The 62,656-nt window shown below is 42.6% G+C and overlaps 2 long non-coding RNA genes across 2 annotated transcripts; both read right to left on the reverse strand.

The window, feature by feature from the left end:
• Positions 1-31,678: 31,678 nt before the first annotated feature.
• On the reverse strand, positions 31,679-35,140 carry LOC120398395. The gene is made up of 3 exons (XR_005594349.1): positions 34,815-35,140; positions 34,039-34,141; positions 31,679-32,933 (listed from the first exon to the last, which is right to left on the reverse strand). It is a non-coding gene; the product is annotated as an uncharacterized LOC120398395 (long non-coding RNA).
• A 4,873-nt stretch (positions 35,141-40,013) lies between these two features.
• On the reverse strand, positions 40,014-41,224 carry LOC120398396. The gene is made up of 3 exons (XR_005594350.1): positions 41,140-41,224; positions 40,952-41,031; positions 40,014-40,110 (listed from the first exon to the last, which is right to left on the reverse strand). It is a non-coding gene; the product is annotated as an uncharacterized LOC120398396 (long non-coding RNA).
• Between the last annotated feature and the right edge of the window lie 21,432 nt (positions 41,225-62,656).

Genomic DNA, 62,656 nt, shown 5'->3' on the forward strand with positions numbered 1-62,656 from the left:
AGCAGTGCCCATTCCTAAAGCAGTTTTCCACTTTTTGGGGAAGTAACTGGAATTTTTTGCTTTTTCACCTGCTGAGTGCCACACAAAGGAGCAAATATAGCCCCTGGACTGGCTGAGCCCGATCCTCCCCATCTCATTTATATAGATATAAATCAGAAGTAATGATGTAGTGATGTCAGTGGAATTAGACCAGTTCAAAACTAAAGTGAGAAGGAGAATCAGGCCCTGTGTTTCTATCATATAGCTTCATCCGAGGTGGTATAGAGACCACGGGGGGGGAGGGGGGAAGGGGGCAGGGAGATCAGGGCTGACATATTTTGAAATTGTGAAGATCATTCAGGTGAGTAGCTAGGCATTCATGTTCTAGTCCTCTCCATCATCAGTTGTTTTGGTGGCCTTGGGCAAGTCACCCAAACTCTCTGCCTTAGTGTTCCCTTGTGTCACGGGGGATAAACAATACTTACCCACCTACCTACCAGGTGATTTAATTAGCTCAGTGGTTCTCAACCTTTTGCAACCCATGACCTCATATTACAACTTGAAAAATGTCCTTGATGCCTCTTCCATCTAGCCATAAAGAAAGGGAGAGTGGTCACAACCCCCAAATGATGCAATGTTTTGAACATGTAAAATATTACACAAATGCTAAATACTGTTAATTATTATTAGTAGTAATAATAGTATCTGTTCAATTAATGAAAGGCAATAATGCTGTGTTAAAGTCCTTTTAGCCTGCCTCCACCCGCATATTTGCTGTAGAACAAATACATACCAGACAATGCAGAAAAGCTGCATGAGTAGTCAGCTACTGAAGACATTTCATGGAAATCCCCTAAACCACAATTTTAACAATTTCCCTTCTCCCCACCCATCTCACCCCCACACATTCATTCCTTGCCTTTTATGTTCATGTTTCATAGATGTGAATGAGGGGAGCTTTATGCCCCTGAATGTCCAATTTTATTTTTTTATTGAGTTGGCAGGATGGATGAGGGTGATGTGGCTGGGTCACCTCTTGGCAGATTTATCAGAGCTGATGTTTTTCGCAGCCAGTAGAAGCGGGAACCACGAAAACATGTCTCATTTTTTTGTACCCCATGTAGTTTGTAATAGCCGAGTGATTGCCAGGTGGTCCCATTTAAGACAGGACCTCCCATCTGCCTTTAAAGCTTGTCTGAAGGCACTTCAGCCTTCACTTTTGGAATGAGCCCCTGGCAGGAGAAAAGGTGTGCCACCATCTAACCTTCTTTATCGAGGTTCTTCTACAGTATTATGGCAAATGGTCACAATGGTACTATCTGGTCAGAAAGATTCCTAAAATCATCCAGCTTTCACCTCTGAGCATCTGCAGCTTTGAGAGAGTATGTCCCTCTGTGTGTGCACCTCCCAACCCTAGGCCATCATTTTTTATTTTGCTACTGGCCCTGTATTGCCGCACCAGTGTGCTCTGGTTGGAGTACGCAGCTGAGGAGGGAGATGGACACACAGAACTTTGCAATCTCAGTCCACTAATGTTGCAATTCAGACCTTGGCTGGAGAGGATCTCTTCAACTCCAGGATTCCCTCATACTATAAATTATTACAACTCGATCCCATGAAACAGTTTCATAAGCTCTCTAACAATTTGTCTATAAGCCAGCTCCACAATGCCTAGCCCCTGGGAAGCCTTAAGATCTAAGATGGCTGAAAATGGTAAAGAGAGAAGATGACAGACACCTTAGGAAAAGCAGGGTTAGAAAAAACATCAATTTTTCAGATCATTTGTAGACTTATGACCTCCATTTTATAATTTAAAAAAATGTGCAATTAGCGTAATCAGATCTATGGGAAGCAAAGCAGTCTCTGAGTCTCAAAAGGCAGGTTCTGAGAAACTGCAGCCAACTTTTACCGAGGCTGACTGGAGACACTACATCACAAACAGCCTGAACTGTGCCAAAGCCTTCTTCCTATGAAAAATGATGTTTCAATTTAGGCTCCTGTATATTGTATTTGTTAATCTCTCTCGCTTGCTCTCCCTCTCTCTTTGACATTGTAAATGGAAGCATGAAGAATGTATTTCCTCTTATTGGGATGGACATTAAATCCTAATTTCTCAATGAAAAGAAATCAAGTTAATCACTTCTGTTTCTCATCAGCTTCATGCGTTCCCTGTATCTTTAGGTCAGAAAACGAGACACTCCATTGTATGTTAAAAGGCCCAAACTCATTCAGTACCTGGGAAGAGGCAAATTCTCAGGACTGAAGAGTGGAATTATAGGCTGCTTTAATGATATGATGAGATGCCAGTAACAAAAAAGGCCTTGATGTTGGCAATCATGAGGGAGATGCTGAGTCAGGGGTCCAAGGTCATTCCCTTCCCCTATGCAGACAATTCCTGAAAGTTAGCACTGTAGAAGGAAGGAAATCTTACTATTTTATTCAGTGATCTTGTGATGGGCTGTATCTACCCCACACTGACCCAGCTGAGGTTAACCTCACACTGTGGGCCAAAGAGGCCATGGCCACTCGGCCCTGCTGGGCATGCTAATCCTGGAGACAGGATTTAAAAAGGAGTGGTCCAGCTCAGTTTGGTTTGGTGGAGAAGGAGAGCAGATGCGAGCTGCAGGCTCCTGCCAGGGAGTTGCTGGAGTTACAGACTACAGAGGCTGAGCCAGTGGGATTGACAACAGAACCCCCGTTGTCCTTGGAGGTGAGTTGGAAGGCTGGAGAATTAACAGAATTAACAGAGCAGGAACCAAGGGTAGGAAGTGACCCTGGGAATGGGAATGTTAAAATAGGAAACCGAGTTGAACCGCACATCATCGGTTTCACAGGGCCCTGGGTCAGAACCTGGTGGAGAAGGATGGGTCCAGGTCCCCCTATCCTGCCCAACACCCACCGTAGAGTGTGGGCTCTGCTCAAGGACTCTGGCTGCCCTGAGAGCAAGGGCAACCCCTGAGGACTCTGACCACTAGGTCATGCCACCTTGAGCACAAGGGCAGCTCCAAGGATTCTGGCTGCTAGGCCATGCTGTCCTGAGAGCAAGGGCAGCCTCAAGGACTCTGGCCACTAGGCTGCACTACCCTGCTTTATAAGCTAGGACAGCCATGTCAACTCTAGCCACTTGAGCCGTCGTAACCCCTTATTTATTATACATGACCGGACACCCCGTGATGGGATGTATCTACCCTGCAACCGATCACCTCTGTCTAACTCAAAGAGCAGTAGAAGTGGGCTTTGGAGAGTGGTGTTTAATGGATAAAAAATGGAGAGGGAAGAGAAACTCAAAGCTTCAAAGAAAGAACTTTAAAATACCCTACAGTAGAGTACATTCAAATAAAGTTAAGAGTCTGACTCACTCACCAAATCAGGGAAATTCAAAGTTAAGTACAGACTAAGGTCCCAATTCTGCAATGAGCTTACTCATTGCAGATTGGGACATAAACTTTTATCAAGGTTCAGAATGAAGTATGCTCTTACTCTCTGTCCTTACCTCACCATGTTGGGCCTAAATATTGTAGCTTAGAAGATATGTACAATTAGCCAGGCCTCATGGGGAGAGGGGAGGAAGGAGGGACAATTGTACTGGGGTCCCAAGCTCAGAGGGGACCCCCAAATGTATAACTGGGGTAAAATAGGAGAAGATGGGCTCTCTGCAAACGTGATGTACTGGGGCCCCAAATTTCTGTCATGGAATCACCCACTGTTCTGAGGCTTCTCTGAATATTGCTTGCAATTAAATATTTAGGTTAAATTAAACTTTATTTCTTATTATTTTTCTTTTGTGTTGGCATCCAGAGACTCTAATTAAGATCAGGGTCCCATGGGGACAGGCACTGTACACAAATAGGAAGACATGGTTGCTGTATTCAAAAGCTTCAAATCTGAAGACAAAATGCCACAAGTGAAGACAAGGCCGCCCGGAGGGGGGGGGGGGCAAGTGGGGCAATTTGCCCCAGGCCCCGGGCTCTGCAGGGGCCCCCAAAGGACCCCGTCTCTGCCCCTCTCCCGGAGCCTCAGTGAACCCAGGGCTGTCCCTGAACAGCTGCAGCCTGACTCCGACGGGGCCTGAGCTCCGCCCCGTGCAGAACCGCGTGGTAAGGGGGCGGGGCTGCGAGCTCCAGGCTGAGTGGAGGAAGCTCACAGCCCTGCTCCCTTTACCCCAGGGCTCTGAGCGGGAAGGAGCTCGCAGCCCCACCCCCTTACCACGCGGCTCTGGGTGGGGCGAAGCTCAGGCCCTGCCGGAGCCACGCTGCAGCTGTCCAGGGACTGCCCTGGATGTGACACGCTGAGGCTCTGGGTGAGGGGGGAGCCGGGGGTAAGAAGCTGGGGCCGGAGGGGGTTTGCTAAGGGGCAGGGAGGGGGCAGAGGTTGGGGCGGGCGGTCAGGGGACAGGGAATGGGGGGGGTTGGATTGTGGGTGTTCTGTGGGTCTGTCAGGACTCAACGGGGGGTGGTTAGGGGTCGGGGCAGTCAGGGAACAGGGAGGAGGGGTGGGGTCCCGGGGTGGTGATGGTGTCGTCTCTGGGGGACGGTGAGGGAACAAGGAGCAGGATGGGTTGGGAATTCTGAGGGGGGCAGTCGGGGGGCAGGAAGTGGGTGGGGGTCGGATGGGGGCAGGGCCAGGCTGTTTGGGAGACACAGCCTTCCCTACCGTAAAGCTCATTCAGCAGTTTGAGGCTTGCAGAAGAGCCAAGCTGTTAGCTTTTCCATTAGGGCTACCATCCCTTTCACTTCTCAAATGCCAAGTTCTAGTCTATATTTAATTTCAGTGCCATAGGGAGATTCATGTCAGGGGAGGGTAGCTTCATTTAAAATTAGCCACTGGGGGAGGGATCACATGAGAAGAGCAATATCCTTTCCAACCCTACGAAGAGAGACACCCTGCATTCCCTGAGGCTTCAGAGGGGTTAATTCAGTGGTTCTCAAACTTTTGTCCTGGTGACCCCTTTCACATAGCAAACTTCTGAGTGTGACCTCCTCCCCCTTATAAATTGAAAACACTTTTTTATATATTTAACACTATTATAAATGCTGGAGGCAAAGCGGGGTTTGAGATGGAGGCTGACAGCTCGCAACCCCCAGTAATAACCTCGTGACCCCCTGAGGGGTCCTGACCCCCAGTTTGAGAACCCCTGGGTTAATTTAATTTTAGCACCCTGTGTCCATTCACATGCATGTGCTATTTTGAGTATTTCAGTTTTCACAACATAGGCTCATCACAGATTCTGGACCAAGCTCAAACGCTCAGTTCGTGGAGTATGTACATAAGCTATACTAAAGACAAACCCGCAGTAACCGTCTCCAGTTTGTGAAGGACCCCATGGAGCCAGTCTCTAGGAAACAGATAAATGCATGGAGGTTAAATCCATTAATGGCTATTTGCCAGGATGGGTAAGGAATGGTGTCCCTAGCCTCTGTTTGTCAGAGAGTGGAGATGGATGGCAGGAGAGAGATCACTTGACTATTACCTGTTAGGTTCACTGCCTCTGGGGCACTTAGCATTGGCCATTGTCGGTAGACAGGATACTGGGCTGGATGGACCTTTGGTTTGACCCAGTATGGCTGTTCTTATGTTCTAACCTAAATGAACCCAAAGCTATGGAGACAGATATGAGTCAAGGAAGCCAGCAGAGTATCAGAAACCTGGAAAAATCTCTGACTGGATGGGCTCAGGCATTTGGTCACAAGCTGAGGTGGTTCAAAAGTTTTGGATTTTTTTTAAGCAGAATTTTTTTATTGTTTTTTTACACAATCAAACACAGCAAGCAGCAAATATTTGGCCACACACTTCTGAAACCCCAAACCATATTCAGGTTTTGGCAGACTAATTTCAGCTTTTCAATTTAAAAAAAAAACACAACAAATTTTGAAGGAAAGCAGACATTGTCCGTGATTTTTTTCTACTTTTTAAAAACCCCTAGTTTTTGAACCAAAAAAAGTTTTGATGGAAAATATTTGTCCAACCCTTTTAATGAGCTTTAGTGCCTTTTAGCACTAGCTGATGCTGAGAACCAGTGATACCTTGTAAAGAAGTTTTCTCAAAACTAGGTTTGTGCTGAGATGCGGAAGGTTTATTTTTCCCAGGACCACCCATGATGGGGAGCAAGTGGGGCAATTTGCCCTGGGCCCCACAGGGACCCCCACGAGAATATAGTATTGGATAGTATTGCAATTTTTTTATGGAAGGGGCCCCTGAAATTGCTTTGCCCCAGGCCCCCTGAATCCTCTGGGCAGCCCTGAGTGAAGATAACAAACAACAGGGAGGAAAAAAGCACAGAGGACAAAAGTAACAGGAATAGGAACATGTAGGCACAGAGTAGCTAGATGCATAATTTGGTTGGTCTGAGTCATTTTGAAGACTTTTTAAATACAGTATATATATTTGTTTATGTCTTATATCAACCGTTCTCAAAATTGACTGTGGTTGAAGTATCCGAATACTATAGACTGGACTGTGCCTTTAGGCACAGGTCTGAGGAATGGGCAGTGCACAAGGTGCATCGTATGTACCATTGCACTTTTCCCAGCAGCGTGAGCATGTTGGCTTTAGTATCCTGATTATTCTAGCTTGTGTAATTAAATTATGCTTATGCAATTATTGAAAATGCAATAATCATTTCAATTTATAATACTACAGCTGCACACATTATTCACTGCTTCATGCTTCTGTGTGCTTTTGCTACTCTCCACAGGCATCTGCACCTCAGCAGCTGACAAAGTAATTCCTATCTATCTACCTGCTTACCTACCTACAGGTCTATATATGCTGGTACAGATAGTAGTTTAGACTATCACTGCAGCGTGTCAGGAATTGTGGGATATATTTGTACAGAAGGCATTGTCTAGCAAGCAAGATTGTTGTAATCAAGGTTATATCTTTGTCACTGCTGTCACAAGTCAAGGTTTCCAAATTTTTTGAGGTATCACTTTTCTCTCAAATGCAAAGTACCTCAAATACTTTACTACCAGTTGGATTTGCAAAAGGGAGTAGCCACAGTTACACCCCAGCATTCGGGTGCAAACTTACCACTTGAGCACATACAAATCTGGGGATTTTGCAGGCCCCACATGGCTGACTAGATGTTTGTAATCCTCTGCCAGTTTGACTCGGGAGCAACAAGGGCCAGGTTCAATAGCTAGGTTTTCCTCTTCAGGGCCGGATTAATCTTTTTGGGCCCTGGCGCCTGGACTGTGGCCCTGCCCCCACTCCACCCGCGCTCTGCCCCAAGGCCCTGCCTCCGTTTGGCCTCTTCCCCCCCCCCAAGGCTCTGCCTGCCACTTATAGTGGGGGAGGGGGCAGAGAGGAGTGAGCAGGGCGTGAGGGCAGAGGGGGAGGAGAGGAGCAAGCAGCAGGCCGGGCGGGAAGAGGCCAAGCAGGGATGGGGCTTTGGGGTGGAGTGCAGGGGGGCAGGGCCACAGTCTGGGCACCGGGGCCTCTTCTGAGTGTGGGCCCAGTGCCACAACACCATTGGCGCCACTGTAAACCTGGTACTGTTTCTCTTAACAGTACAAAACAGAATCAGCTCTATCCCCCACCCAGTGATCTGGGAAAACTAAACACCACTCCTGGGTGCCTCTATGAGGCAGTAGTTCCCCACTCACAAACATTGAGTCTGTGTATAACAAAACTTTTATTAAAAGGGAAAGGGAACCCACTATTAATTTGGGAAAATACTACAACCATGATTTGAAAGCATGTAACCATAAGCAAACATCTACTCCACAGTACATTGGGCAATGTCCTTTGCCTCAGTTTCCCTCTTTGGGATGAGAAAGTCAGAAGAATGAATGTCCCTTTATCACGCCACTCCCCTTTCCCTCCACTGCATCCTGCTCACAGTTGGTTGTCCTTAGTGAGCAAAGACTCAGAGTTCAGAGGTGCATTCACATAGGTCCACCTCCCACTCCCTGGAAAGGGTGGAAGGCCATAGAGCAAGGGCTCCACTGCCACCTTTGCCTCTGCAACTGGCTCGCTGCTGCTGCCGCTGCTGCTGCTCATCTCTGCTGCTGCTTGCCGCTTCTCTGCTGCCACATTCTGAGGTCCTCCCACTCAGTCCAGCTCTTACTGATTTCGTTGGATAGCAGGGAACCTCTGGGCTGCTGCCTCTTCATTGCCTTTCACTACAGTGCTGTCCCCATATCAGCTCCAAGGCTCAGGGACGGCTCTAGCTTTTTTGCTGCCCCAAGCATGGCAGTCAGGCAGCCTTCAGCGGCGTGCCTGTGGGAGGTCCGCCGGTCCTGCACCTTTGGCATACTCGCCGCTGAATTGCCGCCAAAACCGCGGGACCGGTGGAACCCTGCAGGCGCGCCACCAAAGGCTGCCTAACTGCTGCCCTCACAGGGACTGGCAGGGCGCCCCCTGTGGCTTGCCACCCCAGGCATGTGCTTGGAGCGCTGGGGCCTGGAGCCGCCGCTGCCGAGGCTTGTCCCCTAAACCTACTCCGTATTATTGGCTCTAGTAATCACTGAACAGGCATGAGGACTCTCAAATGAGTCCTATCAGCTCTGTCTTTAAACACTTGAGGGAAAGGCAGGTCAAATGGCGTCTAGGGCTTTCTAGTGTTGCGGTAGCTGTGTTGGTCCCAGGATATTAGAGAGACAAGGTGGGTGAGGTAATATCTTTGATTGGACCAACTTCTGCGGGTGAGAGAGACAAGCTTTCATGCTTACACAGAACTCTTCTACTGTGTCTGAAGAAGAATTCTGTGTAAGCTCGAAAGCTTGTCTCTCTCACCAACAGAAGTTGGTCTAATCAAAGATATTACCTCACCCACCTTGTCTTACTGACTTTTTAGGCAGAGTCCACACCATCAGTTTCCCAACCCTGCTGATGTTCAGTGGAATCTGGCATCTTTGCCCCCTGCTTAGGAAGTGAGGCTTAGTGTAGGGTGACCCCCTCAATCAGAGGATGCTAAATATCATTCTGCTGCCTTTTACTCAGACAATAACAAAAAGCAACATTTCATCATCCATTCAATACTCAAGTAAATTGTAACCCAAGACCAGCCAAAATTGATCATTTTGGCAAAATAGGTCTGTAGGCTGAACACCTAGACAGGTGTCTATGCAAATACGGTCTGCTTCTGAAGGCTTTTCCCCCAGTGCATCACTGGATGTTAGGGGAGAGCTCATTCAGACCCTGCTTACGGTGATGTAGCCCTGTGTGCTGGTGAATCCCCACATTGTGCATACATATGCAGTAAACATGCTCAAAAGTAGAGCTGGTCGGAAACCCCCATTTTTTCCTGAGTGTTTGCAGGGGAAAATCCATTTCTAATTTTTTTTTGACCCACAACATTTTAGGCTTTCCCAAAAAATGTTCTTTTTAGAATGAAACATTTTGTGTCACTTTGCAATGTCAAAGTGAAAGTACTGTAAATAGTTTCACTTTGATGTCATTTTGTTTCATTCTTTGGAACTGGACAATTTCATTTTTCCATTTTTGGTCTGGGATTTGGAAGTTTTTCCCCCCACCTTCCCTTTTCTTTATTCCCTGCTTCCCGTTCTCCAGTTGGCCAAAATTTGGAAAACTTTGAAAATTATGGGCTTTTCTCCCTCATTTCACTCCAGTTTTTTGTTTGTTTGTTTTTCAACTTTGTTCTGTGGGGGTGAGGTGGGGAGGGAAGGAGAGAAGAAAAGAGGGTGTAAAGAAAAGGAGGGAAAATCCCAAACCGAAGCAGCAAACTGATTTGTTTTTTTCATTTTCCAAAATCTGAAAGGGAATGACATTTTAAGTACATAAAAAAAAATCCATAAGATACAGGAATTTAAATATCTCACCTATAAAATCTGCCACCTTAAACGTGCTGCACCATCATTGGTCCTGTGCTCAGTCTTGTCTGTTTTAGGTCACAGGACTGTACTGTCTCTGCTAAAAACAAAAACTAGACTATTGACCAGCTAGGAGAGTAACAGTGCAAAACTCTTTGGTGTCACGTGATTCTACCTCTGCCAATTGAGTTATATTGGGAAAAACAATCTTGCCTTTCTTTTCCTGTTAAACATACCTGACCTGATTCTGATTTCCCTTCCATGAGTAATTCCTTTCAATGGAGTTACAGCAGTGTCAAATGGATGTGAGATCAGAATTGGGCCCTTTGACTTCTATGGGACAGCAGCTTACCCAATGCGAGAAGCTTAGGTAACAAAATGGAGGAACTGGAGCTCCTGGTCCGGGAATTGAAACCGGATATCGTAGGAATAACCGAAACATGGTGGAACGGTAGCCATGACTGGAGTACAGGTATGGAAGGGTATGTGCTGTTTAGGAAAGACCGATGCAAAGGTAAAGGTGGGGGAGTAGCACTGTATATCAATAATGAGGTGAAATGTAATGAGATAACTAGCAATGCAATGGATAATACAGAGTCTGTTTGGGCAATGGTCACATTGGGGAAGAAAACTACCAGAGCCTCACCCGGGATAGTGATTGGGGTGTGCTATAGACCGCCAGGATCTAGCTTGGAGACGGATAGAGAGCTCTTTAATGTTTTTAAGGAGGTAAACACTAATAGGAACTGCTTGATCATGGGGGACTTTAACTTCCCGGATATAGATTGGGAAACAAATGCTAGTAATAATAATACCTGACCTGATTCTGATTTCCCTTCCATGAGTAATTCCTTTCAATGGAGTTACAGCAGTGTCAAATGGATGTGAGATCAGAATTGGGCCCTTTGACTTCTGTGGGACAGCAGCTTACCCAATGCGAGAAGCTTAGGTAACAAAATGGAGGAACTGGAGCTCCTGGTCCGGGAATTGAAACCGGATATCGTAGGAATAACCGAAACATGGTGGAACGGTAGCCATGACTGGAGTACAGGTATGGAAGGGTATGTGCTGTTTAGGAAAGACCGATGCAAAGGTAAAGGTGGGGGAGTAGCACTGTATATCAATAATGAGGTGAAATGTAATGAGATAACTAGCAATGCAATGGATAATACAGAGTCTGTTTGGGCAATGGTCACATTGGGGAAGAAAACTACCAGAGCCTCACCCGGGATAGTGATTGGGGTGTGCTATAGACCGCCAGGATCTAGCTTGGAGACGGATAGAGAGCTCTTTAATGTTTTTAAGGAGGTAAACACTAATAGGAACTGCTTGATCATGGGGGACTTTAACTTCCCGGATATAGATTGGGAAACAAATGCTAGTAATAATAATAGGGCTCAGCTTTTCCTAGACGTGATAGCTAATGAATTCCTTCATCAAGTGGTTGCTGAACCGACGAGGGGGGATGCCATTTTAGATTTGATTTTGGTGAGTAACGAGGACCTTGTTGAGGAAATTGTTGTAGGGGACAACCTTGGCTCGAGTGATCATGAGCTAATTCGTTTCCAAATAAATGTGAGGATAATCAATAGTGCATCTGAGACTAGGGTGTACGATTTCAAAAGGGCTAACTTTACTAAATTAAGGTGACTAGTTAGGGAAGTGGACTGGGCTAACATATTTAGGGATCTAAGGGCAGATGACGCCTGGGGTTACTTCAGGTTGAAGTTGCAGGAGTTGTCAGAGGCATGTATCCCGAGAAGAAACGGCTCGTAGGTAGCAGTTTTAGACCGAGCTGGATGAGCAAGCGTCTTAGGGGGTCATTAAGAAAAAACAGAAAGCGTACCAGGAGTGGAAAATGGGAGGGATCAGCAAGGAAACCTACCTTATTGAGGTCAGAGGGTGCAGGGAAGCTGTGAGAAAGGCAAAGCGACGAGTGGAGATGGACCTAGCGAAGGGGATTAAAACCAATAGCAAACGGTTTTTTAGCCATATAAATAGGAAGAAAACCAAGAAAGAAGAAGTGGGACCGCTTAAAACTTTAAACGGGGTGGAGATTAGGGATAATCTTGGAATGGCACAATATCTGAACGAATACTTTGCCTCGGTCTTTAATGAGGCTAATGAAGGGCTAAGGAATAGTGATAGAGGGACCGATGGGAATGAAGATATGGGGGTAGACATTACGGTATCTGAGGTAGAAGCCAAACTTGAACAGCTTAACGGAAGTAAATCGGGGGGCCCGGATAATCTTCATCCTAGAATATTAAGGGAATTGGCGAGGGATATTGCTAGCCCGCTAGCGATAATCTTTAATAAATCCCTAAATTCGGGGATTGTACCGACTGACTGGAGATTAGCTAATGTAGTTCCTATATTCAAGAAGGGGAAAAAAAGTGACCCGGGGAACTATAGGCCTGTTAGTCTAACATCTGTAGTATGCAAAGTCATGGAAAAAATCTTAAAAGAGAGAGTGGTTCCGGAGCATGAGGCCGATGGCAACTGGGATAGATTACAGCATGGATTTACGAAAGGTAGATCGTGCCAAACCAACCTGATCTCCTTCTTTGAGAAAGTAACAGATTTTTTAGACAAGGGAAATGCGGTGGATCTAATATATCTGGATTTCAGTAAGGCGTTTGATACGGTACCGCATGAAGAATTACTGGTTAAATTGGAAAAGATGGGGATCGAAATGACCTGGGAACCAAGAGTAGGAGTGGGCTGATAAAGTTTGCGGATGACACCAAGTTGGGGGGTATTGCCAATTCGGAAGAGGATCGGGATATTCTCCAGGGAGATTTAGATGACCTTGTAAACTGGAGTATTAGTAACAGGATGAAATTCAATAGTGAGAAGTGTAAGGTTATGCATTTAGGGATGACTAACAAGAACTTTAGTTATAAGCTGGGGACGCACCAGTTGGAAGTAACGGAGGAGGAGAAGGACCTAGGAGTCCTGGTTGATCGTAGGATGACTATGAGTAGGCAATGTGATGTGGCCGTTAAAAAAGCTAATGCGGTCTTGGGTTGCATTAGGCGAGGTATTTCTAGTAGGGATAAGGAGGTGCTAGTCCCGTTATATAAGGCGTTGGTGAGACCTCATTTGGAGTATTGTGTGCAGTTTTGGTCTCCCATGTTTAAGAAGGATGAATTCAAACTAGAACAGGTACAAAGAAGGGCCACTAGAATGATCCGAGGAATGGAAGGCCTTTCGTATGAAAGGAGACTTGAGGAGCTCGGTTTGTTTTCCTTAACCAAAAGAAGGATAAGAGGAGATATGATCACACTCTTTAAATATATCAGAGGGATAAATACCAGGGAAGGAGAGGAATTATTTCAGCTCAGTGCTAATGTGGACACGAGGACAAACGGATATAAATTGTCAGTCAGGAAATTCAGGCTTGAAATTAGACGAAGGTTTCTAACCATCAGGGGAGTGCAATACTGGAACAGCCTACCGAGGGAAACAGTGGGGGCGAAGGACCTCCATGACTTTAAGATTAAGCTAGATAAGTTTATGGAGGAGATGGTATGATAGGATAACGGGCTTAGTCAATAGGTCAATTAAGTGCCACACTGGTAAATAGTACAATGGGTCAATGGTATGATATAATCTTTTCCAGAGGGTTTGGCTGGAGAGTCTTGCCTGCATGCTCGGGGTTCAGCTGACCGCCATATTTGGGGTCGGGAAGGAATTTTCCTCCAGGGAAGATTGGCAATGGCCCTGGAGGTTTTTCGCCTTCCTCCGAAGCATGGGGCAGGGGTCGCTTGCTAAGGAGTGGGTGGATCGGCTTATGTGGCCTGCATCTTGCAGGAGGTCAGACTAGATGATCATAATGGTCCCTTCTGATCTTGAATTCTATGATTCTATGATTCTATGATTCTATACCCTGTCAGGCCTGACTATAAATCAGAATTTTAGACAATAAAACTTGCCTACATCTCAATTTCTTAAAAGGCAAACATGGAACTACAGCAGTTAGCCTGATGCAACAAAGGTCACCAGGCTTAATGCCAAATGACTAAAGCTTAGAAGCTCCGAAGAGAACTGTAGGTTGGCGTGGGTCTCTGAAAAATCCATCAGTAACATTTTTTACAAGATAAATTACTTTTTAAATGCAAGGATGACCTTGTAATCGGAAATAAATCAGCAGCATAATCAAAATTGATGTGTGAGCCAAATCCATAAAATTTATATACTAGTACCTCTTAGAATAGCTGGAAATCCCTATAACTCTGGTCCTGGCTGAAATTTTGGTCCCTTTGCTGTAGTAATTTAAACTTCATTATTTACTTTGGCTTTCCTCTACTCAGTGACTTGGCCTAATCAAAATGCTTTGATATGTACAAAAGGAATAAAAAATAGAAAATCCAGAGAGTAATATCTTGGTTTAGGACAACTGTGAACATGAAACTTAATCCTTGGCTTGGCTAAAGAGACTCTCTAGAACATACGGGCGGGGGGGGGGGGCGAAAATAGGCATTCTGTCCTTTTCACTTTGTTTTTTAGTATTCTATAATGTGGGCCAAGCAAAACAGTAACATCAATGGTGGTGTAAGTTACATCCTGGGTGTAAGTAGCCAAGTAGCAGAACATGCACCAATATAGCATTCAGTGGAATGGCAAAACAAGTGTAATTTACACACAAAGCAGACAAAAGGAAGATGTAAGATGAAGCTGGGCCTCCCAGTACAGTCTCTTACACCCTGCTGTTAGCGGCTTTTCCTAAAACGTCCTTGTTTTTGTCTCCTTGGAGTGTAGGTTACACTTATTTTGCATTACCCCTGAAGACCAAATTGCTGTAAGTCACATTACTGTATTATTTTCACACCCTTAAACCAATTGGGCCTGATTCTGCTCACATACCCATGTAAACCCTTTTTATTCTAACTCCATTGGCAACTCCACTAGCTTCAGTGGAGATACTCCTGATTTACACGTAGAGTCAGGCCAATTGTCTGATCAATGCCCACCTGACATGTAGCTTACACTACATTTTTATCACTGAAGAAATTGGTCCAGAGAATTCCATGGAAAATGCATTTACAGCAGATCTCAGTTTGACCCATTGATTTTTAAAACACATTTCCAAATTTATGTCTCTCTTTTCTGCCATTAGCAGTCACCATTGTCAGTCTGTACTTGCATATGCTTGATGTTAGAAACTCGGCAAATAGTATTGGACCAGTTACAGTTCATTTATTGTTTCCATTATACTCCTATTGGAGCCACGCTGAGTAATAGACATGGTCAGCAACAGGCCTGGCCTTCATTACTGGCATGAACATCATAAGCAGAAGCGAACTAAAGCAGAATTATTAGGGCCCAGGCAGTCTGAGGGGGCCCAGCAGATCAACAAATCAATGGAAAACCACGAGTCTTTCAAATGGGACCAGGAAAAGAAGATCATTAAGTCCATCAGGAAGAAGGGGACTGGAGGGAAAAGACCAATTGGATTCAGAGTTAAGAGTCCTTTGAGAGTAGTTAGAGAAATTATGAAGTCCATAGCTAAAGGGAGCAAGTGGGTGTGGGTCCTATTTAGTCTTAATCCACCCAGGACCCTGAAGAACATGCCTGGCCAGCACATCCAGTAGATATGTATTTATTTTTAGCATGCAGTTTCTCTCAGTGATGCCAAAAGCAGAGCTGGCCATTGGAGTTTAAGGTAAGAATTCAGGATTGTTTCAGTCTGTGTGTGCCAAACAACAAACCTTCAGACGATTTGTGGAAAGATACTCTGCTCAAAAGCTTTCAGTTAATCAAAATTTCAGAGCCTTTGGTTAATTATAATTTTGTATAAAACACTTTTGATTTGTTTATGACTCTTCATTATTATATAAGCCACCTGCCAAAGTCACATAGAAACATTTTAACCTGGAACAATATCAAGGTATTGAAGCTTATCACTGCTTTGGATATTTCTTATTTAAATCATAAAGTGCTTCCATCTAAAAATACAATTAGTTCAGTGGCCCAGAATTTATAGTGAACCCAACAGCCATGAATGCAGCAGCTAAAGCTTATTTAGAGGAGATGTGTACAGCAGTGCACACAAAAAGCTGATCTTTAGCAGTTCAAATTCTGGTCATGCTCAGACTACAGTTACTGCCATAATTTTCTGGCTTTCCATCAACTCATTGAGCAGGAGCCTTGGCTTACTCGCAGCATTTTTTCTAGTCTGAAAGATGACCTGGTTAGTAGAGGACAAATACTGGAGCTTCCAGAAAAATAATTAAACCTTGGACCCCTTTATCTTTAAATGCAAATATATGTTGGGGGGCGGGGAGAGGGGTTGGAGCAAACTCATTAGCCTACCACAGTCTCAGGAGCTGTCATATTGTCCTCTCCAATAATTGAAGGTTCATTCATAAGTAGTAGTGAGGAGCATGTCTTCTTCAGCAACCACTTCTGAATAGATACAATAGGCTGTATGTGGATATAATATATTTGTTTCTCATATTGTGCCATAGTAACATGAGACTGATGCTCCTGTAATAAACTAACAATCAACCAAGTCTTTGTTCCACAATGTCCCATTTGGATACAATAGTTCTACCTGATGGGTGGGAGATAACACCTTCTGTAGGAATCCAGCATTTTGCATTAGGTGATATATTTTTTTCCTGTTTGGTGAGTTACACAGTTTGAGAACAAACATTTTTCAGTTTAGAGAAAACACTTAAGTATTACCTTATAGCATGAGTGTATTGCCGGTAAACCAGATGCCAGCTCTTGCTAAGTCTGTAGGCATCAGCTGAGCACTGACAAAGTCATAGCTAGAAACTAGACCTCACCTATAAGTTAATATTGTTCAAGTGAGGGGTTAGATTTATAAGGATGTTTTTAGCGTTTAGAGTCTATAAGATACTTGCAAGTTGTTGTATGTATTAATCTTACTTGTAACATTTGTATTCCGTGCTACAAGGTAAAATAGAGGTTTATTTTATAATTGTAAAAATGCCTGCTCTGAATTTGTGAACTCAGACGGGAAGAGTGGCTCCCCCTGCCCATCCAGGAGGACTAGCGAAATTAAGTGGGCCATCCTAGGACAAAAGTTTTGTTAATTGCCATAGGCATACCTGGAGAACTATGTGCAGAAGGCCTCTGTTTAAATGCTGAACAAGGAGAAACAAAAATAGCTAACATGAAGAGTTTTCATCTCCTTGCTGTTTGGACTCTTACAAGGGCTGGAGCTAAGAAACATAAGGCAGAGATCCCCAGGGTCAACCTGGGTTAAGCTCTAAAAAGACAGTCAGTGCTGACAGATTACTACAACTGTCACCTTTTGAATCACAGACTGAAACTCATTTGTATATATATGCTTGCTTGCTTTAACCTGTAAATAACTCTCTTATTTCGTTTCCTAGTTATTAAACCTGTAGATAGTTTATTAAAGGATTGGCTACAGGTCTTGTCCTTGATGTGAGATCTGAGGTACAGTTTGATCTGGGGTAAGTGACTGGACTCTTGGGACTGGAAGCAACCTGAATGTTTTGTGATTTTGGGTGTTAGTGGCCATTTATCACTAAGTCCATCTCGCCTGGGTGTCAGGATAGACTGAAGAGCCCAAGGGGACTGTCTGTGACTCTGTGGAAAGACTATTACAGTGATCCAGGAGTTCACATTTGTTACTGGGTTGGTGAAATCTAATTATAGAACACACCACCAGTTTGGGGGCTCTGCCCTGCTTTTGACAGTCTGCCCAGAGGCATTCTCAGCTGTGAGCCATTCTGGACAGCGTGACAATGGAATACAGATATTATAAGTAGGATTAGTACCTGCAGCGTCTACAAGCATTCCATAAAATCTAAACACATACTTATAATACTAATATCTATTTTACTTATACTAACCCACAGGTAAACCAGTCTGGTTTCCAGCTATGCATTTGCCAGTGTTCAGTGAGGCCTGAAGTCTTGGCATGAGTTGGCACCTGGTCTGCCAATGTCACAGATGGAACGTGTTCTTGGAGTCAAGGTGAAGCATAACCTATAAAATTAAAAATGACTGACTTCCAGTAATGGCAGGGCCTACATTTCAAAGATGTGAGGCACATGTGAAAAAAAATTGAAAACTAGCTCTCATGTAAGGGACAAATGATTTCTCTGTTATTTTTAAGAGACACACAGAGAAGGATATACTGTCAGTTCACATGATAAAATGACTCAAGGATAGTTAGGTAGCTTTTCAAATTCTAGGAAGTACAGCTGGTGGTACAGCTGGGCAAAAAATTTCACCTGAAACTTTTTTTCTGATAAATAAATAAATAAATGCAGATTTGGTGACACTGAAAGATTTTGTGAGTTCATGTTCATTTTGCTGAATTGTTTCAGTTGAAAAATAAATCTGAGAAAATTGAATTTTGAAAGGAAACTTTTTTTATTCAGAAAACTTCATTTAAAAAAATTTCCTTTAATTTTATTTTTTTAAATTTAAAATTATTAAAAATGATGAAAATTGAAGCAAGATGAGTTGGGTTTTTCTGAGTTGAGTGACATTTTTTTTATCTCCCCCATCATTTTTTAAAACATTTTCAATTGGCTGAAAAATTAAAAACAAAAATCATTTTTGGAATTGCCCATGAATCAAAAAATCTGTGATTTGCCCAACTCTCCTTAGAGGTTCATTTGTGATTATTTGGGCTGACTGTCTGCTGGGCGAGTGCCCAGGCACAAAGCTATTCTAAGTTATAGCAGCTGCTAGCTGCCCCATGGGAAGGATATGACAACCAGGGATCCCTGGGGATTGGAATGATACTGCCCTGCTTTCTTTTCTCCAGTCCAGTCTGCAGCAGGTGAAAGATGCAGGGGAGGGGGAGTTGCAATGTTAGCTCTATGGCATCAGAAGATCTTTCTATACCAAAGTGATATTCATTGCCAGCTATGCTGGCTTTATCACCAGAGCCTGATAGCTGTTCAGCTTAGAGGGTTGCACCCCATTGGAGTATCTGGGCCAAACACTATACTGCAGTTTTTCACAAATTAAATAAAAAAAGACAAATGGCTTGATGGGATTAAGTACTATTCCAGGCATGACATGCAATAACACTTCAAAGCCAAAGTTTCTGGGTCAAAGGAATGAATGTGGGAGTGATTTCAGATTCGAGCTATACAATGCAGGAACATTTTAACATCTCTTGTGCTCTTGTTGGAAATCACTGACGGTCTGATTCTCTGTTGACCTGCGCCTTCGTATAGTCATTTACACCAGTGCAAATGAATGCAAAGCTGGTATGAAACAGGACACCATTCTGATTTTGTACATCCCCATTGCACTGGCGTAAAGTGACTACACAAGGGCAGGGCAACCGAGAATCAGCCCTATTCCTTTCCATTGGTGTAAGTGAAGGCAGAATTTGGGCCAAACTCTTAAAATTCTGGAAAAGGTATCATCTTAAGAAACACATAAGTTAAAGGGTTTCCGACATTTCCTGTTTTCTTTCATTGGCAAGAAAGTTTTCCCATTTCTTGCACACCTTCTAACCTAGAAGCTCATCATCTCCTTCAGCATATAGATCATTATCAAAGGAAGCAAGCAGATCCTTCCAGAGGTTTGTAACCCCACTACATGAGAAGAGCAGGAAACAAGAGGTTGGAACAATAAAATCTAGCTTGTTAACTACAGTTCTGAGAATTTTGAAAATCAAAGTAAAAAATCCTCCACAAAACACTGATTAGATGCCAGTTCACATAGTTCTCCTTAGCTACTTTGAATTATTATTATTTTTTTTAAAGACCAATAGATCCTATTCTTGACAACCATGAAGCCAGGAGGTGGGATCTTATCCAGTATTTTCATTTTTTGGTCCGCAAGAGGCAATGATTGTATCTTAATATTATTTGTCTTAGCAAGCCGCGCTCATTGTGTGAGCCTTGGCACAGGGCTTCCATTCTCAGGGAATCCAGCTTTGTCAGACTGCTTGTAGAAAAAACCCTCCTTTCAATCCTTTCAGATCAGCTCATTTTGGGCCAGACCATTTTTTCCATAGGCCAATAAACTTGCACCCATCATTTTTCACTTGCAAATTTGTGCACACATAAATACTCACATTTGATGCACGTACATCATACAGCTGGATGCTTAGCTACTCAACTCTCACATGCAAAAAGGGAAGCATTCAAAATTTCAGGGGTAAATTTAGAGGCCAGGTTAAGGTGACTGAAAATTTAGCCTGGTAAAATTACTTTCCCATGCATAGCCTAGCCAAGGAAATTGGATTTCACTGATTTGATTCTGGAGCTAACAATAGTTAATTCAACATGTATAAAAGCAGTTGAAAGAGAATTAACAAATGTGAAGGAGATTCAGTAGGTAATCCATCCTAACGATACCATGAAGCACCAAGGATCTTATTAACCCTGTAAATAGTAACATACAAACACTTCTTCATGTTGTCACAGAATCATAGAAATGTAGGGCTGGAAGGGCCCTCAGGAGAGCATCGAGTACAGCCCCCTGTGCTGAGGGAGGACCAAGTAAACCTAGATCATCCTTAACAGATGTTTGTCCCATCTTTCTTTAAAAACCTTCAAGGATGGGGGATTCCACAACCTCCCTTGGAAGCCTATTCCAGAGTTTAACTACCTTTATAGTTAAAAAGGTTTTCCTTATATCTAACCTATCTTCAGTGGACATGGAGAACAATTTATCGCCATCCTTTTTGTAACAGCTCTTAACCTTTAACCTAGTCTTTTCTCAAGACTAAATATGATTAGTTTTTTTAATCTTTCCTCCTAGGTCAGGTTTTCTAAACCTTTTATCATTTGGACTGTTTCCAGTTTGTCCACATCTTTCCTAAAGAGTGGCACCCAGAATTGGATACAATACTCCAGCTGAGGTCTCACCCATGCCGAGAAGAGTGGGACAATTACCTCCCATGTCTTACATATGACACGTCTGTTAATTCACCCCAGAATATTAGTCTGTTTCACAACTGCTTCCCATTTTTGACTCCTATTCAATTTGTGATTCACTATAACCCCCAAATCCTTGTCAGAAGCAACACATTTTCTGAGGCAACATTAAACCAGAACTTGTCTTAGAAGGTAGAAACTAGTGTTAGGCTTGTTCTTATCAATTCATGCATGTTTTCTCTAGCACTTAGCTCCACAAAACCTTGACTCTCAGTCTGAGCAGATTTTCTTTATTACAAGGTTACAAAAAGGACTATAGTACTATTGCGTGTATTTGTCTGTGTATATGTAAGTCCATGATGATGATGTGTAGGATGGGTAATGCATTTGGCATGTCAATTTTGTGCAGATAATGGGTTGTCTGTGAATGACTCTTCTTCCTAAATCTCTCTAGTCCAAGCCAGAGGTCAAAGGAGAAAGTCAGTGAAACATTGATAGAGAAGGCTTCACCCATCCTACCAAAACTTCCCATCATCACAGGGATAAAACTATTCATCTTACTCCCGTCCTTGTACTTCTCTTAGACCCTTTTAAACAGAAGGAAATGACCTCTCAATAAAACAAATTCTTCCCTATTGTAACTCCACTGACATCAATGGAGTTACATCAAAGGTGAATTTGACCCAACATGTCTAATTCACATCAGCCTTTCTTTCATAGTTATATTTTGTAAGATACACCTCTGAAGGGGTCAAAAATGGGGAAAAAACAATTGCACAATTTTTTTCTAAAATTTTGAAGTTGTTTCTGTGTCACAGAATTAAATAAGTTTTTGATTTTTTTCACAATTTTTAATAACATTGCCATTTTTTCTTTTCTCCTTTTCTACCTTTCACCCCCCTTTTCTTCTTTGTTACCACTAAGTGAAATAAAATGAGTAGCATTCACTTTTTCCTTTTCTTTTCCCCCCTTTCCCTTCTTTCTGATTCTTCCAATGTTGAGACAGGTTTGAAAATTACAGAGTAGCAACAGAGAAAAGGACTAAAAGAAAAAAAGGGTTTGGACCTAAACATTCATTCTATTGCATTCAGTGGCAAAAAAAAAAAAAAAAAAAAGATGGGGTGAACAGGAAAAAAATACACTGAAAATTTTTCTATTTTTAAACCCTAAATCACATGGAAAAAATTGAAAATTTTCACCAAACCCTGTTTTCCTGTGGAATAAGAACTTGTTTTCAATGAAGCCCCATTTTTTGGCAGGAAATGTGTACAGTCAAAAAATGTCAACAAGCTTTGCTCCAGTGCACTAATCATTGACCCATTTGGAGTAAACTGGCTTGGAGAGCAGCTAACCACTGTGTGATCGTCTACAGTGCTAATCTCTATGGGTGCAATATCAGTGTGGACACAGGCAATGTGTACACTGCAATTGGAGGTCTGATTTGCTGCTCAGGTAGCTGCTTTAATCTAATACCATGCTAAAAATAGTGAAGATGTGACAGCACAGGCTTCAGTGCAGGCTAGCCATGTGAGTAAGTACCCGTTTGCTTGGAGAAAATAAGCTTTGTTCAGTCCATCTGAAATAAAAACCCACTCCAAACCCTGACTTTCCCTAGCACCATTGTTCCCATTCCCCCACTGTTTCTTTTGCCATGTAAACCAGGAAAACTCCAGATTCACTCTGGATTTCCACTGAGTACAGAATCTGGCCCCAAGGCTGGAGATTAAGATGTTTGTGGCCTACTCCTTCCTATTTTCTAGGGGTTTTTGTATTGGTGGAGTTGGAAAAACGAGGTATTCACGGCATATGTTCTGAAATACCAAAGCAAAGCCTTAATGAGTTCAAATGTGTATGTCTGCTGTGAGTAATGATGCCTAATATTGCTACAAAATAATTCCTTTACATGTTCTTCTGTTTAAAAAAAAATGCATCATTGCTGCACAGGGGTCATAAAAATTACGAATGTCTTTTCCCATGGCATGAAGCCATGGCATTCTGTAAGGCATTGTGCTAGGCTATTATACACAGCTTATAATCAGAAACAAATGTAACACATGAGATGATGTGATGTTGCATGGGAAAAGTGAAAATGGAGCAGAAAAGTGTGATGGACAGTGACTTGGACAACAGCACCATATATGAGCCCAGTGCCCTATTCTTCACACACTAGAGGTTATGCAATGAGAAATTATGTTTTTGGTTCTTGGACTAGAAAATGGAATAGCAATTCTTGGAAGGAAAGGGATTAAAAGCTGTTGCTGTCTGGGATCCACAGTATGCAATAAAATACTGTATTTCCTAGTCAGAACAAGAAGTGCTATAGGCAGGCCTTCTAGAAAGGGTATTTTTATTAAGTCAGGCTTGACAGTGCTATCCACCAGTGAGAGATATTGTCTGCTATTGGAACCATTCTCTTGATAAATATTTTTCTGGGTAATGGATGGGAGAGGTGGGTGTCCTGTCAGTTACAATGTTATACTGTATATCTCTGCAGAAACAGTTCTGGTTTCTACAGAGAATTTGTCTCATTTGAATTTGTGAGAGGTTTCCAACACTCTGTACTAGTGCTGCTTGAAAATTAAACTTCTGACTGAAAGATGTAGAGCAATTCATCTGTCTTTCTGCCAATGTTTGTTTCCTGAAAAAAATGCATGTTTGTTCTGCTGAAATGGTATGACAACCATTTTCACTTTCAATCATAGACTATGAAGCTTCAGCATCAAAGCTGGATTCAGACTGACTGATTTAGTCTGCAGTGCGTGGAGTGAAAGGTCAAGTAAAATGAGTCTCAGAGGAAAATAATAATCACTATCAAAAAGTATAAAACTCATTCAGACTCTGTGTCATTCTGCATTATTTCCATTCACTTTAAAAGCAATCTACTGTCCAATGGCCACACTCCCTTTAAAGTTGGGTAAGCTGTGCCCTTTAAAACCTTACCTGACTAGGCTTTAATTTTACACTGGTGGAAACAGTGGCCCAGATCCAGGCATCTAGTTGAGCTGCACTTGACACAGGACCTGTGCAAGGACTAAAGGTAGCTTAAAGTTCTCTTTGTATTCCTTTGATCAGAGTGAGAGCCAGAGCCCAGTTCAACGCTCTGCGTAAGTTACAGCAGTGATCATCAGCTCCAGCCACCTCCCCGACATGCCCTATGCTCGTTGGGGATTCCCTTATGTAAATCTCATTTAAATTGTTGCAGGTTAGCAAAACTGTAGAACTGAGAACAAATCTAGCTTTCCTGGCTATTCAGTGAGCCAATGTACATGCAAAAGTTGATACAGACATTCAGAGGTCAATCATGTAGACATTGACCTATAGAATTTCTACAAAGAGACCTGTTACGAATTTCTGAATCCTTTCTGTTCCCACTAAAACAGAAAGAACCTTGGAGTCTGATGTTGCCACTTTTAATTAAGTTGAGTAGTATGTAATCACCTAAGGAGTTCCATTGGCTTCAATGGGACGACTTGGGGCAATAAGTGCTACCCACTGTGTGATAGAATCAGGCCTTCAGCAACTACTGTATTTTAGGATTGATTCATTAAATAGAACTCCACTTAAATCTTTAGGAAAACCAGATATATTTAGTAGAGCCTATATGAAAATAACACTTTCTTCTCAGTTACAGAGCAATCATTGGTTACATTCTATTGTTTTGTTATGATATACATATAAAGGAGTCATGCTTTGAAACGTAACAGGATGGAGCCTTTTTTCTTAGCAGATGGAATCCAGTGAATCATTAATTTAATTAAAATTAAGGAATAGTCATTGAATATTTGATATTTTACATACAACTTAAAGTATGTATATTTATGAACCATACAAATGTACCAATTCCTGTTGCTCTCCTAATTACAATATCCTTATCTGCCAATATTTTTTCCTTCTTCTCTCTTTGTGTCTCCTTTACGAAACAATAACAACTCTTTAAACTGGAAACTATCATCCTTTTGGCTTTATAGTACAGCCCTGTTTGGCCAAACTGTCATACTGAAACTTTCTTATTAGATTTCAGCTAATGCCCCTCGACGTGACTCATGTGCCCAATCACTCTCCTGATTGTCCAAACCCCTATTTACCTGAAAGATTTTGTTGTCCCCACAAACATCTGAGATAAACTGATTTGCATAGGATTTGTTTGGCTTAATTAAATAACTGATGCATTGGTCATGCATTCCTCAGAAGTAGTTGTTTTTCTCACGAGGATTCTTATCAGATGGCTCCTAACATCAGTCAAAAACCACAGTTGTCATTCATCAGACCACAGTTTGAGTCTGTTCAAAGCTCTTCCATAGCTCATCCTTAGCAGAGAGAGTTCCTCTGATTAACAAGCATGATCCCTACATAAATAGGTTTGTTTCTTCATGTTGTAAATTTTTACACATGTTTGCTTCCTACAGCAGTTGGATTTCAGGACAAAAGCCTTCCTAATGGAACCCTAAGTGCATATGCAACACAAAAGGTCATTTCTGGCTGACCTTTCTCTGCAGTGCATGGGACAAAAAGGGACATGCTTACACCATTTGCTTACATTGGTAGGTAAAGAAAACCTTAAAAGGTGTGTGAGTGAGTCAGTCTCATTCAATTAATTTCTGCTTCTGTTATTTATTCACATTTGAGATAGGAGTTTTATTCTATCTGTGTCCTTCAGTAATGGAGCTGATAACATGAACATTGCTTTGGAAAGGGAAAAGGTTAAACATTAACGAGAAAAATGGTTCTAAAACAAACAATTTGAACATTTAAAAAAGCAATCGGAAATAACTTGTCGCTTTCCCCCCGAATTACTGTTGTGCTGCTATTCCTGATACAACAGTCATGCTTGCATCAGCATGTGATGAACCCCACTCCTGTACCTTATACACATCAGAGTTCTTGGGCTGGCCTTGAAATGTTATCCGATTAGGCTTTCACAAGGGATTTCTGGTCCTTCCTGCTTATGATCGGACTGGAAATATACATGAGAGAATAGCCTCTCGTGTGTGACCTTTCCACTTCCACTTCTGGCCCCAGTTGGATCCAGGAAGTGAAGAGATGCAAGAAAATTAAAGACAAGGGGGTGGGGGGAGTTATCCAGAGGTTTCCAAACCTCAGAAAATTGTTTGAGTTCTGGGCAAAGGTTTGGGTGGGCTCCTACTTTCTTCAGATCTGTTTCCATGGCTGTAATTTACAACTCAGCCATACAAAATTTCTAGAATTTGAAATTTAACCAGCAATATCCATCAAGGATTCTTTGTGGTGTTTTATTTTTTAATTTTGTAAAAAAAAAAGGGGGGGGGAGTTGGTCAAAATTTAATTTTCTCTCATGTCCCAAAAAAATACTTAGATTATTTGACGCAGTTTAATGTACTTCTAAGGGTCTGATTTTTCTTTGTTATATCAGCCTATCTACATCAGGCTTAATTCTAAGCTCACTTAAGCCAACATAAATCTTGAGCAACTCCTTTAAAGTTATTGCCATTTCTGATTTCCTCTAGTGTATGTGAGAAAGGAATCTGGCCCAAAACTCAGGATATGATTATTCTGTAAAATGGTCTAGTCTCTCTTTGTTTGGTGGGTTTTGGGGATAAACCAGCTCAAATAAACCAGCTCAAATAAAAATAAAAAATCAACCTCCACTTCTCCCCTCACAAAAAAAATTGAAATTTCCATTTCACAAAAAATTCTGGGTTGTCAACATTTTGTTTCATTCTGTTTGAGAACAAAATATCATCACTGAAGAATTTCCAGCAAAAAGGTGCAATCACTGTCACCAGCCTGCCCGGTTGATGTGTTGATTCCATGGGATCAGCATGTTCTAGCTCAAAAAAAAACCCCCAAAAACCCACCTTCTCTTTACCACCTTAAATGAATTATTTAGTGTCCATGGAAGGCAGAAACAAACTGACAGTGCTGAAACCACAGATCTCTGTTTATCACAGGACAGGTACAGTATGGGTAGCTTCCATGGGGACGTCTTCATACAGATCTGAGCATCTGAGGTTCTAGACTTATTTAGTCCTGGGCTCTCTTCTGAAAGTTGTAATAGCTGTGATAATCGCTTATGTGCCTCTGGACGTTAATCTCAATCTGACCTAAAACTCACACCAACCCGTTAGTGAAGTTCTGATGAGTTGCTAATCTGCATAGTTTTCACATAGCTCTACACAACCCATTTTCAACCAGAAGTTGAATTATAGAAAGAAGAAAGCAATTGCTATACCAGATCAAACCAAGTGTCGCTCTAGCTCAGTACCCTGTCTGTCTCAAGCAGTGGCCAGTGCCAGCTGTTTCAGAAGACACTGTAAGAAACACCAACAGGGAGAGTTTTATTCTTTGTCCCCATTAGTAAGAGGTCAGTTTATACCCTGAAGCATATGAATTTATAGCTCTTCCAATATATTCTTCTAAAAAAAATGTAATCTCTAGTATCATAACTCTGTATATTCACGATTTGTATGCAATAACATTGTTTGTTCCAACCTTCTATGCTCTTGGTCTCCATGACATCTTTTGGCAATGAGTTCCCAGATTAAGAGTGTTGTGCTAAAAAGCATTTCCTTTTATCATTTTAAAATGTGCTACCTTTCACTTTAATAAAATATTCTGTGTCCTTGTAGTATGGGAAAGGGTGAACAGACATTCATGATCTTCTTCTCCTGTACCATTCCTTATTTTGCATGCTTTCATCATGTCTCCTCTTGTTCATTTCTTCTTTAATGCAATCTGTACTACAATGGCAGGATATTCTACCCGGATTTACCAGAAGTCTTGCAAAAAACTCCTGTTCTTATAAGATTTGCAGCTTGGTTTCCAGATCAATAAGGCAGCTGTTGCTTAAGAAAAACTGGGAGCTGGATCTACCAACATTTTGCCTTCCCACATCCCTCCCTTCCTTCCCCAGTTTCTTTCATCCTCCCCCTTCAGATCAGATCCCCAATGGAGCCCTCCTTCCCCAGACAGACTCTTCCTTCCTATCACCCTCCCTCTGATGGACTCCTTCATTTTCCCCTGCCAGCTCCCCTGGTTAAAATCTTGGTTTCTCACAGACTTGCCGTTCTGCTGAGACTTCTTGGCCTGGATCCCAAGGTTCCTGCCTTAATCCATCCCTTCAAAGAGATTTGGATAGGTCTGGATAAGATTGCAAGTCTCTGGATGCTTATTCAAAGTGCTAGGTAGGGAGAAGGGGGCACGTGAATGAAAGAAGCCAGAGGGCAGTTGTGCAAGCTTGAGTAAACATTTTTATGAATCAAGGGCTCCCCCAATATCCCCCTCCTCCCTTGTGGGTCAAATTCTGCTCAATTGAGCTAATCTGGATGTATACCAATAAAGCAGCAGACTCTGTCCCACAAATCTGGAGCAACTTCACTGGGCACTTTGAAGCAACAGAGGAGACAGTCATATTGTCAGAAGGTATAAGTCGAAGAAGATAAAACTTGGGAGTCCTCCTTTCAGGAGAACTCTGATATGTTACATACTACTGGGCATTATATGGTGAGTCACAACACAGGACTTATTTGAAACAAAGGGAGATAAGCATTTGGAAGCAATATGCATTGCAGGGGTGTGAACAAAAGAAAAAACAGAGATCACAATAAAATGCAGGGCTGGGTTCATCAACCTGCCCTAGTTCTGGTTCAGTGCAGTGGAGAGCAGAGGGATGAGTCCTCCAGGGATCCAGTTGCTTTAGAAACACAAAGTATATTTAACACATACCTGGCCCATAAAGTCTTAAAAGGAATCTATATTGTTCAACCATTCCTCCTCTCCATTTCTGGAAATTAGAGCTGGACTAAAGATAGTGTTTGGATCTGGTTTCAGAGGTGAGAGTTCAGGAATTGAAGTAATGTAAGAGTTCCAGTTCTGGTTTGATGTCAATGGCACTGTGACAGGGTCTGCTTACCCCGCACTAGCCCAGACAGGGTTAAGCCCATATTATTGATAGCAGAGGTCCCGCCTTCCTGGTGGGACTGGGCATGCTCCAAATGCTCTAGCAGTATAAGGGGAGGAAACCTAGCTCATTGTGGGCTGGAGGCTGCAGGGGAAGGACTTGTCTGGAAAGCTCCTGTGGAAGGCTAGTCACAGCCCCTAGCTACACCGGGAATCAGAGTCTCCCCAGGCCTGCTTGAACCTCAGCGACTGGAGGAGCCACAGGAGGTGACCGGCCCAGCTGACCATGGAAAATCTGAAGTCTCATAGGATACCCCAACACAGACACTGGTAGGAAGTAACCCAGGGAGGGTGACGGAGTGGTACCTCCCACCTGGGAAACCTCAGAGTGTTTCGGTAGGACCCCACCACTGAGTCAGTGGCAAGTTGTTATGCCACTGTAAGGGCCCTGGGTTGGGGCCTGGTGGAGTTGGATGGGCCCAGGCACTGCTACCAGGGCTGCCACACCCCTTGGTGTGTGTCCCACCCCCATAGACTCTGGCTGCTAGGCCATGCTGCCCTGCACCTAAGGGTGGCTCTATAGACTCTGGCCACTAGGCCATGCTGCCCTGACCCAAGGGACATAGACTGTCACAGGCACCCAAACCTCATGAGCTGTTTTTGGAGATTTTGGAAGAAATATCAGAAAATCAACTTTTATCATGAGATTTCCACCATTTTGGGCAAAATCTTGTAAGATTAGGTCTCGTGAGGTTTCAGTCAACCCCACATTAGAACCAAAACATTGTCCACCTCCAGAACCAAAACCAAAGAGGCAGGTTCAGATCCAGGGATTCTAATGTGAATCCTTCCCCTTGTGATGGAACTAGAAAACAGGGGACTACAACTCCCATCAATCCCCTTCCCACTGTATATCCCCATCCTCCTGGATAAGCAGGGACTACTTTTCCTATCAGCCCCTCCTCCCTGCACTTCCCTTTCCCCTGGCCAGGTAAGGGGAGAAGGCCAGAACCAGGAAGAAGCTGAGTTCTGTTTGACAATGGGTGACACATGGCACAGCGAGCTGGAAAGAAGCCTGAGGAACTGTGAGCAGAGCCTCATGTGGGACAAGCTGTGAATGTGGGACATTACAGCTGGGCGCAGATCTGTGTGGGATTTATAGGGAAGCAGGAGTGGCTGGGCAGGGAGCCAGTGCAGATGGGTCCCCAATGAGAGAGACTAACTGAGCCTGGCCTGGAAACCAACAATCTCCGATTTGCTTAAATAGAGACTGGTCTGGAGACGACACCGCAGGCACCAAGTCTGAAGAGCCCTAACCCTCGATTATACTGCCCCTGAAACCCAAATACTTACTGCTATCCTCACTTTGAACCGTAACTGTTTAAGTCTCTGTACCTAGAGTATTAGCCAGGGCCGCCCAGAGGGGGGGGCAAGAGGGGCAATTTGCCCCAGGCCCCGAGCCCCACAGGGGCCCCCACCAGAGTTTTTCGGGGCCCCTAGAGCAGAGTCCTTCACTCGCTCTGGGGGGCCCGGAAAACTCTTGCGGGGCCGGGCGCAGGAGCTTCTTCTGCTCCCGGTCTTCGCCGGCGGCGGGTCCTTCCGCTCCGGGGCGGAAGGACACCCCCCCCCGGGCGAATTACTGCCGAAGATGGAGCGGGACCCGCCGCCGAGTTCAGCTCGGTCTTCGGCGGTAATTCAGCAGCGGGGGGCCCTTTCCTTCCGGGACCCGCCGCCGAAGTGCCCCGAAGACCCGCGGTGGGGGCCCCCCCTCTGCCGAATTACCGCCGAAGACCGGGCTGCACTTCGGCGGCGGGTCCCGGAACAGAAGGGCCCCCCACCGCCGAATACCCCGGGCCCCCGGAATCCTCTAGGCGGCCCTGGTATTAGCAACCTTTGCCTTTCCTGCCATCCCTAGTGACCATCTTTCCCTTAGCCACTTGTGCCTAAGTGGTTATGGGGACCCACCAGGGATAGCGCCTTCAAGGCCTAGCTGCTGAAGCACCTACACTGCTTGTCTCTGAGACACGGTACACCGGGCATGGTACAGGCCCCCTGGGTTTACGGTACAGAGTAACCCCAGTCACTATACCCTGCTGACCCCACAACATTCAAAGATGTTTGTTCATATTCCGGCTTCTGACTAGAAATAGACTCAGTTTTGGGACATTAAGCTCTACTCTCCATCCAACTGACACAAAGTCATGTCATGTTCATTGAATAAAAAGCATGATTTAAAGCAGCTGTAAAGAAACCACCAGCTGATGCCAGTAAACCTCTATCTAGCCCATAACTGTTTAAAGCCAGGAAGCAGTGGGTGTGCTCAAAACAACATATAAAGATAAAGATGTTCAGTGCCATAATCGTGAATGTGTTTGGGGGGAAAATGGGGAGGGTGTTCCAGCCTGAAAGAGATGAGAACATGCATTAGCCTAGAAAGTGTGCTAGTGTTATGCAATGGTACGGCAGTGAGTTGGCTGACTTTGAAAAATGTATCTTTAAATGGTGAAGAGGGCTTGAGAAACAGAATGCATAACTATTATTACTGTTTGTTATATGTCTTGCACTACTGCCCAAAGGTCTATGCAGGGTAAGTGCCTTACTGCACTATGAACACACCCACAGGAAGACCTGGTCCCTTCTTACAATAGTGTTTACTGAATATTGTGGCCCAGACTCCTGGGTTTGGCACAATTCCACTGTAGGCCACTTTTGTGCTCCCTGGATTCTAGAGCCATGCAAGTGCAGGCTCAGTTTCCACAGCAGTGTAGAGCTACAGGAATTTGCTTGGTGACACCAGCTCTAAGGGGACATTGCTGAATTGCTCATTGTCTTTCAGGCAAGGACTAACTTTCTGTTAGGCTTTTGTACAGCTCCTAGCACAATGAGGTCATGGTCCATGACTTGGGCTCCTAGGCAGTAACTAACAGTATTAATATTGATAATAATAATTACTAATTAATAATAAAATCCTTCTGCCAGGTGCCAATGGCAGCAACAATGACCAGGTTCCTGTAGATCCTTTTCTAGAATCAGAACAATGGCTTGAGCCCTAACCAGAGCAGTTCTGGGAAATTAAAATAGAACATTCTCAATCAGCTTTCCAGGTGGTTCTTCCTCACAGACAGGCATGCAGGAGACTGTGGGAACATGGAACCACAAATACCTTTTTATTTGCAGGAAAAGGGGGGGGGGGAAACTAAACAAAAGCAACACAATAACCAAATGTATATATTTACATACACTCAAAGGAGCAAAACTCAATCAGTGTATCAGGAGTGTGGCCAACACCCCACTTCCAATGGATTAATTGTTCAGCTTGTTGAGGTTCAGAACTTAGTCATACAAGAAACCCCAGCCATCTAAGACCCCACTCATGGATCCAATTAGACTCTCTGATAGCCGGGATGTCAGAGGATGGCTGTCCTCTGCCGATCTGCTCCAGTTCAATGAAGTCTTCACCAGCCAGTTCTACTCCAATTTGCAGCTACCTGGTTCCTTTTCCTGATATCAGCTCCACTGCAGCTGGTCCCTCAGGCCACACTGTGAAGTCAGATGTGTGCTACCACCACTGGGTCAGGGTGGTTGGGTCCCAGGGAATCCCTCCACAGATGGTTCAGAATCTGCAGATGAAGATCCCAGAGCACCACAGAACCTTTGGGCAGACTGCCTGCCTGCTCCCTGGGCTAGAGCTCCTGGTCACTAGAGCAGATCCTTCAGCCCTCTCTTTTTTTTAATCTTAAATCCCATTCCCAAACCAGAGTCCACTCCCTGAGCAGACCTCCATCCCTTAAGCCTTTTAGCCATGGACCTTACAATGAATAAAAATAATAATAATAATGAAATCTCTGTGGGTTCAGTACTGCCACGGTGGTGAATAGTACCTTACTTCACAATTAGTGCTACTGACTGTGTGTGTTACAAGGCACTATTCTGTGTGACAAATGGTGGCCTTATATAGATTTTTCCCATTATTCTCTGCCCATTATTCCTTGTTATTAATCTAGCTTCATGCCTCAAGATGATGAAACTTGTATAAGGAGGGGGTGTAGTTTAGTGGTTAGAGCCACTATCCCATTCTGTGCCCTTCATTAACTCACTGTATTTCACTTTCATCCATTTGTAAAATGGAGAGTATTAATATGGAGCCACAGAAGGCTCAAGCTGTTAATGTTTGTATAGCACTTTGTGAGCCTCGGATGGAAAGCGCTATAGCAGGTCAGAACGTTATTAGTAGTGTGTTATATATTTAGATGTGCCTCTTGCATCAGAAATATATGGCTGCAACTCATCAGAAGGCAACAGCAGGGCATGCATCAGGGTCTTTTTCCTGTTTGCTTTATGGTTTCAGTTATTTCTGGGACGTGAGGAGCACTGGAATGTGATGTCACTATGCAAACAGAAAGAATGGTGTCGTCAGGGCTTGGTGGGTGGAGATAAGATGTTTTATTCCCTGAGGAGGGGAGAGGAGAAAAGGAAAAATTTAGTCCAGATAAAGAAACATAATGGAACTGTCAATAGAGTCACAAAGGGAAAGAAAAAACGCTGCCCCCCATGCAAATGGTTTGGGAAAACAGTCCACCGCCCTTAGCTAATTCCCCTGATTAAAACTGCATTAGCTTGTAGGTGTCAGGGACAGGCAGCTGTTTTCAAGGAAACCCTGGCTCCAAGAGGTCCTTCCTTGTAGGGCAGTAAGGCTGCTCTATCTGGAGGTAAATGTCAGGGAGACACGCAGCCTGCCGACGTTTGTCCTCTTTCTGACAGGCCCTGGCCAATGTCCTGCTGCTGAGGGTCGTGGTAATTTACGTCCCTTCTGTGTACATTAACTTATCTACAGTGGAGCTGGCTGTGCTTTTTCAGTCAGTCTGTCTCCTCCACAGGCTGTGAGACTTTCCTGACTGTGGGACTAAAAGTGGGAACTGGCTGCTCTGCTCCTGCCAAGTTCCTGAGCCGTACGAACAACAACAAACACAGCCAAGGAGCCAGGCCGCCTCATTCTGAGCCACAGCAGACATTGCTAGCTGTAGCATTAGCACTGTGCCTAGCCTTCCTGCACTGCTATCCCCTGGGAGAGCAGGAGAGAAGGGGAAGGAAGGCTGCTGCTGGAAATTAGATACTTAGTCCTTTACTTTTTGCCTCATTTTTATTCTACTATTATGTAACAGCAATAATAGTTATTTATTATTTGCAACTCCCTGGGGATTTCCCCTCCCTCCCCCCATTTATAATGAAGCAGTCTAAGTAGTGCCATTTCATATAGGATTCAGACATTTCCCAGTTTACTGGCAATTTTGGCGCCATAGCTTTAGAGGGTATTTTTCAGGATTACCTTGTTGAAGTATATTAGTAAAAAGGTTGGCAATTAAGTTCAATTGTAAATTCACTGTTGGCATAAGCAAGCAAATATTCAGTGGTTGCATCGATAATTTTGGCTCTACATTTTTAATAACGCTTTCTTTACTGAGGCCAGAACTACTCTCACATCCTTGGAGTGAATTTCTGACATAGTAACCTGCTATCCCTATATGCATGGAATTTAACTTATTCATTCCACCTACCTGGCATGCCAAGAGCTTTTCACTGAAGTTAAAATGTATGTGCACTATTAGAGTTAGACTCATGTTTAACATAATAATCCATTTGTTACTCACTGGGTGCTCACTGGAAAAAGAGATGGAAAAGATTATATCCACCACCAATACCTTCTTTCGCTGCCTGTATTGCACTAGATCTAGCTAAAGCTGTGGAAGTGAAAGGAGCCTTGCTAACATTATTACTCGAATGGCTATGTCTGCTACCTGGCCTGTTCATGATAAAGCCCACTCACACACAGGGAATCCACATATGATCACTCCCACTGAGACTCAAATAAATGGCAAGCAAGGTTGATTCTTTCCATACTGTCTATAACACGTCATAAAAGCATAAGTAGAGCATCGTTCCTATGTTGTTATCTAAAAAGCATTAATTCACCATGGAGTTCTGAGAGTGAAAAAAATACTGAAATCAGTAGCATCATACACATCCATCTGTTTAGTGCAAGGACAGCTTGGCCTGCTAGTACCAACCCCCTACCAGATCACTTGTAAAATCCGTTCATCTTCCAACAAAACTGCCAGAAGGAAAGAAACACAGGGAGTTAACACTTTTTTGCAAACATCTGAGAGTCTCATTTAAACAAATATCTCAATGACAGTTATGTTCCTCCTGCATTTTCAGTGGATGTTCTTTCAAGATATTTTGTTATTTCTCTTGAGATTCCCAGACTACATCAGGCCTCCATCATGCAGGCTCTGAGATGGTTGAAGCGAGAGTCACGCCTTTCACTACCAACCTACAGACAAGCAGTCAGACATGGCTGTCACTGCTCATTGGTTTTCTTTGTCGTCTTCTTCTTCCATAGGTACTTGCTAGGCACCACTGGGCACTGGTCTACAGTGCCTATGCCTTAATCTGGCCCTGCCTGTAGCTGGCACATTACAATTTATGTCATCACTCTTGCATGGTGAAAGTAGCTTGTTTTTTCTCCTGTATCAGGATCCCATTGAATATGTAAAGAAATAATTAACTTTGGTCCAAGGAGCTTCCAGTCCTGCAGCAGAACAGTTCAATAAGTGCTTAATGAATTAGTTCAAAGCTTCTCTTGTATTTTTTCCAGAGACTGTGTCCCCCACTACACCCGCAATAATAATTTTTCTCCCATTTTCCTTGATGGCTTGGTTTATGCTCTTTTGGGGCAAACAGGAATCTTAATTAGCATTCAAACAGAATACTTCTCTTCACATTTCTTCAGGGGAATAAAAACCTCTCATGGATTAACTAAATGTGTTAGCCCTCAGCTCTTAGCAAGATAGATTAACAATAAGCACACTAAGTACAGAGGAATCAATTAGGAACTTCTCTGACAAATACCAGGGGCCTTTTCTAGGTATAACTACAAAGAACTATGGGTCAGTAAAAATGCATTCATTTAAAATAATTAGGGAACAGCAGGACCATGGTTGGTAACAAATACTATCACTATTGTAGGGTAATTATTTTTATTATTTAACAGGGGATAAGTGATTTCCATGGCCCTAAATTCTTAATTGAATGCATTTTTCAGTATTTTCTGTGGGTGGCACATTCATTTGTAATGCAATCTAGCAGCTGTCCCATTTCTAAGATGCCTGGTCAGGTCCTATTTATTACACAGAACAAGCTGCAGATAACTTTATATTTTGTTGTTTTCTTCCGTATCTGTGTAGCACAGGTTGAATAATATGTTTTTAATTGAATTTCCATGAAGATAAACATGGCTTAATTATTGGGGAGGGAGGAAGAATTTGCAAAACTCACCTGCATTTGATGAAGCCCCTAATGTTTGACACAAAGTCTGTGAAGCTTTCTAGCCTGCCATCTTAACTGAGTTTGTCCTCATTTTTACTGAAAATCCACTGCAGAATTATATAAATCTGTTATATTTCAGGTTCTGCTTATGTTTATGGCATCAAATCAGGCTTTCTCTACAGTGAGATTTGAAACCTTCTCAGGACTTTCCTAGAGAAAACTACATTTTGTTCTAAAAGTGCTTTAACATGGTGTCATATCTTAATATAAACTTTTGCACCTTGTCTAGGCTAGTGAAAAAGTTGATTCCTCTACACATGAAGAACTTTTATTCTATTGGTGTTTCTGCTGAGGACCACATGCATGCTAAAGTCATATAGCACGTCTCTCATTTAAAGCACTCCAAGTCATCATTCTCCTGTCTTACTGTGTTTAACTCAGGTTTTATTAGATTTACAGAGGGGCAAGAGCAGGGGGTGAAGGTAGTGAACATCCCTGGCCAGGAATGGAGGGTAATGATCAACTCAAAAACCAAACAAAATTTCCTTCTAGGAAAAACAAGCACATACCAAAGAAGGGGTTGAATAAGTTGAAGATGACTCTGGGCAACCATTGCTTAATTGTTCTTCTCTTTATATCAGTAGTGGAAGAGACTGCAAGAATGACTCTGTTTTCTCACCAAACATCAAGCAATCCCTTTAGACTTAAACCAACAATCATTTTCCAATCAGGGGCAACGATCATATGCATACAACACAGTCTCTCGTACAACTCAGTGCAAATAAATGTTGCTAATAAAGACAAGATAAAATCTTTGAAATAGTTAACATCCTCCCAGCTTATGTAGCCATTTACATTTATTTAAATTTACTTATCCCAAGACACCCAGAAGGTGGGTGTCTAGGGTTCATTGAATTGTTTGAATATAGAAAACAAGATTAAAGAAGGAGAATGCACAAGGCTAGCAGAATGGCATTATGGCACACAAGCAACATTTTCCATTAGGATATAAACTGGCCATCAACAAGTTTAGGCTTGAAATTAGACGATAGTTTCTAACCATTAGAGGAGTAAAGTTCTGGAACAGCCTCCCAAAGAAAGAATTGGGGTTAAAAAAACAAAACTAACTGGCTTCGAGACTGAGCTTGATAAGTTTATGGAGGGGATGGTATGATGAGACTGCATACAACAGCATGCAACTGCTATTAGCAAATATCTCCAACAGCTGGTGATAGGACACTAGATGGGGAGGGCTCTGAGTTACTACAAAGAATTCTTTCTCAGGTGCCTGGCTGGTGGGTCTTGCCCACATGCTGAGTGTCTGATCACCATATTTGGGTTAAGGAAGGAATTTTTCCCCCAGGTCAGATTGGCAGAGACCTTGGGATTTATTTTGCCTTCCTCTGCAGCATGGGGCACAGATCACTTGAAGGTTTAAACTGTGTAAATGGTGGATTTGCTGTAACTTGAAGTCTTTAAATCATGATTTGAGGACTTCAGTAACTCAGCCAGAGGTTACGGGTCTATTACAGGAATGGGTGGGTGAGGTTCTGTGACCTGCAATGTGCATGAGGTCAGACTAGATGATCATGATCCCTTCTGACCTTAAAGTCTATATGGATGTGAATGCAGTTAATGAGATGCTGAGGCAAGCCATGACTATCCCTTGATCAGGTCACTCACAAGGTAGAGTGCTGCAAGATTCTTAAAGAAAATGCAGTCATTCTCACTCTTTGATTCCCAGTGAAGCATAAGATTGTCAGACAAAATAGTCTCCTATTTTAAACCTTTTCATCTAGAAAGGAAAGCAATGAGGATTCTGAACATCCAAGAAGGAAAGAAAGCAAGGAACATTTGATTCAGCTTTTTTGATTTACTGCTGCAATGAGTTGCAATTTGTATCTACCTAGACCAGTGGGCTATGTTACATGCCTTTTAAAAAGCATTAGAACCAGATCCTCTGCTGGCATAAACTAGTATAGCTCCATTTACTTTAATAGATATATGCTGATTTACACCACCTGAGAATCTGGCCCAATAGTTTGTTTTTTGTTTTGTTTTTAATAAAGATATTGTTTTCTACACAGAGTAAGTGACAAATAAAGCATCTGAAATGAGGGGGAAATATGTATTGTGTGCAGTGCAACATAAAAAGAAAGTAACATTTCTGTCCCAAGTACTTTTATGTCAAGTTTCAGTCTTAAAAGTAAAAATAAAAACATCGATGAACTCCTTAAAAGGCAGCTCATAGTAGAAACCCTCCTTATAGTGACATTGCCAAGCCCTGTTATAATCTGTGTATCGGGGGAAATGGGGCAGGGGGGGGGAACCCAAGGACTCTTGGTAAACTTGAATCTCTTTGGGGCAAGGATATGTCCCATGAAGCAGTCAGAAATCCAAGAACTCCCTCCCAGTGCATGCTCTTTGCCATCCTGGAGGCTGTGTCATTTCTTTGAAGCAGGCTATATTTTGATGGGCAAAACACCAGAGGGTGACGTAAACCTCAAAGGACGATTGCCTGGGTCCGGAATCATCTTATTCTCAAAAAAAATCTTAGAAAATCTTTAGAGCTGCTAATGCTGCTTTGTCTGGTAGCAATGAAATGAGAGATATTAGTCATAGAGCAACTGCATCAAAGGATTGTCACTGAGTTAGAGAAAATACTGATTCATACAGAGGTTTCTCGTACTCAAACCTATTTATCCTATGTGTTTATATATTTGTTTTGGGAAGACTTCAGATATAAGCATCATGTTGATGGGAACCACATAAGAATCTAGACAGACAGATCTGCCTATCTTTACTCTCACTACAGTACATTATAGAGCAGCAGTTCTCAACGCATGGTCCATGGACCACTTTCTGGTGGTCCACAGAGAACTGGCCGATCACATGATTCTAGCGCTTCTTGCTGTTAAATCACATTCAAGGACTGCAAAAATACATGAAATACTTCTCACATATCTCATGTAAGTCATCGTTGTTACCACAGGGATGTTATCCATGGGAAGAGAGGTGGCTAGATGGCAGTGCTAGTCACATAGCTTTACTGATGCAAAATTTGTAACAAGAGCTGGACAAAATAATTAGATGACATTTTTTCCATTTAAAAATGCTGTTCCATCCAAAATTACATTATAAAGGTTTCTTAGCTCCCAGATGGAATTTCTGGGCAGAGCGAGAGAGACCCAATGGTGGTAAGATACTCTCTGCCTGATTGAGAGGAGGGACTTGAAATTTGGGGTCCTACATCCAGAAGAGTGCTCTAAGTAGCTGGCTTTTGAATGTTCTGGGATGGATTTCTCCCTCATGTTTTTTTTCATGAGAACAGTCTCATTTTCATTCTGTATTAGAATAAAAACACATTTATCAACCACGGAATTCTTGGTGAAATGGAATTGTTGTAACCACTCATCCCAATAGTCATTTGATGCTTCTGAAATATGGCTTCTGTAGTAAATAGCACATAAAATGCTATCATTCAAAATGACTGCTTGCTATTATTATATTCCAGTAGCATCTAAGGCCCCCAGACAAGATCAGGGCCCCATTGTGCTACACCCAGGGCCAGCTCCAGGCACCAGCTTAGCAAGCAGGTACTTGGGGCAGCCACTCCGGAGAGGGGCGGCAGGTCCAGCTATTCAGCGGCAATTCAGCGGAGGGTTCCTCACTCCCAGTCGGAGAGAAGGACCTCCCACTGAAATGCCGCAGATTGCGATCGCTGCTTTTTTTGTTTTTGTTTTGGCTGTTTGGGGTGGCAAAACCCCTGGAGCCAGCCCTGTGTAGCAAACAGTTGTTACAGGTTTTTAAAGCTCCACAGAAAGCTGGCTCTTAATTCTGTAGTGGATCAAACCAAAATTCTGGATCTGATTTTTAGGGTGTTTGAAATCTAGATCCAAATGTTGTGCTTTTGGACCATCTCTAATTTTAACCAATAGCATTGCTGTATGCAAATGAACTAATCATCTTTTAGCTTCCCATCAGCAACTGGGCTGGGCAAGACAACATTCTGTTTGACCTCTGACATACACAGAATGTTAATTATGGGAATCTTTGTTCTCATTGCATGGGGAGTTATGGATACAGTCTATGTGTTTAATATGGGTTTACTCAGAGGCTACGTTTCTCACAGTTCTAAAATGAAATATAAGGACCCAGATGGTAATAACCATGAATAAGATTACATAATAATTGAATAACAAGGCTGATATCTTGCAAACGAGAGGTCCATTATGTCTTAACCTGTTCTTTGTCACCACTGTTGTTCCACTGTCAAGGTAAAGTCAGGAATGTCCACAGACCTGTTATGACATTAATCATAGTCCTGTGAACAACAAATGCAATTAAATTGCAGCAATTAAGAACACAGGAAACATTTGCGTTTTTGGAGGACTGTGGAGTAGTATGCTTTACACAGAAATCATAAGAGTTGTGTCAGAGCAGCAAGATAGGAGCTGCATATACAGCCTTCCTAAAATGGAAGAACACCTCAGGGAGTGGTACACCTTAAAGAGGCAGAATAGCCAGAGATGCCCTGAAGTCCACTAGGGACCTTACTATTGCTATTGATTTTCTGTGGAAGGAGCCTGGATACCAGAGTGTTGTTCAGCACTATAAAACCCTAATACAGATACAGTGTATAGTGTTCTGGCCTCCCCATGGTTACACTGAGTGTGAGTATTTTAAACACATATCCCAGCATCTACTTGTTGCATGGGAAACAGAAAAACTGCCCACTGCACAGCTGTGAACTGATTTTTCATCATTAGAACTATGGATTGGCTAAAACTAAATCTTTGGTTCTGAATGTATTTGTGCCAAGAAGGCTGTGCTTGCATAAAAAAATATTTTTAAACGATTAGACATTTGTTCAAGAGACGGGACCACGTCTTAAAGTTCAGATCAAAATTCAAATCATAATTCAAGATTTCCCAAAGCAGAAGGATGTTCAGATTTATACTTTGGGCAAATTATAAAAAGGGCCCAAGCCATAGCATTTGCATCTTGATGAGAATTACACTTTCCTAAAGTTCAGGAGGTTTTGGACCCAGTGGTCTGATATGAGAGCATCTCTAATTTATCAGAGTAAAAATAGTATCTGCAGTGACACTGCTCAGATAAATACTACAAGAACTATTGTACCTCCTGCTTCTGATCATAAATTGATCACCAGCTGCAATTGAAGTGTGTGGGTATCATTTTCTTACCCTGCTCCTTACCACCTACCAAAAATGACACAGACTGTTATAAACCTGAAGGGTTGCTTACAATCATGAACCAATCTTTGTCTTTTCTTAATTTAATTTTTAAATGATAGAACGTTCATTAACCTTCTCTCCGATGTCCTTCTTCAGGAAGCAGATGCTGTTGACAGCAGCAGCAGAACCAGCGGCAGTTTCCTGTAAGTGGTTCTGGTAAGACAGGAAGCAGCTAAGGTGACCAGATGTCCCGATTTTATAGGGACAGTCCTGATATTTGGGGCTTTGTCTGACACAAGCACCTATTACCCCCCACCTTCTGTCCCAATTTTTCACACTTGCTGTCTGGTCACCCTAGAAGCAGCAGTTCTGAAGCCCTTCATGGTAAGTGACCTCAAAAGATCCCACCTGGCCAAGGAGAAACAGGCAGAGCTCCAGTGTCTCCCCAAGCTACTTAGCAGCTGCTGCTTTAACTGCTGAAAGGAGGAGATGCTGTAGGGGGCCAGAGCCATTGCCAGGAAACTGCCAGCTTCTTCACCCCTCAATCCTGCTTGAAGAGCTCTCCCTTTGCAGCCCATTGACTTTTCCCTTCTCAATCCCTGCAGATACAGCCCTAATAGCAAGTATTGTTTGGGGGAAAATGTATATTTCCAGGCTGATCATGGAAGTCAAATTGGATACCAAATTCCAGCAAGTGTTCTGCACAGGCATTTGCCAGAAAACGTAACCCAATGGAAATTAGTTGTCCCACCTTTGACTCCTCTAAATGGATCCAGCCAGCCAGCTATTTATATGGCCCCTGTTACTGTATTATCTGAATACCTCACAATCTTTAAAACCCATAGAGATGCTACTGTGCAGACCCTCAGCAAAAGAGGGGGTTTGTGGACTGTGCTCTTGGAGTCATGGAAATGGTCTGCATGTTTACACACACACACACACACACACACACTTCTTACACGTTGGGTCTTTGCAAATTAGTCATGTTCCTGGCAGAAATAACACGTGTACACATGCAAATGCATGTGAGGAACAGGAGACAGACAGAATATGGATGCATATTTACTTTGTTTTTGCAGTGTGTCTGTGCATCTCTTTGAGCCACCATTGCATGGTGATCCAGAGTTTGGCATATAACATTCAGTAGTTGGATATAGTAGGAGTGCATCAATAATGTATTGAATTACATGTAAATGTATGCTATGGTATCATCAGTGCTTTCTATTTTTCTGTTTTTTATTATCCTTGGATGAACTGGGCAATTTTTAACAACGTAGCTGAAGACAAAGAGACAATTGCCCTTGTTTCTCAAAGCTTAAAACAAATCTAGAGAATAAGCCAGCACCTAGCAGCAAGTGGCAATGGTGACAGCCTTCATGTGAGCCGTGGGTCAGATGGACCTGATTAGCAGAGAGACACTTCTCTCAGGCTTCCTAGCTTCAAGGACATGGCTAGCAATCTTTCTTTTCTGAAATTAAACTGGCCCATTGCCACTGTAAACACAAAATCTCACTTACATGGTTGAAAGATTAAATATCTGATTAAAATTGCTGGCTGCTAATTTGTTGAACTTGGCCATGTGGACAATTGTGGGTGACACGATTTTCATATGCGCCTATTGTTTCATGTAACTGAGAGAGGAGGTCACATTCATCTAAAAATCAAAAAGGGGCCCATAGTTTAGCCTGTTTCCCAAAACTTGGGGGAAAGTATTAGAGCATGAGCCTGAGCATGCTGTCCTCTTAAGGAAAGTCCCTAAAGCAGTGTTATTCCATCTGATCAAACTGTAGATTGAGTTTACTTTAACCACTTACACCCACTGTCTCGGTGGATATGAACTATTCCACCACCTCTGTCTGAATTAAATCAGAGGAAGAATTTAATCAGAAAAATATGAATGCTATTGGGAAATATTTAAGAACACTTTATTAGATGCCCAAAAAGACACAGTTCTATAACTGAGGAAGTAGGCTCTGCTGGTTAAAAAAATAATATGGTTTAGCGGGGAAGTGAAGGTAGCTGTAAGTGAGTGTGTGTGTGTGTGTGTGTGTGTGTGTGTGTGTGTGTGTGTATAAACAAATAGAAAAGGGAAGTAGATATGAGTATAAATCAGAAGCTAGGAATTATAGAAAACTGATAAGGAAGGCCTAGGCACACAAGGAGAAATCTATGAGCAGCAGAGTTAAGGAAAATAAGGAGTTTTTAAAATATATTAGAAATAAAAAGAATCCTGACAATGGTATTGGTCCATTACTAGATGGAAATGGTAGAATTATCAATGATAATACAGAAAAGGCAGAAGCGATCAATAAATGTTTCTCTTCTGTATTTGCATAAAAACAGAGGATGCAGTCTCATCACATGGTGATAACACTTCTTCCATTTCACTAGTATCTCTGGAGGATGTTAAACAGAAGCTACTAAAGTTAGACATTTTAAAATCAGAAGATGCAGATAACTTGCATCCAAGAGTTTTAATAGGATTGGCTGAGGAGCTTGCTGTATTGTTGATTTTCAATAAGTCTTGGAGCACTGGGCAAGTTTCAGAAGAGTGGAAGAAAGCTAATGTTGTGCCAATTTTTAAAAAGGGTAAATTGGAACCTGGTGGAGCAGGAAGGGCCCAGGTCCCCCTATCCTGGCCACCACCCACCCCTGGGTGGCAGCCGATTTCCACCTTGGCCACTAGGCCACCCAGCCCAAAATAGGAGGGCTGCCTTATTGACTCTAGCTACTAGGCCACTCAGCCCTGGAAAAGGAGGCCTGCCTTATTAGGCCACACTGACCCGAGGTCATTTGGACTCAGCCATAGAGCTATAACATCCTCCCCAGAGTGAACCAGCCCCACAACACAGCCTAACATCACTCCCAGGGCAAGATGGAGCAGTGGATACTGGACTCGATTAATAAAGAGCTAAAGGAAGGTAATGTAATTAAGCAAATCAAGATGGATATATGGAAAATCTGATCCTCTCAGACTAACTTGTTTTTATTTATTAGATTACAGGTTTGGTTCATAAAGGGAATAGTGCTGATGCAATCAGCTAAGGCCTGGTCTACAGTAAGGGGGGGGGGTCAAACTAAGGTACGCAACTTCAGCTACGCGAATAGCGTAGCTGAAGTCGAAGTACCTTAGTTCGGGCTACTCACCCCTCCAGACGCCGTGGGATCGAAGTCCGCGGCTCCAAGGTCGACTCCGCCACCGCCGTTCGCGGTGGTGGAGTTCCGGAGTCGACCGGAGTGCACGGGGAGTTTGAACTATCGTGTCTTGATTAGACGCAATAGTTCAAACTCCGAGAAGTCGAACTCTCCGCGTCGACCCGCGCGGTAAGTATAGACCTACCCTTAGACTTCTGTAAGGCATTTGACTTGGTACCAAATGACATTTTGATTTAAGAAAAGAATGATATAAAATTAACGTGGCACCAACATCAAATGGATTAAAACCTGGCTAACTGCTAGGTCTCAATATGTAACTGTAAACAGGGAATCGTCATCAAGTGGGTCTATTTCCAGTGGGTCCCACAGGGACCAGTTCTTGGCCCTGTGCTATTTATTGGTGACCTGGAAGAAAACATGAAATCATCATTGATAAAGTTTGCAGATAACACAGAGCTTGGGGAAGTAGTAAACAATGAAGAGGATGGTAAAGAATGATTCAGAGCAATCTGGATCACTTGGTAAACTGGGCTCAAGCAAACATTATGCATTTTAATACAGCTAAATGTATGGATCTGGAAATAAGATTGTAGGCCATACTTACAGGCTGGGGGACTTGGTCCTGGAAAGCAGCAACTCTGAAAAAGATTTGGGGGTCACGGTGGATAATCAGCTGTGCATAAGCTCCCAGTGTGAAACTGTGGCCAAAAGAGCTAATGTGATCCTCGGATGAATAAACAGGGGAATGATGAATAGGATTAGAGATTATTATTTCACCTCGGGATTTGGTACTGGTGTGAATGCTGCTGGAGTACTGTGTCCGGTTCTGGTGCTCACAGTTCAAGAAGGATGTTGATAAATTTGAGAGGGTTCAGAGAAGAGCCACAAGAATGATTAAAGAATTAGAACACATGCCTACTAGTGATAGAACTCCTTGAGTCTATCTATTTAGCTTAACAAAGAGAAAATTAAGGGGTGTCTTGATTAATCTGTAAGTACCTACATGGAGAATAAATATTTAATAATGGGCTTTCTAATCCATCAGAGAAAGGTATAAACACAATCCAATGCCTGGAAATTGAAGCTAGACAAATTCAGACTGGAAATAAGGTGTACATTTTTAACAATGAGAGTAACTAACCATTGACACCAAGGGTTGTGGTGGATTCTCCATTACTGACAATTTTAAAATCAAGATTGGATGTTTTTCTAAAAGATCGCTCTAGGAATTATTTTGAGGAAGTTCTATGGCCTGTGCTATACAGGAGGTCAGACTAAATGATCACAATCACAATGGTCTCTTCTGACATTAGAATATATGGCTCTCTGGTGGTTGTGCCTATGGTTCTGCATAACACAAGGAGATGTAGAGTAGCATGCTCAATGTGGTGGGCTCTGTAAGGAAGTTCAGTGGGGTTGGAGCATGCTCAGTGGAAATGGAATGATCAGAGATTTGAGCGGCAACTCTCTTGCAAGTTCTATAGACCTTCACAGACTGCAAATGGTGATTTTGCTGTTTTTATTTTTAACAGCATGTAACACAGCCAAATCTGAATAAATTTTCACAGAGGGAGCAAAAGGCACCTCCCTAGCAGCAGAACTAACCCCCCTGCCAAATTTCAAATATTTGCTGCAAAAAGTGATTGGAATTTTTTTTTTATCATGGGAAATATTAGGCAATCTTACTACAGGGGCCACTATTGTTCCTCCTATAATGAATCTTTATTATCCTGGCCTCATCTGACACAATGGGCTCGATCTTGTGTTCCACCCCACTCCTTAGCAGCTGTTCCTATACAGCAATGAGAGCATAAAGCAGCCATATCTCTACAACAGGCATAGAGCCAGCATAATAGTACACATTTGAGAAAATTGTGATCTGTTTATGTAGGTGCTTGTAAAGCTTCCCTCACTGCTGTATCTGAAATAACTTCAATTTATTCAGTGACTTTTATTGAAAACCTACAGACTAGGTGGTAATAGACAAACCTTCTCCCCTGACACCGCATTGCTCACTATGCATTAGCCACACACAGCAAACTATCATGTTCTGATGGAGAATGTGACATGGTCCTCTCAGACTAAGCCTGACTTTTCAGAATTATTTTTAGTGGTGCAACTGTCAGCATTCCTTTTAGACTTTCTTTTCATTGCAGCCTTCACGGGGACCAGAGCTGAGAGAATAATTCATAACAACCAAAAGTAGCCTTTTTTTTTCTGTTTGTTGCATATTCGTGATCAAGTTGTGGTTTCTTCATTTTTTATCTCTTTAAATTTTATACTGTGTGGATTGATCCTGAGTACTCTAAACAACTCAGTCTGCGCTGCTCAGTTTTGATTTGTCAGTAAAGACATACGACATTGGTTCTGTTCACTTCAGTAAGTTCAGTGAGACTACCAAGGCTTAAAGTTAGGCGCATGCTTAAGTATGTTGCTGAACGGAGGCCTGGATGAGCATGCAAGCACTTCCAGAGCAAATACTGAAATTTCCCCCCCAAATTTGCTTTTCACAACTTTTTGTGCCAGTAATCTGCACTACCTGAATGTTCATAGAAAGCAAATGCACAAAGGGGCAAATACAGTTGGCCAAGCAAATTCATTTAGAAATTCCAATGAATATTCATGGCAAATGGTTTGTATTATTCACCCAACTCTAATGGATAGAGACAGTCATCTAACAGAGACACACTTATCAAGTTAAATGGCAAGAAAGCTTGTGAGTTTGCAGCTTTGATGAACAGTCCTCACTAGCTATAGTCCCCTCCCCGCAGCAATCCCTGAGAAATTACATGGATAGCTGTGATGGACCCACACCCAACCCACAGTAACATTCTGCATTTTAAAAGGTAGAAAAAAACAGCTGGGAAGCTTATTGAGGTTTACAGCACCCTCTACTGGAGAAATAAAGCATCAGTCTCAGGTAAAGTGTAATTACAGGAGCAGCTGCTTTCTGTTCAGCTACCTAGCAGACGATACTACAACTCAGAGGCAAAAATATATGGAGAGGCTGAGACGAAAGAAAGCTTAAGGGGTACATTTTTAGAAGCCTCCAATTCACACCTGACGTTTTGCACCTGCAATTCAACTGTTGATGCAAATATTAGTTACATCTGATTTCTTGCTGTGGGTGCAAATCAGGTAGTTAGAAGGCCACCTACTCAGGTTTCTGTACACACTTGAACTGTGGACACAAAATTGGGGGCAAATTCCACTTACAAACAGGGAGTCTGGCTCCCACCCAGGTGATAATATTCCTCTGTATGAGTTGCCCAAGGTCACACAGTGAACCAGTGAAAGAGCTTGAACATATAACACAGATCCCCTGATCCCCAGTGCTCCACTTTAACCTTAAGGAATGCCTCCAGAAGCAAACAAAGGAAAGCCCTATTGGCTTTACTGATACAGTAGATGCTGGTGCAAATTCTCCTTCAGTATAATGTTGAGTTATCATAACATTATTGTACTTCTATTTACATTACTGCTGAATAAAAAATTTGTAATCCACTTTAGCAATAGCAAGATCATTTGCTATTATATTTAGCACAGCATTCCCCTTGCCTGGGACTAGTTGGCCAAGTCAGCTTCTCTCTAGAAGTCTAGATCAACAAAGTAAGGAGAGGTGAGAAGCCTACTGAATTTCTGCTGATAGATGTTCTGTGCACAGGTAGGGTGAAAATCTAAAATTCAAAGGAAGAGCAAAAAACAGACTCAGAATTATACATCTAAGAAAACTATGCAGCTTGCTAGTCTTCAGATGTCATTGGCAGGCAGCCCATTACCTTTAAGAGTATTTAAAGTATGTTAACTACAGCCCAAGAGAATATACTGTAAACACAACATAATAACTCTTTAATACAAGAGAGATGTTGTATTTACCTATCAGAGACATTTGATTATCAAGCTGCATTACACTGAAAGAAAAGCACCCTTACCCCTTACAGTCTTGAATGCCAGCATACCACATATCATTTTAATGTGGTCAGTAATCTGTTTCGGGGCCACTTAGAAGGTAACCATTTCAATAAATGCATTCATGTAAACAAAGTGTTTTAATGCCTTTTGTGTGAAATGTAAAAGTAAAGTCCTGAGTGGATTCTGTGGTATATTTAGCAAGAGTTGGTGTTAATCCTGGTCAGATTCCACTTTGGATACATAAATTCCGCCTTTTAAAATTCTCCCTGAAATTTTAACTGAGTGTGGTATTCTCCTTGACATCGTGTCCTAAACTGTTGGTTAGTGTTGCCCAGAAGTGGCTGCATTTCAGTGGCAGGTGAAGTTAGAGATTAACTATCTCCAATCCAAATCTCTTCTCTGCAATTCAGAATTCAGTTGCATATTCTGTATTTGTTCTGCATGCAGAACAGTGGATCCTGTCGGAAATGCCCTGCACAGAATAATGCAACACAGTGGAATATTTTGCCTTTATTCTGTAATAATGCAAGTAATAGTTATCTCTAATGCTTTTCTTTTCACTTAACATTTTTGGTAATGAAAGGATGGTAATTAAAAATATAAACAGGCCTTTCACTTTGTTTTATACTTATCTTCTGCATGTGCTTGTAATAATCTGCCTTCTTGCCAACACCATCTTGTAAATGAGATCCATATCTCAAGGGTTTATCCTGGTTAAATAAACTGAATTCAATAAAACCCATCTTCAGATATTCCACATGTGAGAGTTATTACTACACTAACATGCTACTGTTGCTTCTGTTACCTAGTGTTACAGATGCATTAACATCTCCCCTTTGCTTGAGTTATGCTGCACTGTATATCTAAGATAAGAAAATGGAGTGTCTGGAGTCTGTTCAGTGTTATCGTATAACACACAGTGACTTTTTTATTGAAGGAGCTCCACGAGTCCCTCTGCTGCGATGCAGATTTTATTGAAACTAATTCAGAGGCAAAAATATTTAAAGATAAATGTTGAACTGAAAACAAAATAACTCATGATGTTATTCTCCCCCCTGCCTGCCGGTAATCCCCATGGTAATCCATCATATTGGGCTGCATAGCATTTCTTTACAATCAGAGCTCAAAGGTTACAGTAGTCTCAAATTTGTACCCGGCAAAGTTGGCATCAGTATTTTCTGCACACTGAAATTCTCTGCTGAATCTGTCTCCTTTCATTGTTCACCTTTGTGGGGCCTGAGATCTATGCTCCCACTCAGTGTAAATGTCAGGGAAGAACAAATGACTACATTCAAGACCAACTGTATTTCTTTTGTTTTCTGTATGACTTCTTCCAGTCATCCATCTTGAATTTTCTATCTTGTTATACAGGACTATTAATATTTAGTTCCTCACAGCATACCTTCCTGACACTGTCAACTTACATTTCATTTAATTGGCAAAAGCACCCAAGAATGAACCACTGATCCAAGCAAGACTAAGCACTCTTTAAAGAGCTATTAAAGATCTTCCAGAATCAATCTGTTCTTGTTTGGAAGATAGTGGAGTAGACATCAAGGGCCTGTTCCATGATATGGGTACACAACACCTCTGAAGAGTGGGGCTCCCAAGAGTGAGAGAGCAAAGAAAAGATCAATCATCCTTTCTTCCCCAGGTTCCCTCCTAGTTTCATCTGTCTATCTTCCAGCCCCTTTTGAACCACTGTCTTTCCCAGAGTAGAATTCTGCTGTTGCATCACAGTGGAACAGGAATAATAGAACCTCATTTAGTTCATAGGGACATGGACAAAGTGAATGACCAGCACTGGGATACTAGTTTGTTTTAATTGGCAATGAAAGTTTAGCATTCAGAAAGACTTTAATGACAAATCAGAAATACTGAATATAGGCTCTTGCAAGATGGCCCTGACGCTATTTTTGGCCTGCCAAAAAAAGTCATTATAACAGTATTGCAAATAGCAGGGCTCCCTTTGCATTTATAGGGAGTGGAGGCCTCTCGGGGAAGATTTCCAGCAGCAGAGCCAAAAAATAAAATAATAATTAATAATAATTACAAAAAACCCCAGCAACAAGAAGAGGGAAGATTTACGCTTCCCAAGGGAACATAGCCAATAAGGTTTCAAGGAGGATTTCAAGATTTTGACTGCATGGCTATGTGATAAATTTCACCTCAAACTATGTTTCAGTTAACCACTGCACTATACAAATAATATAAAGACAGTCCCTGCCCCTGAGAGCTCCACTCTGGGAGTCTGGCAATATGTAACAGGTGAACAAACAAACAGAAGTCAGGGGGGAGAGAAAGTAGGACAAAGTAACAGTTAAGTTAGTAGTCACAGTGCTCTCAGTAGTAATAGAAGTCACAGGCTGTTTACTGAGACCACAGTGGCTAATTGCTATAGAAATACACCTTGTCTCCCTGCTCACACCTGTGATCTCCCAATTCAGCTCACTGTGAGACTGAGCTGTTTTCTTCCGCCCACAAGTGACTTCTTAACTACAACTCCATGTTTAGCACTGCCTCCCTGTCCCTGTCAGTTATGCACCCTCATTCACCTCCAAATTTGCCTTGACAGCTCCCTTTGTTCCTTAGCTTGCCCTCTTATGTGACTCCCTCCAAATAGCAATATGCTAATTTAAAAAGGAACTGTGGTAACTCTCCTATCCCTACTGTCTCCCCGTCCCTTCCCCTGTTGTTTACTATCTGTCCTTACAGCTAGATTGCGACTAGCCCTGACAGGTCCTGACAGCTGAATAGGGAGACAGGGTATAAACCCCATACCCACAGGGAAGGAGCTTGGGAGGCTCTGTGTACTAAAGTATTCCTGTCCCTCTGGCCCTGTCAGTCATGCGTGGGCGGGAAGAGGGCTTTAAAAGGAGGAAGGTGCCCCATGAAGAACTTGGCTAGAGGAGCTCCTGGAACAGCAGGAAGAAGCTTAGGTCAGAAACCTCAAAGCTCTGTGATGAGGCCAGCAGGCCCCAGGAGTAAGCCATAGGGATGTGCTGACTTGGCTACCCAGTCGTGAGGACTCCAGCAAAACTCCTACTCAGTCACCCCTGCAGTAAGGTGGGGCCTCAGACTTTTTCTTTTTCTTTTTTGGCCTTGTTATTGATTCTGGGACTTGATTTGTATTGACCTGAACTTTTGCATTTTTTTCCCCACTGAGAAGTAAGCAGGCTCCTCAAGGTGGGGCCACCAGTAGGCTGACTTTGTGGTGGAAACTGGATGTGGTGAGGGGGCTCAGCCCCACTAGGGAGGTGCTCTAGAGAGACTCTCTTTACACCCTGCCTGGCCCTGAAAAAGCTACCCAAATTGTGGGGCTGCATGAAGGCATAAGCACATAACATGGGGCTCAGCTTTCTGGAGTCATGTGCTGACAGCAGAATCTTAACTTTTTGTTTAAAAAAATAGTAAGTATCTAGCCCACATAGCTGAAAAGAAAACCTTGAGATAGTGACTGGAGTGCAACCAATAGAGTGATTGATGTCTGTCTCTCTGTGTCTGCAGAGAGCCTGAAACAATAGTTTTGAGAAGTGTGAACTCCATTGTTGCCACCATTCACAATTTTATTGTGAGTCTTAAATCCCCAGCTGCTGGAAGCCTGTGATTAGGAAAGAATCTCGGTTTTCATTTTAAAAATAATTCTAGCCCAAATGACTATAGGGAAAGCTTGAAAATGGGCTCAAAAGCCTAAAAAAAGGAACCCTATCAGTTTTGTGTTGGGGGTGTGTGTGTTTGTTTTGGTTTTTACAGTTTTATTTTGAGGACTCCTGGTTTTTGACCACTTAGAGTGGGCAATAAGGACTGCCTCAAACATCTCTATGGGCTGCTAACTACAAGACTCACTGCTCTGAGAGGCCTTGCTAACACCATCCTACTGCCACTCCGGGGGAGGGGGGGCTCAAAAGGGCCTACGCTGCTGACCCTGCCTTTCTGGATGAGGAGGGGGCCCCCTGCCAAGTGGGATGGGAAGCTCCATGTCATGGTATGCCTAGGACCCTGGATTGCCTTAATCCAACCCTGCCAGCATACAGTGGAATCCATGTTCCAGGGTGATGCTCACCTACACACAGATATATCCCTTCCCTCCAGAGCAACAAGGTTGTGGGTATGGTTGCAAAGAGCAAAGTCACCCTCCATTTTAGAAGGTGGGGCTCTGGACTTCAGGGAGCTGTAGGCTACAGTCAACACCAGACTGGTTGCTGTTAGACTTCTGTAATGTTTAAACAGAAATAACTGGTTAAATACCAGCTCTCCATGCCTTAAGAATAACATAGGTGAAATCATAGCTAGCTCCCTCCCTCCCATGGGCCAACCAGCAAAGCTGGCTGTGCAGGGGGGATAGGTGGGAGAATTGTGCTATGCCCTAAATAGAGGTGTTGCAAATTATTGCCCTCTGACTCACCTTTGGGTCACGTGCAGATAGCCAGCCGTGATTTATGTCTTAAATGCCTGGTTCTGCAAAAACTTGGTGCAAGGAGTAATGCATACTGCTGCAAACTGCCCTAGTGAAGCCTACTCATGTTAACAGTTGTGTCTGGTGGTTAGTGTTTGTAAGATCAGTTCCCTCGATTATCCTTTTTTTTTTTTTTTTTTTCCCTGCAAAGTGCCAGGGACCTCAAGGGTGCCGTGTAATAATCATTTCAATTTGCCAAAGATAAAGCCAGGGTTTTAATTTCACACTCTAGTTTAACATAAGGAACATGAGCAGCTGGGGGAGAGGAGGAGGCTCACAAGGAGTAAGGCGTGTGCAAGGGAGTGGGTGGGAGAGCTTAAGGAAAGCACTATTCAATGGGAGTGGGTAACAGAAGCAAACACAGTTAGGCTGCATAAGAAATGGGGTAGAGAATAATACTGAAAATATTAGAATGCAATTATATAAATTAAGTGATACAATATGATGGGGGTGGGGGGAGAAGGAAGTGGGAATCTTCTATTCCTTACCCAACACCTCCCCCCCCCCCAAGCCTCAGCCATAGAAATATAATACCAATTTTTAAAACTACCTTTCATTCCCTATGTTTTCTTAATAGCATGGTTACATTGATCTTTGTGCTTAGGAGAAAACATTTTTTAAAAGTACTATACAAACACCTGTATAGAAAAAGAGTTTGCAGCCTTTGCTGCTTGGTTGGCAATTCACAAGCAGCGTAGAATTCCCCAGGAGAAACAGCTATTTCAGAAACTTCTCCACAGATGTACCTCTGCATCCATTTGAAGCAAGCTATGCACAACAGAAAGATAGCAGCTCTGCCACTGAATATTGAGGGTCAAATTCTGCCCTCATTTACGGACATGGAGCTCAATTGAAGTGAGTTGGGTTTCAGAGGTTTGACTGCAAACAATATGTTTTGTTCCTAAGGGTTAAATGCCACTCGTGGAAGCTTTCAGAGTAGCAGCCGTGTTAGTCTGTATCCGCAAAAAAAACAGGAGTACTTGTGGCACCTTAAAGACTAACAAATTTATTTAAGCATGAGCTTTCGTGAGCTACAGCTCACTTCTTCGGATGCACTTCTTCATCCGAAGAAGTGAGCTGTAGCTCACGAAAGCTCATGCTTAAATAAATTTGTTAGTCTTTAAGGTGCCACAAGTACTCCTGTTTTTTTTACTCATGGAAGCATGTATGTAGCTCCCCAGTTGGCACAAATGTCATTCCAGTTTTGCTTACCTGATAGCCTGAAACAGCTATGCCTTGATTTTTGGATAATTCTTCACTCACTTTTACTTGTGCAAACCTGAAGTAACTCCACTGAAACAAATGGAGCTCATAGCTTAAAAAAATAAACTAGTGTGAGAGAAGAATCAGGCCCATTGCCTTCAGTGGAATTACTTCTGAATTACACTACTGTGAGTTCAGAATCAGGCCGACTATCTTGATATCTAATATACATAACATGTCATTCAACAATAAGCTTGATTTGTTGCGTACAAGGGAGAACTGACAGATGACTTGGACTGGATTGCATCTCTTATGCTTATGAAGCCTGGGCCCACAGGCTGCTTTGCTTATAATGCATTGCTAGAATATGATATATTGGTCAAAAGATCAAGCCATCCAGGAAGCAATGCCAAATAAAGGCTTGTGGATCGCTTGCAGCACCACGTTACTCTGGCATGATTTTTCATGCCACAACACCACACTTAATATCCTACTGGTGGATCTCTGCAGTAGGACTACAGTTCAGCTAAGAGTGCATGCATTTGAACAGTGTCTTTTGAAGCCAGCATATGAATATTCATTGCATAGGAGAAAATTGAGAAATTAAAGACCTGTCTTATGAACCCTAAATGTATCTGAAGCATAGGATGTGTTTACCTCCCTGGAGAAAAGCAACTTTTTTTTTTATTATTTTCATCAGGGCCATATTTCATCACGCTATCACGTCCGATCTCATTAGCTCTGGCTTTAAAAGATGACACATAACCAAATGTAAACTTTCAAAACTGCAGCTGATTGGTTTGGAATTCCAGGAAACAGATGCTCTAAAGTATTGTTCACTAACCACCAAAAAGAAAATGTGATCAGCTGTCTTTTCCCAGATTTTCTGAATACTTGTGCCTAATTGCCAGATAGAATGACCGATAAGAAGCACTGATTATTCTGCTACCTGCTTTGGCTTTTGGATACAGCTCATATCTAGTTATTGGAGAAAGGGGAGTTTTTTCCTTTGTAAGGAGTTAAAATAAATGTTGTTCTGAAAACTTCTTCAAGACAGAGCATACTTATCCCCTCCTCCTAACTTTATTTACAACACCACCACCTTGCTCTTCCATAGTGTCTTTCACCCGAGAAGCTTGACCAATATTAACTAAGCCTCTCAACAGGGATAACTTCATCTGCCCCTGAAATCAGCCACTGTTGTTTGAAGTGTCCAGCAGCATTTCAGAACACTTTATGGCAGAGCATAACGGATACTATACCCAGTCGAAATTACTGGGGAGGATTAAGTGGTCAGAATGTAATTACCTGGCCTGGAATTTTACTGGTACACCGGGATTAACACCATTTCCCTTACAAAGAGGGGCATGGGATCTTTCATGACCACAAGTGGTCAGGGCCTACATTTTATGTTTCTTCCAAAAGACAGCACCTCTAGCACCACAGTCCCCTCTAACACCATGCATGAGCATTTCTTTGTCTGTACTGACTCAGAGGAAAGAAAAACCACCCACTCAGTCACCATGACCGCTTTCTGCAGCACATAAAATGCCCCTTATAGGTTTCCCATCAAAATACTGATCTGGCCTTTTTTGGCATAGCTTCTCAAAGCTGAGGCAATTCCTCTGAAACAGCATGCCTCAGGGAAGCCAGTTTGCACTTAGTGATTTTATTTTTAACTGGGTTTGTTGCCAGTGTCTAGAGTGAAACAGGAGGGGAAATGTGGGGGAGCACTGCTTCTCCAAGCCCTGAAGGGGGGGGGAGTTTTCCCGTTGCTCCTTCCTCCCCCTCCAACTTATTTTTATCCTTCTTTGTTACAGATAGTGAGATGCTACTAATCCCCCAGATTTAGACCTATTCCAAGCAGTTCTTTATCCCTTGATTTTTGTTGTTGTTGTTTTTATTAACTGTCAGCTCTTCAGATGCTGCAAAATAAAATGTCCTTTCTTTGTTGTGGCAGAGTGGATTTTAGTGGTCTGTTCAAGTCAAACCTCTGTATTTCACAACAGATTTAAATCTATACATTGCATATCAAAGGGAGCAGTTTGGCAATTCTGAATCTCGTATGCTGGGCAAAGGCTCCTGTACAAAGGCATTCTTATCTTCATTTTTAGAATAATACAATTGTCATTAAGTTATAAGGAGACTGTCTTATTTGGGGATGATGGTTCTTTAAATAATTTATAAGGTGTTGATCCAGAAGATGGCTTGAGCCACACACATTCTAGCTCAATCTAGTAAAGAGAATTAAATAATTAAATATAAATTCATGACATTTTGGCTCCTGCCTTCTTCAGGCAGTAGGAGAGCTTATGGTTTGTTTAGAAAAACCCAGGCTGCAAACCTGCCAAAGTCTCTCATTGGAAGATCTTCCACCACTCCAGGATTTGTATTGCTATTTTAGCGGTTGATTGTTCAGCATATGCGGCCAGAGGTGACTGCTGTAACGATGAAGATTGAGACGATGAATGTCAAGGAATGACTTTTAGAGCTGCTCCACAAATACTCATTCATTCAGCGTCTTGTTCAGTCCATAAATCCCACATGCAGAATAGTCGAAGTGCCATGTAAACCTGTAACTGTAGTTTTCAGTGGGACCCATTAGATGGTATCTGTAGTAATCCTATCTGGGGTTCTCAATATTTTGCTTTATAATGAACTGCTTTGTAAAATTGAAGTCCTCTTGGGGGCCTCCTCTCCCATCCTCCATATTGCTGTACTATGCCTATATGTGTTCTGCAGAAAACTAGCGAGCTTGGCTACATGAAAAAATAGGAGGACGATGCTGTACTAATGTCTCTAAGGTACTCACTTTACTGTGGGGGCTCAGCTGCTTAGTTTTCATAAGTCCTGCCCTTGTGTTTTCTGCAGGCTTGAGCACGGTTCAGTATACGTCAAAGGAAAACTCCTCCCATTTCAATCTATTTTACAGAGAGCCAGTCCAAGATTTTCTGACAAAACAATTTTGCTGTCAGAAAAATACTAATTTGATGGGATTAGAATTTCCACGAAACATATCAATCCCATCAAAACGTTTGATGTAAACCTGGCTGATTACCTCCCAGCCTGCCCACCTGCTGGCTGGCAGGTTGCCCAGCATCATAGCTGTTTGCCTGGTGAGCTGCCTGGCTCCCCAGCTGACTTACCCATTGGCCAGCTCCTGGCCCAGAATTTTGTGGAAGATTTAATATTTCTGACTTTTTATTCCAATTCAGAACAAAAAAAATTAGAAATGCAATATTTCCCACAGAATGGACATTCTGATTCCTGGACAGCTCCAATTTCACTGAGTCCTGGGGCCCATGGCCTTTCAGGAGAATTGGCCTATGGTGAACCTGTTGGTTATACCTGGGAGCAATTAGGTGCTCCAGGTGGTGTCCGTTAGCTAATTAGTAATGAGCAGCTGAGCTAGAAAGAGACTGCTAGAACGTTATAAAGGAAAAGTTGTTTAACGGGAATGGGGAGAGACAAGGAGTTTTCTTTGAAGCAGCCCACAGGAGGTAGAATAGGCCTCCATGGGGGAAAGCCCTGAATGAGGGCTTGGAGTTGACAGTGGGAGCCCTCAAGAGAACTATGAGGGTCCTTGGAGAAGTGAAACAGTGATGGAGCTCCTCTCGTTAGGGTCTGGGAAGGGACCTGGTGTAGGCCTCCAGACCAGAGAGTCTTAAAGGTGGAAACTGGCTCCTGCACAGGGAATAGGAAGGAGAGGGAGGCAGTGTGGGGAATCCTGCTGGAGAAGTAGTAGTGACTAGTTTGGTTGAAGGAGGGGCTAAAGAATTATTACTTTGTGTTTGGTAGCACTTCTTGTTTGGGTGTTTTTGTTACCCTGGAAGGGGTTTGGATTTGATGTGACTTGGCCAGAGAGCTGAGCAACAGAAGACTCAGGGAACAGCAGACTGCCAGCAGGAGGCACTAGGGATGGGGACCCCTTGCAGCATCATGCCTCAACACAAGGAGGTGCTATAGTGCTTACATCCTGCAATTGTGCCTTTTAAAAAGAAATAGTAAAACATTGCCGGAAAACTTTTGAGCTCTGAATTAGGCTACAACTAGCAGATGCCTATCTACATGAAGAGTAACAGAGAATTCAACATTGTCACAGCAGAAGTACCTGGAAGAGCAGTCCAAGGACCATAGTTTGAAAACCACTATATTAACATTACAATGTATGCATTTCTTGGTTACTTTGTTAGTTTGAAGTATCTACAGCAGGCTGTGGGTAAAGAATTTAAATAGATAATTCTGATCCTTCAGAAGAAATTAGTTAGCTCCTGTTTACTCTTTTCAGAACACTCCTTCTTGCCTGATTCACTATTCATGGTTTTGCCTTGTGACCCTGATTTTCAATTGGACCAGCTAAACTGAAAATGCAACTTATGTTACAAAGGTCAATAGAATTCCTTCCCCACAAACCCATGAACATTTAAAGGACTTTTTTTTTTTTTTAAATTATTCTTAGTCCCTTTGGCTGTTATGTTGTAGATTGAAACAGCATCTCCCAACTGCTTCACTGAGACTAACGTTATTTATTATATAATCTCATCTCTTGTTCCAAAAAAACCCAAGATCAATCTCAGAGCAGTCCTCTGAACTTGGCAGTCACTCGTGTGGGAAAGTCTTTAAACAAAAACAAATTTGTTTATGTACTGGGACAAGGATCTCACAGAGAAGATAAAATACACCATGAGCCAACATTGCCCTCAGCAGCAACATTTGGACTGCTCTCCCACTGCCTGCTCTGCAGTGCAAGTGAATACTGCTCATCAGCTGTTTGGTGTACAGTAATCGTATTACAATCTGTCATCTGGAACAGGACATGACTCCTAAGTCTTGTAGGCGCTCTGGAAAATTTTACCACTCAGGAGTTCTTGGCTCTCAATTTCATGCTTAGATTTAAGATTCTTAAGTCGGAGGGAGCCAAGTCCCATTTTCAGAAGTGTTGTGCGCACTTCTTAGCGTATGTGCAATGTGCCTCAAGTGCCATGTGACCAGGACTTATCACCAAATTTGGTCCACTGGTTGGGTCACTAGCTTCCTCAGCTTGGGCTGGGCACTGACGAGAGTGCAACGTGAATGCTGATCCATGCCCACCATGTAGGCACTTAGGAGTCTACGTTCCACTGATGTTCAAGGACAGTCACTGTGGGAAAATTTTACCTGAAATCTAATCATGGTTCTGACACCCTCTGGTCATGTATCCTTGGATGAAATGCACCCATGTGAAGATAGGCAGCACAAGACCAAGACACTATTTAATTCCTACATAAACTATATTAGAGCCCTTAAATATTGCATAAACCCTGTGCTGGCCTTCTGCATAGGATGAATTTCAACCTTTATCCACAAATTAATTTACCCTCTCCTACTTTAGGTTTCCCATCTGTAACTTAGAGGAAATTGTGTTTCTGCTTCACAAGGGTGTTAGAAATATTCATTAGTTAATGTTTTGAAAGAATTTTTTCAAGATAAACACTGAACATCATTATAAATAACAAACATGCTGCTTTTCATTGAATTGTATCAAGCTCTGAATTGTGAAGCAAATATGCTTTTTAGTTCATATCAGTTTGTCCTAGACTTACAAAAGATCAAAGAATGTAGAGAAGAAAGGAGATGCACATAGGACACATTTTTATTTAAATAACTGTACACTGATCATCTGAGTTGCATCCAAAATTACTTTAGATTAAATACAAAATGCACACTGAGGTGGCCGAGGCTAAAAATTGCAAAGTCAAAACATGAAAATGTTAAAATTTCAATGGTAAACATTCAATGGTTGTGTGCTGAGGCCGCAGCTTATCATGCTGACCCACTCTGTTGCGTTGTTTCCTTGTACCCTGGTGGTCTGTCTATAGGCAGCTGTTTTTTGTCTCTGACCATTACAAACTCTCTGGGGCAAGGGCTGTCTTTTTGTTTTGTTTGTACAGTGCCTAGTGTAATGGGCTTCTGGCCCACAACCTAGGCACTATGCTATTATTATTAATAATAGTGTTTCTTTCCCTATGGACTGTTGTAACTAATGGATGTATGTGCTTTTGAGGTTCCCAGAAGAAAGTCTCAATAATAATACATAGCACGTATGACTCAATGTACACTGCTTGTAGTGCTGCACAGGGACCCTAGGGGGTAACTTGTGCTCCCGTACACCCCTGCGCAGGGTACGCATAGCACGGGTAGTGACGCAAGAAGAGATCTCTAGGGGGTGGGGGAGAATGGGTAAAGTCTTGGTGTTGAATCCCTGCCATACACACACCAGCCAGTTGAGCTGCACCAGCCTTCTGGGGACACATGCTACACCAGGCATGGACTTGGCACAAAGTACTTCCCCTTTGGAGTAGTAAGGTGAAACCCCCCGACGCAGATTGTGATTGTGACTGAGTTACACTGTGACTTCCAATTTAATCTCGGGACAATGCAGCCTCTTGTTCAGGACTGAGGGTAAAGTCACAACTTGGCCTTCTATTAGTCACAACTTTTGCTAAATAAAAATCACATCAAATCACACATGTATGACTAACTCAACCTGAAATAAACATGGAATACACACTAGAAAAATAGCTGCGGCTTACAGTACTTTCTCTAAACATGCTTTGGGGCCTGATTCTGCTTCCACTGGAGTCAAATGAATTCAGTGAGAGCAAGATCACGTCCTTTATTTGGACATATGTTACTTATCAAATTGAAGTTTTAATTTGTCACCAGTATGGGGTGTGATCAGGTATTTCAGCTGTTACTGTAAGTAGCTCAGGGAGCTTGCCATCGTTGGTCTAAGAGCTACAGATTTTTGATACCCGGGTTTGGATTTTAAGGAGCATTGTGACTCTTGCACGTGTCCTTATAGCAGGGAGGGGAAAAAATCTTGCTGACCCCACACTGAATGTGGAGGGGAGTAGTTAGGCCTGGGAAGCTGCAACAGGAATGGATGCAGGAAAACAGGGGTGGGGGGAGGCAGGAATTATGGATCAGTCCCAAATCAGTGACTTTATCAATATTGACTGTGAGTCATCTGACTTTTTCCCCAACATTTTTTTATGACCTAGTCACTGCCTTTATATGGTAATTAAGGCAGCATGTTTCTGCAGAAAAGGCCACACAGGACTAAGACATGGTGACAGAAAACATTCACACAGTTTCCACTTCATTTTATAGTAAAATAAACAACATGAACATCCACAACATCAGTGAAATGATGGGTAAAATTCTTCCCCTGTGCAACACCATTTACTTCAACTAATGTACACACAGTCCATTGTGTTTGATCATTTCTGGACAATCCAAACAAAAGCTAATTTTCACTTTCTTTGTGGTTCGTGCTACTGCTTAGCTGGTACAGTGCATTTTTGTAAACAAGTTCCAGATTCTGCTCCTTCCTCACTCTCAACGGCTGCCTTCTCTCCTTCCTGTAAGTCCCCAATAGTTCTTACTCCAGGACCCACATCCAGCTGCTGCCTTCCATCTCCTAGAGTGACTTTTTAATGGCTCACAACTTCAGTGCAGTTACCTTCCATGCCCAACTTGCAACTCTGCCTCTTGCTCATTTCAAAATGCCACTCAGAATGAATGATGGAACATTTGTCAAATACTTTTCTGTGCCAAGCACCCTGTCTCTCTTCCTCCAAATCACCTCTGAAAACCCACCTGCTCCATTATTCCCAACAATGCTCATCTCAGTACACCCCACTTTTCATTCTTTAACTTTGCTCTGCTGAAGCTTCAGACTGTGCTCTCAAGAGCAGCAACCTGAGGATCTGTTTAGTGTTCTTTCCCTGTACAGAGTTAGGTTTATTATTATTTCTTGCACTCTCTTGAAAACTTTCTCATTTTCATGATATTTTTACATCTAGTGTTGTGTGGCAAATGTGTTTTTAAACATATCCTATGGAATGTGTCTGGTGTCTTAAATTTTGTGGTATCACATACAAATGGTATTTTAAATCTCTTTTAGCAGACTGTATATTCTAAATGTGTAAACTGGTTAATTTTATATGTTTCAAACTATTTTGGGGACAAATATTGCAGTGCTTAGGGCCTGATCCAAAGTCCGTTGAAGGTAATGCAAGTCTTTTCATTGACTTCAATGGGCTTTGGATCAGGCTTTTAACGAATATATACAAAATGAGAGAGAGCCTGGAATGTAAGCCCTAACTGTGGCACGCAGTCCCTGAAACTTGGGCGCCCAAACAACGCCACAACCAACACCCACACTAGACTTATATATATTTTAATTTTAATTTACTTCTCCCAACCGCTGGCTCCTCTTTAAAAGGTAAGAGGAGCTATCTATCCATTACCATCGGGTATTTAGGTTAGTGTGTGGGGATCGAGGGACAGTATTATGGCGGTATCGCACAGTGCTGCAGCGACTGACCAGACACTCTGATCTTGGCCCTCAGTGCAGATGCAGGTACAGGAAAAAGCCCCCCACGAACTTTGAACTTTTCTGTTTGCTCAGCTTGGAGCGATCAGCACACTGGTGGTGATGCATAAAAAAAAAAAAATAAAAAAGAAGCCCAGCATGGACGATGCGATGACGATTGCTAATAGTGGCAGGCAAAAAGCAAATATATTTCTATCTAGGAAGAGAAAAAAAAAAAAAATTTAAAATTTTTCCAGAAGACGCGCCAGACAGATCGCCATAGCAGGCGCACTGCCTGCTGCGCAAGGCGGGAAAAAGAAAGAATGGAAAAATCATGGCCTGGAGGAGAGGAGCTAATCCAGTCCACAGTTCCTGCAGTCTGAAGCACTGCATTCTTGGCTGAGCTCCAAATGCTTCAGTGTCAAAGTCAGGTGGGTGTCCAGGCCTTGTCAGCCTGGCCGCACCCCCCACCCACCCCCCACCCCCCCACCCAAAAAAAAGAAAACTCAACTGTCTTCACTCTTCTACATGTCACCCTATCTTTACTGAATGCTGCAGATAGG

Source organism: Mauremys reevesii, linkage group 2 (genome assembly GCF_016161935.1).
Source record: "Mauremys reevesii isolate NIE-2019 linkage group 2, ASM1616193v1, whole genome shotgun sequence".
In the NCBI taxonomy this organism is placed as follows: Eukaryota; Metazoa; Chordata; order Testudines; family Geoemydidae; genus Mauremys; species Mauremys reevesii.